Genomic DNA, 72089 nt, shown 5'->3' with positions numbered 1-72089 from the left:
TTGGCGGCTTGATGAGGCGCCTTGGTGACGGGCAAGTCCCGATGGCGGCTTGATGAGGCGCCTTGGTGACGAGCAAGTCCCGATGGAGGGAGTAAGTCCTGATGGGGAGCTTGCAAGTCTTGACGGGAGCTTGCAAGTCCTGACAAGGAGTTTGGACAAGGCGGCTTGATGAAGCGCCTTGGTGACAAGCAAGTCCCGATGGGGAGCAAGTCCATGAGGGAGTCCGTCCTGATGGGGAGCTTGCGAGTCATGACGGGAGCTTGCAAGTCCTGACAAGGAGTCTTGACAAGGCGGCTTGATGAGGCGCCTTGGTGACGAGCAAGTCCCGATTGAGGGAGTAAGTCCCGATGGGGAGCTTGTAAGTCTTGACGGGAGCTTGCAAGTCCTGACAAGGAGTTTGGACAAGGCGGCTTGATGAGGCGCCTTGGTGACGAGCAAGTCCCGATGGAGGGAGTAAGTCCTGATGGGGAGCTTGCAAGTCTTGACGGGAGCTTGCAAGTCCTGACAAGGAGTTTGGACAAGGCGGCTTGATGAAGCGCCTTGGTGACAGGCAAGTCCCGATGGGGAGCAAGTCCATGAGGGAGTCCGTCCCGATGGGGAGCTTGCAAGTCATGACGGGAGCTTGCAAGTCCTGACAAGGAGTCTTGACAAGGCGGCTTGATGAGGCGCCTTGGTGACGAGCAAGTCCCGATTGAGGGAGTAAGTCCCGATGGGGAGCTTGTAAGTCTTGACGGGAGCTTGCAAGTCCTGACAAGGAGTTTGAACAAGGCGGCTTGATGAGGCGCCTTGGTGACAAGCAAATCCCGATGGGGAGCAAGTCCATAAGGGAGTAAGTCCCGATGGGGAGCTTGCAAGTCTTGACGGGAGCTTGCAAGTCCTGACAAGGAGTTTGGACAAGGCGGCTTGATGAAGCGCCTTGGTGACAAGCAAGTCCCGATGGGGAGCAAGTCCATGAGGGAGTCCGTCCCGATGGGGAGCTTGCAAGTCATGACGGGAGCTTGCAAGTCCTGACAAGGAGTCTTGACAAGGCGGCTTGATGAGGCGCCTTGGTGACGAGCAAGTCCCGATTGAGGGAGTAAGTCCCGATGGGGAGCTTGTAAGTCTTGACGGGAGCTTGCAAGTCCTGACAAGGAGTTTGAACAAGGCGGCTTGATGAGGCGCCTTGGTGACAAGCAAGTCCCGATGGGGAGCAAGTCCATGAGGGAGTAAGTCCCGATGGGGAGCTTGCAAGTCTTGACGGGAGCTTGCAAGTCCTGACAAGGAGTTTGGACAAGGCGGCAAGATGAGGCGCCTTGGTGACGAGCAAGTCCCGAGGCGGCTTGATGAGGCGCCTTGGTGACGAGCAAGTCCCGATGGAGGGAGTAAGTCCTGATGGGGAGCTTGCAAGTCTTGACGGGAGCTTGCAAGTCCTGACAAGGAGTTTGGACAAGGCGGCTTGATGAAGCGCCTGGGTGACAAGCAAGTCCCGATGGGGAGCAAGTCCATGAGGGAGTCCGTCCCGATGGGGAGCTTGCAAGTCATGACGGGAGCTTGCAAGTCTTGACAAGGAGTCTTGACAAGGCGGCTTGATGAGGCGCCTTGGTGACGAGAAAGTCCCGATTGAGGGAGTAAGTCCCGATGGGGAGCTTGTAAGTCTTCACGGGAGCTTTCAAGTGCTGACAAGGAGTTTGGACAAGGCGGCTTGATGAGGCGCCTTGGTGACGAGCAAGTCCCGATGGAGGGAGTAAGTCTTGATGGGGAGCTTGCAAGTCTTGACGGGAGCTTGCAAGTCCTTACAAGGAGTTTGGACAAGGCGGCTTGATGAAGCGCCTTGGTGACAAGCAAGTCCCGATGGGGAGCAAGTCCATGAGGTAGTCCGTCCCGATGGGGAGCTTGCAAGTCATGACGGGAGCTTGCAAGTCCTGACAAGGATTCTTGACAAGGCGGCTTGATGAGGCGCCTTGGTGACGAGCAAGTCCCGATTGAGGGAGTAAGTCCCGATGTGGAGCTTGTAAGTCTTAACGGGAGCTTTCAAGTCCTGACAAGGAGTTTGGACAAGGCGGCTTGATGAGGCGCCTTGTTGACGAGCAAGTCCCGATGGAGGGAGTAAGTCCTGATGGGGAGCTTGCAAGTCTTGACGGGAGCTTGCAAGTCCTGAAAAGGAGTTTGGACAAGGCGGCTTGATGAAGCGCCTTGGTGACAAGCAAGTCCCGATGGGGAGCAAGTCCATGAGGGAGTCCGTCCCGATGGGGAGCTTGCAAGTCATGACGGGAGCTTGCAAGTCCTGACAAGGAGTCTTGACAAGGCGGCTTGATGAGGCGCCTTGGTGACGAGCAAGTCCCGATTGAGGGAGTAAGTCCCGATGGGGAGCTTGTAAGTCTTGACGGGAGCTTGCAAGTCCTGACAAGGAGTTTGGACAAGGCGGCTTGATGAGGCGCCTTGGTGACGAGCAAGTCCCGATGGAGGGAGTAAGTCCTGATGGGGAGCTTGCAAGTCTTGACGGGAGCTTGCAAGTCCTGACAAGGAGTTTGGACAAGGCGGCTTGATGAAGCGCCTTGGTGACAAGCAAGTCCCGATGGGGAGCAAGTCCATGAGGGAGTCCGTCCCGATGGGGAGCTTGCAAGTCATGACGTGAGCTTGCAAGTCCTGACAAGGAGTCTTGACAAGGCAGCTTGTTGAGGCGCCTTGGTGACGAGCAAGTCCCGATCGAGGGAGTAAGTCCCGATGGGGAGCTTGTAAGTCTTGACGGGAGCTTGCAAGTCCTGAAGAGGAGTTTGGACAAGGCGGCTTGATGAGGCGCCTTGGTGACAAGCAAGTCCCGATGGGGAGCAAGTCCATGAGGGAATAAGTCCCGATGGGGAGCTTGCAAGTCTTGACGGGAGCTTGCAAGTCCTGACAAGGAGTTTGGACAAGGCGGCAAGATGAGGCGCCTTGGTGACGAGCAAGTCCCGATGGCGGCTTGATGAGGCGCCTTGGTGACGAGCAAGTCCTATTGGCGGCTTGATGAGGCGCCTTGGTGACGGGCAAGTCCCGATGGCGGCTTGATGAGGCGCCTTGGTGACGAGCAAGTCCCGATGGAGGGAGTAAGTCCCGATGGGGAGCTTGCAAGTCTTGACGGGAGCTTGCAAGTCCTGACAAGGAATTTGGACAAGTCAGCTTGATGAGGCGCCTTAGTGACGAGAAAGTCCCGATGGCGGTTTGATGAGGCGCCTTGGTGACGAGCAAGTCCGGATGGCGGCTTGATGAGGCGCCTTGGTGACGGGCAAGTTCCGATGGCGGCTTGATGAGGCGCCTTGGTGACGAGCAAGTCCCGATGGAGGGAGTAAGTCCCGATGGGGAGCTTGCAAGTCTTGACGGGAGCTTGCAAGTCCTGACAAGGAGTTTGGACAAGGCGGCTTGATGAGGCGCCTTGGTGACGAGCAAGTCCCGATGGGGAGCAAGTCCATGAGGGAGTCCGTCCCGATGGGGAGCTTGCAAGTCTTGACTGGAGCTTGCAAGTCCTGACAAGGAGTCTTGACAAGGCGGCTTGATGAGGCGCCTTGGTGACGAGCAAGTCCCGATTGAGGGAGTAAGTCCCGATGGGGAGCTTGTAAGTCTTGACGGGAGCTTGCAAGTCCTGACAAGGAGTTTGGACAAGGCGGCTTGATGAGGCGACTTGGTGACGAGCAAGTCCCGATGGGGAGCAAGTCCACGAGGGAGTAAGTCCCGATGGGGAGCTTGCAAGTCTTGACGGGAGCTTGCAGGTCCCGACAAGGAGTTAGGCTTCCTGACTGGGAGCTAAGTAATGTATATTCCACAAAGTATGAACTACATGGTAATGTATCCTAGAAAATTCTTGTTTTACTTTGCAATTTTGAGGTACTGGTAAGATGGCCTCGCACCATGACTTGATTTCTTCAAGCAGGTATCATCAAGGTAATGATGATTGGATAAATTTAAATGACCTTGCTAGTTTCTTGTAGCGGAGTGTCAGCACAAGAGCTTTGTCCTTATTTACTCCTAGACGTCCATACTTATAGCTTAAGTGTTTTCCGTTGATTTTTGAAGAGTCGAGATCGAAGCAGTGACATGCTTGCTTGCGGTGTGATTTACAAATAATACCACTTGTTCGGCTTTTCACTTTTTGATCATTACAAGGTAGCTTGTTGTATTTGATGAAGCCCATAAAAAGGTTACAACCTAAGCGATGATTTATACCATGGACACTGCTATTTCATGGTGGACGAGCTCCATATTTGTTTGGTCTTTGATGGAGATTACTTGGCGGTACATTAGGGGAGCTCCACATTTACTGCCAACCTAATACTGCATGAGCAAATGTCCAGTGGTGAACGAGAGGCAAAATTCAATGTTTTGCAGTATTTTTTTGCTCAGCTGCTATTTCATGGTGGACGAGCTCCATATTTGCTTGTTCACGATGTCCAGTATTTGCTTGATAAGGCGCCTTGGTGACGAGCAAGTCCCGATGGCGGCTTGATGAGGCGCCTTGGTGACGAGCAAGTCCCGATGGAGGGAGTAAGTCCCGATGGGGAGCTTGCAAGTTTTGGGGGGAGCTTGCAAGTCCTGACAAGGAGTTTGGACGAGGCGGCTTGATGAGGCGGCTTGGTGACGAGCAAGTCCCGATGGGGAGCAAGTCCATGAGGGAGTCCGTCCCGATGGGGAGCTTGCAAGTCTTGACGGGAGCTTGCAAGTCCTGACAAGGAGTCTTGACAAGGCGGCTTGATGAGGCGCCTTGGTGACGAGCAAGTCCCGATTGAGGGAGTAAGTCCCGATGGGGAGCTTGCAAGTTTTGACGGGAGCTTGCAAGTCCTGACAAGGAGTTTGGACGAGGCGGCTTGATGAGGCGCCTTGGTGATGAGCAAGTCCCGATGGCGGCTTGATGAGGCGCCTTGGTGACGAGCAAGTCCGGATGGCGGCTTGATGAAGCGCCTTGGTGACGGGCAAGTCCCGATGGCGGCTTGATGAGGCACTTTGGTGACGAGCAAGTCGCGATGGAGGGAGTAAATCCTGATGGGGAGCTTGCAAGTCTTGACGGGAGCTTGCAAGTCTTGACAAGGAGTTTGGACAAGGCGGCTTGATGAGGCGCCTTGGTGACAAGCAAGTCCCGATGGGCAGCAAGTCCATGAGGGAGTAAGTCCCGATGGGGGGGCTTGCAAGTCTTGACGGGAGCTTGCAAGTCCTGACAAGGAGTTTGGACAAGGCGGCTTGATGAGGCGCCTTGGTGACGAGCAAGTCCCGATGGCGGCTTGATGAGGCGCCTTGGTGACGAGCAAGTCCCGATGGCGGCTTGATGAGGCGCCTTGGTGACGAGCAAGTCCCGATGGAGGGAGTAATTCCCGATGGGGAGCTTGCAAGTCTTGACGGGAGCTTGCAAGTCCTGACAAGGAGTCTTGACAAGGCGGCTTGATGAGGCGCCTTGGTGACGAGCAAGTCCCGATGGCGGCTTGAGTAGGCGCCTTGGAGACGAGCAAGTCCGAATGGCGGTTTGATGAGGCGCCTTGGTGATGAGTGCGTGGACCCCTCCCTTGAGGAGGTTGATCACTTGAGCCAAGTTATTGTTCGGCTTCAATGTCAGGTTGTTGATCGGCCATGTTACTGTACCTCCCCACAGACGGCGCCAAATGTTGTGGGATCTTTTATGGTGATGACGTGTCACGCGTTCCTCGGAGGTATCAAGTATACGCTGGTACGATCTTCCTGCAACCTGCAAAATAAGAATATTCCCGTAGGAATATTCCCTCCGATGCTTAAGTAAGTATATGCTAGAGAGAGAAATAATTTGTAGAGAGAAGGCAGAGCAAAGATAGTTCTAGGTTGGTGGGAATGAATTGATTCCCCTTTTACCTTGGGAATTGGACTATATCTAGGGCTAGGGTTTTTGGACACTGTCCAAAAACCCTAGTTATATGACTGGCTGATCTTTAGAGATGAAGACATGTGTCCTTATCTGGTGCGTTTTGAAATAAAGGGCTTTAAGGTGCCTTTTTAGGACTGAGCCTGTCAAACAAGTTGGGCCTTCGTGCCATTTATGGAGGACATGTGTCAAGCTATCACGATGTCCAATTATTTTTTGCCACATCATTTGCCACTCAAAGGGGTCTTATCTTTTTTACAAGGTAAGTCGCCTTTGAAAATTTAATGAGCTACTCAACTAGTACTTTATGGCGGGAGGCAACATTTTGTCAGTTGCGACTCAACTTGGGCACATTTAGAGAGAAAGTTGGGATCTAACATGTGGCTAGTCATGAGTCATGATGGGAGTTTGCAAGTCATGATAGGAGCTTGCAAGTCCTGATTGGGAGGGGGAAGTCGTGGAGGAAGAAGAAGTGAATTCCTCCGTCGAGCTGGGCGTCCAGGATAGTAGTTTGACCGCTCCTGGTCTTTAACCTTTTCTTTGACTGTTGGTTTTCGCGGCGCCGGCGCTTTGTATTAACATTGGTGCTTTTTGGCACTCTTTATTTTGGTTTTCGCGCTGTGTGCGCATGTAGGAAATTTTGTGCCTTCTGTGCACTTTTTATGTATTCATCCATTTTCAGTCATATGCTGGTTTTTGGAAATGAATTTTTTTGCCCATATGTGGACGGTAACCCCAGTGTTTTAGGTGATGAATCTAATTTGGGGCGCTAATCTAGGCCACTCCTTAGGCCGTCAACCGATTAGTCTTTTCTGACGCCATCTATGAGAAGGCGTCGATATTGATTGACTATCTTTATTGAGTCATGATGGGAGCAAGTCCTGATGGGGAGCAAGTCCATGAGGGAGTAAGTCCCGATGGGGAGCTTGCAAGTCTTGAGGGGAGCTTGCAAGTCCTGACAAGGAGTTTGGACGAGGCGGCTTGATGAGGCGCCTTGGTGACGAGCAAGTCTCGATGGGGAGCAAGTCCATGAGGGAGTAAGTCCCGATGGGGAGCTTGCAAGTTTTGACGGGAGCTTGCAAGTCCTGACAAGGAGTTCGGACGAGGCGGCTTGATGAGGCGCCTTGGTGATGAGCAAGTCCCGATGGCGGCTTGATGAGGCGCCTTGGTGACGAGCAAGTCCGGATGGCGGCTTGATGAGGCGCCTTGGTGACGGGCAAGTCCCGATGGCGGCTTGATGAGGCACCTTGGTGACGAGCGAGTCCCGATGGAGGGAGTAAATCCTGATGGGGAGCTTGCAAATCTTGACGGGAGCTTGCAAGTCTTGACAAGGAGTTTGGACAAGGCGGCTTGATGAGGCGCCTTGGTGACAAGCAAGTCCCGATGGGGAGCAAGTCCATGAGGGAGTAAGTCCCGATGGGGGGGCTTGCAAGTCTTGACGGGAGCTTGCAAGTCCTGGCAAGGAGTTTGGACAAGGCGGCTTGATGAGGCGCCTTGGTGACGAGCAAGTCCCGATGGCGGCTTGATGAGGCGCCTTGGTGACGAGCAAGTCCCGATGGCGGCTTGATGAGGCGCCTTGGTGACGAGCAAGTCCCGATGGAGGGAGTAAGTCCCGATGGGGAGCTTGCAAGTCTTGACGGGAGCTTGCAAGTCCTGACAAGGAGTTTGGACAAGGCGGGTTGATGAGGCGCCTTGGTGACGAGCAAGTCCCGATGGGGAGCAAGTCCACGAGGGAGTCTGTCCCGATGGGGAGCTTGCAAGTCTTGACGGGAGCTTGCAAGTCCTGACAAGGAGTCTTGACAAGGCGGCTTGATGAGGCGCCTTGGTGACGAGCAAGTCCTGATTGAGGGAGTAAGTCCCGATGGGGAGCTTGTAAGTCTTGACGGGAGCTTGCAAGTCCTGACAAGGAGTTTGGACAAGGCGGCTTGATGAGGCGACTTGGTGACGAGCAAGACCCGATGGGGAGCAAGTCCATGAGGGAGTAAGTCCCGATGGGGAGCTTGCAAGTCTTGACGGGAGCTAGCAGGTCCTGACAAGGAGTTTGGACAAGGCGGCTTGATGAGGCGCCTTGGTGACGAGCAAGTCCCGATGGCGGCTTGATGAGGCGCCTTGGTGACGAGCAAGTGCGGATGGCGGCTTGATGAGGCGCCTTGGTGACGGGCAAGTCCCGATGGCGGCTTGATGAGGCGCCTTGGTGACGAGCAAGTCCCGATGGGGAGCTTGCAAGTCTTGACGGGAGCTTGCAAGTCCTGACAAGGAGTTTGGACAAGGCGGCTTGATCAGGCGCCTTGGTGACGAGCAAGACCCGATGGGGAGCAAGTCCATGAGGGAGTAAGTCCCGATGGGGAGCTTGCAAGTCTTGACGGGAGCTTGCAGGTCCTGACAAGGAGTTTGGACAAGGCGGCTTGATGAGGCGCCTTGGTGACGAGCAAGTCCCGATGGCGGCTTGATGAGGCGCCTTGGTGACGAGCAAGTGCGGATGGCGGCTTGATGAGGCGCCTTGGTGACGGGCAAGTCCCGATGGCGGCTTGATGAGGCGCCTTGGTGACGAGCAAGTCCCGATGGGGAGCTTGCAAGTCTTGACGGGAGCTTGCAAGTCCTGACAAGGAGTTTGGACAAGGCGGCTTGATCAGGCGCCTTGGTGACGAGCAAGTCCCGATGGCGGCTTGATGAGGCATCTTGGTGACGAGCAAGTCCGGATGGCGGCTTGATGAGGCGCCTTGGTGACGGGCAAGTCCCGATGGCGGCTTGATGAGGCGCCTTGGTGACGAGCAAGTCCCGATGGAGGGAGTAAGTCCCGATGGGGAGCTTGCAAGTCTTGACGGGAGCTTGCAAGTCCTGACAAGGAGTTTGGACAAGGCGGGTTGATGAGGCGCCTTGGTGACGAGCAAGTCCCGATGGGGAGCAAGTCCATGAGGGAGTCCGTCCCGATGGGGAGCTTGCAAGTCTTGACGGGAGCTTGCAAGTCCTGACAAGGAGTCTTAACAAGGCGGCTTGATGAGGCACCTTGGTGACGAGCAAGTCCCGATTGAGGGAGTAAGTCCCGATGGGGAGCTTGTAAGTCTTGACGGGAGCTTGCAAGTCCTGACAAGGAGTTTGGACAAGGCGGCTTGATGAGGCGACTTGGTGACGAGCAAGTCCCGATGGGGAGCAAGTCCATGAGGGAGTAAGTCCCGATGGGGAGCTTGCAAGTCTTGACGGGAGCTTGCAGGTCCTGACAAGGAGTTTGGACAAGGCGGCTTGATGAGGCGCCTTGGTGACGAGCAAGTCCCGATGGCGGCTTGATGAGGCGCCTTGGTGACGAGCAAGTGCGGATGGCGGCTTGATGAGGCGCCTTGGTGACGAGCAAGTGCGGATGGCGGCTTGATGAGGCGCCTTGGTGACGGGAAAGTCCCGATGGCGGCTTGATGAGGCGCCTTGGTGACGAGCAAGTCTCGATGGGGAGCTTGCAAGTCTTGACGGGAGCTTGCAAGTCCTGACAAGGAGTTTGGACAAGGCGGCTTGATGAGGCGCCTTGGTGACGAGCAAGTCCCGATGGCGGCTTGATGAGGCATCTTGGTGACGAGCAAGTCCGGATGGCGGCTTGATGAGGCGCCTTGGTGACGGGCAAGTCCCGATGGCGGCTTGATGAGGCGCCTTGGTGACGAGCAAGTCCCGGTGGAGGGAGTAAGTCCCGATGGGGAGCTTGCAAGTCTTGACGGGAGCTTGCAAGTCCTGACAAGGAGTTTGGACAAGGCTGGTTGATGAGGCGCCTTGGTGACGAGCAAGTCCCGATGGGGAGCAAGTCCATGAGGGAGTCCGTCCCGATGGGAGCTTGCAAGTCTTGACGGGAGCTTGCAAGTCCTGACAAGGAGTCTTGACAAGGCGGCTTGATGAGGCGCCTTGGTGACGAGCAAGTCCCGATTGAGGGAGTAAGTCCCGATGGGGAGCTTGTAAGTCTTGACGGGAGCTTGCAAGTCCTGACAAGGAGTTTGGACAAGGCGGCTTGATGAGGCGACTTGGTGACGAGCAAGTCCCGATGGGGAGCAAGTCCATGAGGGAGTAAGTCCCGATGGGGAGCTTGCAAGTCTTGACGGGAGCTTGCAGGTCCCGACAAGGAGTTAGGCTTCCTGACTGGGAGCTAAGTAATGTATATTCCACAAAGTATGAACTACTTGGTAATAAAGCCTAGAAAATTCTTGTTTTACTTTGCAATTTTGAGGTACTGGTAAGGCGGCCTCGCACCATGACTTGATTTCTTCAAGCAGGTATCATCAAGGTAATGATGATTGGATAAATTTAAATGACCTTGCTATTTTCTTGTAGCGGAGTGTCAGCACAAGAGCTTTGTCCTTATTTACTCCTAGACGTCCATACTTATAGCTTAAGTGTTTTCCGTTGATTTTTGACGAGTCGAGATCGAAGCAGTGACATGCTTGCTTGCGGTGTGATTTACAAATTATACCACTTGTTCGGCTTTTCACTTTTTGATCATTACAAAGTAGCTTGTTGTATTTGATGAAGCCCATAAAAAGGTTACAACCTAGGCGATGATTTATACCATGGACGCTGCTATTTCATGGTGGACGAGCTCCATATTTGCTTGGTCTTTGATGGGGATTACTTGGCGGTACATTAGGGGAGCTCCACATTTACTGCCAACCTAATACTGCATGAGCAAATGTCCAGTGGTGACGAGAGGTAAAATTCAATGTTTTGCAGTATTTGCTTGATGAGGCACCTTGGTGACGAGCAAGTCCCGATGGCGGCTTGATGAGGCGCCTTGGTGACGAGCAAGTCCCGATGGGGAGCTTGCAAGTCTTGACGGGAGCTTGCAAGTCCTGACAAGGAGTTTGGACAAGGCGGCTTGATGAGGCGCCTTGGTGACGAGCAAGTCCCGATGGAGGGAGTAATTCCCGATGGGGAGCTTGCAAGTCTTGACGGGAGCTTGCAAGTCCTGACAAGGAGTCTTGACAAGGAGGCTTGATGAGGCGCCTTGGTGACGAGCAAGTCCCGATGGCGGCTTGATGAGGCGCCTTGGTGACGAGCAAGTCCCGATGGAGGGAGTAAGTCCCGATGGGGAGCTTGCAAGTCCTGACGGGAGCTTGCAAGTCCTGACAAGGAGTCTTGACAAGGCGGCTTGATGAGGGGCCTTGGTGACGAGCAAGTGATACGAGTTTAAAAACTCGTTGTATAAACAAGGATAGTTGATTAACAAGCTAGACCTTTAACTCGTTGATCGTGAATGCAAGACAAGACCTATTGACTCACAATCAGTTCTTTGAATAGGAAACGCGTCCAAAACAAAGAAAAAGGCTGAATTATAAACTATAATTCGAAAAGTAACAAACAAGTGTTTTAATCATCCAGTTGGTTGTTTATTCCCATCAAGAAGCTGACTATAAATAGCCAAAAACCAACAGCTACAAGAGCTTTAAACGGCTAATTAAGAGCCATTTAAGAGCCTTTAAAACTGGCAGTTACAAGCTCTAAAGCCTCCTAATTCAGTCACTAAATTGGAGGTTACAAAGGCTTAAAACTCTCCTTACAAACAGCAATAATCAAAGCTAAGTAATGACTGAATTTAACTTGGGGATTTAAACAAATATCCCTTTATTAAACCGACTTTAACCAAAGCAATTAAAAATAATAAGTGCGTACAATCTGTTTAAACAAGCGGGCCAATGTGATTAAACAGACCAGTTTGATTAACGTACCACCTTGATAATAAGGACCATATAACGAGCTCACTCAATCCAAGTCACCATGCACACAAAATGAGCCATTGAACCCAAATCAGTTTTGGTTCCAATTGCTAGCATAAGACTATCACTTTCATCCATAACCGTATCATCCCCTCCCCCTTTAAAAGGAATTGACCTCAATTCAGCAAGGCCATCATCATCAAGATAAGGTGAAAGATCACCTACATTGAAAGTAGCATGGACACCATAGTCTCCCGGAAGCTCAATCTTGTAAGCATTATCATTCACACGTGCAACCACCTTGTAAGGACCTTCAGCCCTAGGCATAAGCTTGTTCTTGCGTTTGCTTGGAAAACGCTCTTTCCTTAAATGAACCCAAACCAAATCACCTTCTTCAAACAACCTCGGTTTGCGATTCTTATTTGATTTCTGTTTATAAGAGGCATTAATAGCTTCAATTCGCTCACGAACTTGTTGGTGCAGTTTCATCATAGACTTTAACTTAGCATCGGCATCCTTGTGAACCAACTCATCTTTTGGTAATGGAATTAAATCCAAGGGCAAGTATGGATTAATCCCATATACTACCTCAAATGGAGAATGACCAGTAGCATAAGTAGGAGACCGATTATAAGCAAATTCAGCGTGAGCAAGCTTGACATCCCAATCCTTTGCGTTTTACTTACCAACCCTCTCAATAGCGTTCCCAAGGTTCGATTTGTCACCTCTGTTTGCCCATCAGTTTGAGGGTGATGTGAAGTGCTAAACAACAACTTGGTTCCCACCTTTCTCCACAATGAATTCCAAAAGTAACTCAAGAACTTGGAATCTCGATCAGAAACAATAGTCTTTGGAATTCCATGCAAACGAACAATCTCCTTATAATACAAATCAGCCACATTACAAGCATCATCCGTTTTGTGACAAGCAACGAAGTGAGCCATTTTTGAAAATCTATCCACCACGACCATAATAGCATCCTTACCTCTTTGAGTACGAGGCAAAGCCACTATAAAATCCACGGATACATCTTCCAAGGGCGAACTGGAACCGGCAAAGGTGAGTATAAACCGGGTTTGAAAGAACTCTTGGCCATATGACAAGTCACACATTTATTCACAATGTTCGTTACATCACCTAACATTTTAGGCCAAAAGAAATGTTCTCTCAAGATTTCCAAGGTCTTGGCTATGCCAAAGTGACCAGCCAATCCTCCACCATGAGCCTCACGCACTAGTAACTCACGAATTGAATGCTTAGGAATACAAAGGCGATTACCTTTGAAAAGAAACCCATCTTGCAACATGTACTCCTCATAAGCACCAACTGCACATTTCTCGAATGCAACTCCAAAATCACCATCATCATGATAATAATCTTTTAAGGTCTCAAACCCCAACAAACGAACATCAAGTGTAGCAAGCAAAGTGTACCTTCGTGATAATGCATCAGCCACCACATTGATTTTACCATCTTTGTATTTCGAAGAAAAATGAAAGGATTGCAAGAACTCAGCCCATTTAGCATGCCTTGGGCTCAATTTTTGTTGCCCATTAATATACTTCAAAGATTCATGATCAGAATGCTAAACAAAGTGCCTAGAATGCAAATAATGACTCCAATGATCCAAAGCTCTAACAATGGCATAGAACTCTTTATCATAAGTGCAATAATTCAAACGAGCACCCCCTAACTTTTCCGAAAAATAAGCTATGGGACGCTTACCTTGGATCAAAACAGCACCAATCCCCACTCCACTAGCATCACACTCGACCTCAAAAGGTTGAGAGAAATCTGGCAGCGCCAAAATAGGAGCAGCACACAAACGCTCTTTAATCACATCAAACGCCTTTTGAGCGTCCTCTCCCCATACAAAAGCACCTTTCTTCAAGCAACTAGTGATAGGACTAGTAATAGTACTGAAATCACGAATGAAACGTCTATAAAATAAAGCAAGACCATGAAATGAACGCACCTCACTTATAGTTTTAGGATTAGGCCACGATTTGATAGCCTCGATCTTGGACTGATCCACGGACACTCCATCTTTCGAAACCACATAGCCCAAGAATACAACATTGTCAACAAGGAATGAACACTTCTCTAGCTTCCCAAAGAGTCTTTGAGCTCTAAGTGTTTCAAAAACATCCCTCAAATGAATCATATGCTCCTCTTCGTTCCTACTATACACCAAGATGTCATCAAGATATACCACAACGAATCTGCCCAAAAATGATTTAAGCACTTCGTTCTTTAGCCTCATAAACGTACTAGGAGCATTAGTGATCGAGACCAAATGGCATGACGGTCCACTCATACAAACCATGTTTTGTCTTGAAAGCCGTTTTCCACTCATCTCCTTCACGCATCCGAATCTGATGATAACCACTTCGCAAATCAATTTTTGAGAACAACTTCGAACCATGGAGCTCATCTAACATATCATCAAGTCTCGGAATTGGAAAACGATACTTGATGGTAATGTTATTCACAGCCCTACTATCAACACACATTCGCCATGTTCCATCTTTCTTAGGCACAAGCAACACCGGAACAGCACATGGACTCAAGCTTTCCCTAACATAGCCTCAATTCACAAGTTCATCAATTTGCTTTTGTAATTCCTTTGTTTCCTCCGGATTGCAACGATAGGCAGCCTTATTAGGCAAAGAAGTTCCTGGAATAAGATCAATTTGATGTTCAATACCACGAATAGGGGGCAAACCTGGTGGTAATTCATCCGGAAATACATCCTTGAACTCAAACAGCAATTCGGCAATGGGACTGCCTTCTTTCCAATTTTGGCCTTCAATTGGACTCTCCTTAGCCACGAGCAAATACACCAACTCTCCATGATCAAGAGCTTGCTCAATTTCTCGTTCACTAGCCAACATGGTGAGATTCGGCTTTTTCTTTTGTTTCACACTCATGGATCGAACCGCTTGAGATGACATAGGCTTTAGCACAATTTTCTTGCCTTTGTCTCTCAATTCATACTCATTGCTTCTCCCTTTATGAATCACGTCCCTATCAAACTGCCAAGGACGACCCAACAAAATATGACAAGCATCCATAGGAATAACATCACAAAGAACTTCATCCACATACGAACCCATAGTCAAACCAACCCTTACTTGCTTCGACACTTTTACACTATTACCATCATCAAGCCAATGGAGTGCGTATGACCTAGGATGGGCAGTAGTGATTAAGCCTAATTTTGACACCATTTCACTAGAAGCAGCATTGGTACAACTCCCCCCATCAACAATTACACTACACCACTTATCTTTCACTAGACATTTAGTATGAAACAACTGATCTCGTTGGTCTAGATCAGTAGGTGAAATTTGAGTTTGTAGCGCTCTAAGAACCAGATTTGTGTCATAAATTGGAGCCTCATACCCTTCCTCTTCCTACTCATCACCACTCTCATCAAAGACAAATACGTCCCCCAACCTTTTTTCCTCTTCAAACAACTCCTCACGACATTCAACAGCTTCTCTCAAGGTCACTACCAGTTTATTTGGACACGCATTTTGATAATGCCCAAACCCTTGACACTTAAAACAACGCACCTTGGACAGACTTGTTTCTTTGGTTGGGTTAGATTCGTTTAGGGGCAGCCGTAGAATTACTTGAACCTACGGTACTAGGTGATGTGTTTGGTTTCAAGCTAGGTTCGGATTTAGCCCAAGACTTGGCTTTACCATCCATACTAGACCCTCCCCCATATTTTGCCTTCCCTTGATTTTCCAATTTTAAACAAAGTCCACAAAGAGTGTCAAAATCAGAATATGGATAAAGGTCTACGGTATTGGCAATATTATAATTTAGACCCCTTAAAAATCAGGACAGTTTTTGTTCCTCAATTTCCTCAATTTCTCCCATTAAGGACAACTTTTCAAACTCATCAATATATTCAGCCACACTCATTTTTCCTTGCCTCAATTCGGAAATTTTACGATAAGTTGTTATTCTATGAGTTGTTGGCACATACCTTTTACGTAGCTTACGTTTCAAAGACTCCCAAGAGGTAATTTTCTCCTTCCCTTCACGTATTCTCTTGGATTTCAGTCCCTCGAACCACAATGAAGCCCCTCGTCCTAGCTTCAATATGGCATATTTGCAACGCTTCTCATCATCAATGTCCTTGAAATCGAACATTCTCTCTATTTTGCGCTCCCACTCCAAATAGGCTTCCGGATCTGTTCCACCAACAAATTCAGGAAGTTCGGTGACTTTGAATTCATCCATAGCCCGTAGATCACGCCTAGGCGGCCTACGATACCCCCCATCTCTAACGTTCTTCAAGGCTTCTTGGAGATGTTGTAGAAAGTCAGGATCATCAAAATCCATATTTCAGTTTGTAAGAATTACGAACAGCAGCTCTTTTTTTTTTTCTTTTTTTTTGGGCGGATCACACGAACAGCAGCTCTGATACCACTAATGATACGAGTTTAAAAACTCGTTTTATAAACAAGGATAGTTGATTAACAAGCTAGACCTTTAACTCGTTGATCGTGAATGCAAGACAAGACCTATTGACTCACAATCAGTTCTTTGAATAGGAAATGCGTCCAAAACAAAGAAAAAGGCTGAATTATAAACTATAATTCGAAATGTAACAAACAAGTGTTTTATTCATCCAGTTGGTTGTTTATTCCAATCAAGAAGCTGACTATAAATAGCCAAAAACCAACAGCTACAAGAGCTTTAAACGGCTAATTAAGAGCCATTTAAGAGCCTTTAAAACTGGCAGTTACAAGCTCTAAAGCCTCCTAATTCAGTCACTAAATTGGAGGTTACAAAGGCTTAAAACTCTCCTTACAAACAGCAATAATCAAAGCTAAGTAATGAATGAATTTAACTTGGGGATTTAAACAAATATCCCTTTATTAAACCGACTTTAACCAAAGCAATTAAAAATAATAAGTGCGTACAATCTGTTTAAACAAGCGGACCAATGCGATTAAACGAACCAGTTTGATTAATGTACCACCTTGATAATAAGGACCATATAACGAGCTCACTCAATCCAAGTCACCATGCACACAAAATGAGCCATTGAACCCAAATCAGTTTTGGTTCCAATTGCTAGCATAAGACTATCACTTTCATCCATAACCGTATCAGCAAGTCCCGATGGCGGCTTGACGAGGCGCCTTGGTGACGAGAAAGTCCGAATGGCGGCTTGATGAGGCGCCTTGGTGACGAGTGCGTGGACCCCTCCCTTGAAGAGGTCGATCACTTGAGCCAATTTATTGTTCGGCTTCAACGTCAGGTTGTTGATCGGCCATGTTACTGTACCTCCCCACAGACGGCGCCAAATGTTGTGGGATCTTTTATGGTGATGACGTGTCACGCGTTCCTCGGAGGTATCAAGTATACGCTGGCACGATCTTCCTGCAACCTGCAAAATAAGAATATTCCCGTAGGAATATTCCTTCCGATGCTTAAGTAAGTATATGCTAGAGAGAGAAATAATTTGTAGAGAGAAGGCAGAGCAAAGATAGTTCTAGGTTGGTGGGAATGAATTGATTCCCCTTTTACCTTGGGAATTGGACTGTATATAGGGCTAGGGTTTTTGGGAAGTGTCCAAAAACCCTAGTTATATGACTGGCTGATCTTTAGAGATGAAGACATGTGTCCTTATCTGGTGCGTTTTGAAATAAAGGGCTTTAAGGTGCCTTTTTAGGACTGAGCCTGTCAAACAAGTTGGGCCTTCGTGCCATTTGTGGAGGACATGTGTCAAGCTATCACGATGTCCAATTATTTTTTGCCACATCAGTATCCTAATAGGATTCTAAATCCCTTTCCATGACTCTATAAATATGTGCCTAGGTTCACAATTTATGGGTAAGAATTCAAGTATTCAAAGGTAAGATTTTCAAGCAAATATCAGCCAAACACTTGCCCTATTTAGCCGAAAATTCTAAGTACCTTAAGGGCGATTCTAGTTGGTCAAGCTTAAGGCGGGTCCGGACGTGCTGTGGACTTTCTACGGAGGGACGACACTTGGAGTCCTAAAGACTTGTTCTTGTTCGGTTCGGGCGCAGGTAGGGAGGGAACGCTACAAAGTGTATGCATCCTAGACTAATTATATGATTATGTGCAATTAATATGATTCCTGGAATTAAGGTTTTTCCGCATGATTTATGTTGTTCATGTGTATCACAACCTAACAAGTAGGCCGTCTTCATTGGGTGTGATGTGCTAGACAACATCAGGTCGGAGCTTATAACATTCCTCAAAGCCAATGAAAATTGTTTTGAATGGTCCCACGAAGACATGCCAGGGTTAAGTCCAGCCATCATCACTCACAAGCTTAGTGTCGATCCACATCACAAACCAGTCAAACAAAAACGACGGAAATTCACCCCTGAACGCAACCAGATCATCAATGACGAGGTCCAACAGCTGCTAGACACAGGGAAGATTAGAGAAGTCAAATACCCAGACTGGTTGGCCAACGTTGTAGCGGTCAGAAAGAAGAACGGAAAATGGCGTGTTTGCATAGATTTCACCGACATCAACAAAGCATGTCCTAAAGACTCCTTCCCATTACCCCACATTGACTCCATGGTAGATGCCACTGCCGGGCACGAGATGCTCACCTTCATGGACGCTTTCAGTGGGTATAACCATATTCTCATGCACCCAGACGATCAGGAGAAGACCGCCTTCATCACGGAGCGAGGAACCTACTGTTACAAAGTCATGCCTTTCGGCTTAAGGAACGCCGACGCGACCTATCAACGTCTCGTCAATAAAATGTTCAGGAAACAGTTGGGAGATACCATGGAAGTTTACATTGACGACATGCTGATCAAATACAAAAATGCTTCGTATCACATTTCAGATCTCCAGCAAGCCTTCGACGTCTTACGAGAATACAACATGAAACTCAACCCCACTAAATTCTCGTTTGGAGTCTCCTCTGGGAAGTTCCTAGGCTACATGGTCACCCAAAGAGGCATCGAGGCCAGTCCCGACCAGATCCGAGGAATTATCAATCTACAGCCGCCCCGAAGCCAGAAAGATGTGCAAAAGTTAGCAGGGTGGGTGGCTGCTCTCAATCGCTTCATCTCCAGGTCGTCAGACAAATGCAAATGATTTTATGACATCCTCAGGAAAAACGAGAAGTTCAGCTAGCCAATATTCAACTTCAAACTACTGAGGGAGCTAGAGGTTCTCAGGCAAGGGCCTCAAGAGGATTTCACTAACTATCTCAACCGATGGAGAGAGACGGTATCCCAAACAGTGACCTGACCCTCCGAGAGAGAATTGGTCAAGATCTTTATTGCTGGACTTCTTCCAAAATACAATACTCACATGAAGTACTTAGGCTTGGAAAGTTTCAAGAGAACCTACGACATCGGAGTCGATATAGAGGACGATCTGATGAAAGCACCATTAGCACCAACTCCACAAGCTGAAATATGGAAGGGTAAGAAAGCTGAAGCAACCCACAAGGTCCACGAGGTCAACGCCCTAGAAGCTCCTCAAGGCTCAAAGCCGAACAATTTCAAGAATAACACCAATCAACGCAACTTTCAAGGCAGGCCGTAAAGGGTCTTTACTAACCTCGGGAAGTCTTGCAGTGAAGCATTTGATCGACTGGTCAAAAAGCAAGTCATCACCCCAATCGGCCCTACATCCGATCCTCCAATCGACAAAAGATCCAAGAGCTGGGATCCCGCAGCACATTGCAAATACCATCAGGGGAAGGGCCATGACATTGAAGATTTCTACAAGCTTAAGCATTTGATCCAAAATATGGTCGACAACAAGACCCTGCCCTTACCTCCGGGCGCCAAACAAACTCCCTCGGTGCAAGCCATCTCCTATGATTGTGAAGACGAAGGAGAGGATTTTCCATGCAACCTAATATCTACAATATACAAGCCAGGTTATGAGCTAATGGTTCCAAGTTTCTGCCATCTCAATCCAAATGTTCAAAACTGGGTGATCCCCGAGCCTAGGGTAACCACTGACATTCAAGAAAACATTTGTCCCCTTGCCACCCTGAAGGCTTTGGGCTTCTCTGATTATGATCTCATGCTAACTGCCCAGCAGACCGTCAAACTCCAGGGCATTACATACAAAATCCTGGGGTACCTCGATTTGGTCTTTTCCTTCGACACCTTCTACGAGAGTGTTGAATTTCTAGTCATCGATGTGCCTGCCAACTTCGATCTGCTATTTAGAGAACCTTGGTTCGAGGAGCTATTGGACGGCCATGCCTGCCTCACCCTCAAAGGTTCAAGCTTCCATGACACTTCTATCAAGCAAAAGTCGGCCTTGCGCCAAGAGAAAGATGAATGCATCCAAGGGTACTATCACAGGTGGAGGATCTCTGCTCGTACAATCAAGCCTGAGCTGCCTGAAGGCAAAATGGTGAGAATGTTCCTCCTAGGGCTCAATACCTCATGCAAAGGCTACTTCGCTGCATTTCCCTACAGCACGTGGGACCAAGTCTGGCGTCAAGTCCCGCTGATCTATGCATGTAGCCCCGCCTAAGATGATGATGCCGATGGCGTGGACGTATGGGAATACCCTGAGAACTATCTTTACAATTAGTGTCTTTGTTCAAGTCCATAGTCCGTCTTTCAATTTTTGAGTCTAGTAATGAGTCCAAGAGTCTAGGGGTAGAGTCTTGCATAATTCAAGAGCCTCTAAAGGCCGAGCTTCAAGTCAAAACTGTCGATGTAATGATTGCCAATTTCAATAACACTTCAATTTCCTCTTACTCTTCGAGTCAAAATTCAAAACACACTTCTAATCCAAACAACTTTGCTTCACAAGTAATTGACCTTGAAATACTAAAAGCTATTTAAAATCATGAAAAAAGGACGCCTATAATTGAGGAAACAGAAAAAGTTAACCTTTCTAACAGTAGTGATTCAAAACTAGTTCAGATTGGTCTAACTCTATCTCATGCAGAGCGGGATGATCTTATCAAGCTACTTTCAGAGTACATAGACGTCTTTGCATGGTCCTATCATGATATGCCAGGGGTTGATCCAAGCATCGGTCAGCATACAATTCCCCTCATTCCAGGTTCAAAACCCATCAAGCAGAAACTCCGTCGCATGAAACCGGACGTTTCCCTCAAAATTCAAGAAGAGGTCTCTAAGAAGCTAGAGGTCGGGTTTATTCGAGAAGCCAAGTATCTAGAATGGATTGCAAATTTTGTCCCAGTTCCAAAGAAAGACGGAAAAGTACGGATGTGTGTGGACTACAGAGATCTTAACAGGGCCAACCCTAAAGACGGTTTTCCATTGCCTCACATCGACATCTTGGTCGAAAACACCGCAAATCATGCCTTACTCTCTTTTATGGACGGGTATGCATGCTACAATCAGATTCCCATGGCAGAGGAGGACATGGAGAAGACAACCTTCATCATTCAGTGGGGTACATATTGCTATACAGTTATGCTGTTCGGACTAAAGAACGCGGGGTTTATCTTGGTCAAAAACCTGCAAAACAGTACATTTACATTATACCATTCACCCATTCATTTATCAATGAATGGCCCACATAGCAAGTTAGTAGAAAAAAAAAATCATGCATCACATAAACATTTGCAGCAACTAATCAAAGGTTCCAACAATCTACAAATTATTCAACCTTATTAGTTCTAATCGAGTTGTTTTAACCTTAAAGGAATATAGACCTAATCAAGAGTTTAATGACTAAACACTCCCACTAAAACCAAGAATTTACATGCTTTACAAATTTTAAACATAAAATTGTATTTCGTAGTCCAACCGGAAACTTACAAATTTAATTATGTACTGGCGCGGCCCATGGGGCTGCTGCCTTGCTTGTAGTTTGGCGTGGCCTCATGGCTGCGGCCTTGCTCGCAGGGCGCGGCCTCATGGCTGCTGCCTTTGCTTGGCGAGCGATGGGCCGGCTCGTTTGCCGGCTTGTCGCTCGTCGAGCTTCCGATTCGTTTTCCGATTCCGGAATTCATTTTCAATTCGAACAAATATTTACCTTTCCCTTAATATTTCCGATTCCGGAAATAATTTCCTTTTCCGACAAGATTTCCGATTCCAGTAATATTTCTGTTTTCGGCAATATTTTGATTCCGGCAATATTTCTATTTCCGATAATATTTTCCGATACGCGCCATGTTTTCGTTTCCGGCAACATCTTCGACTTGGATAATACTTATATTTCCGTCATGAACGATATTTCCATTTCCGACAATATCATCATTTCGGAGTATTCTTTATTCTTCCTTTTGACGATTTCAGCTCCCACTGGAACCGAGGTCCGTCGTTTCCGAATGTTCATAAATGGAGTACTTAATGAATAATATATTCACTTAAATAGTTGATCCGTTCACGTACTATTTGTGTGACCCTACGGGTTCAGTCAAGAGTAAGTTGTGGATTAATATTATTAATTCCACTTGAGCTGAAGCGGCCTCTAGCTATGCATTAATTAATACTGAACCACATTTATTGGACTTAGCATTGAATGCATACTTGGACCAAGGGCATTATTTCCTTCATATATGTCTCTTCACCAGACTGATGATCACCCTTTGACTTATTTTGTCGATGAGGAAATGGAAATCGAGGAACAAAAAGGCGAGAATCATCAATAACTCCTAGACTCTTTCCTTCTTTCTTCTAGCCTCCTCTCTCCCCTTTTCGAGATCCGCAAAATCAGTAGGTATCGAGGGGGCATCATATGCAGTAAACTCCGAAGAACAATGGCACAAGCACTCTAACTAGTGTGATCTTGAGATGAAGTAGATTGCCCTGGAAGTTTTCCCGGTTTCCTTTTTGACAAAGTATCAGCGAGTTGAGCAACTTGGTTCTCCAACATTCTATTTTGATTCTTTAACTCCTTTATGCTCTCATCGTGATTCTTTTGAGTAATCTTTGTGGTCTTCTGCATATCCGCTATGAGCTTATACAGATCACCCATGTTAGGTTCTAGAGTATCATTGATCTGAGGAGGTTGTTGTTGATAGCCTTGATGCGGAGGTCTATTAAACCCCGGGGGAGCATTATGTGAGGCTCCTTGTGGAAATGGCGGTCTAGCAACATGTGGTTGAGGTGGATGGAACTGTGGTTGCGACCTTTGTTGCTGGGGTTGAGGATTCTGAACATTGTTACCCCGATATGAGAAATTTGGATGATTCCTCCAACCCGGATTATATGAGTTGGAATATGGGTCATTAGGTTGCCTCTGTTGAAAAGCATTCACTTGCTCCATTTGCGTGGTATCCTGCGAACTATAAGAGCACTCATGACCAAAGTGACCTTGAATTCCACATACTTCTCAGTAAGAATTTTTCACTGGAGCTACACTAGACATAGCATTGATACTCATTGGGGGAGTACCAGACTGAGGAACCTTCAAAGAATCGATCTTCAGGTTCAAGGCTGCCACTTGTGATGACAATAAAGCATAAGCATCGACATCCATCTTGCCCTCCTTAGATGTGGTCCTGGTGGTGATGTAATGGTTGGCAGCTAAATTGGCAAGAAAATCATAGCCTGCATCCATTTCTTTGTCAAGAAAAACACCCCCAACAGCAGAATCAACTGTGTTCTTTGTTTCATCTTGCAAACCATGGTAGAAAATCTGAACCACGAACCATTTTTCAATGTTGTGATGCGGACACGACCGCTGAAAATCCTTGAATCTATCCCCGGCTTCTCGAAGTGACTCTCCAGGTTCTTGCGTGAATGTAGTCAACTTGTGCCTTACTTCGGCAGTCTTGGTGGGTGGAAAGAATTCTTCCAAGAAGGCCTGTGAAATAGCACTCCACTCCGTCCCCTTGATATCGTTCAACCATGTTTGAGCCTTATCACAAAGGCTAAAACCGAATAACATAACTTTCAATTGGTCTTGAGTGACCCCTTGATGCTTGATAGTACCACACAATTGGTTGAACCTTTGCAGATGGTTAGTGGGTTCCTACGATGGATGACCACCATATTGATTTTGAGATACCATGGAGATTAGAGCGGGGATTTTAGGGATTTTGACATCGTGTGACTCGGTGGAGTATGTGAGTCTTGGGACCCTGACTGTGTAGGGGAATACAGTTAAACATAATAACATGTGCGGAAAATCCCCAAAGCCAGGAAACATGTATAAAGCACAAATTAAGCAAACTTACATTCGAAGCGTGTTTTCCACAATAATCTGTCAACGAACACGAACAAAGAACTCCACTTGTCGTTCCTCTACTTGGTTCACCAACACGATCAGATCCGTCTTGATAATCGTAGCTTAGACAATTGATCAAGATACTTTGCTTTCGGGAAGAACTCACTTTGGAGGCACAGAGAGAATTAGGGTTCTCTGTGTCTCTAGGGTTTGAGTAATATGAATTGTGTACGTGTTGGAAACTAGGTTGTAAGGTTATATCATTAACCTTACTAACCGACCAAGCAAGAAGCAAGGCCGGTTAGCAAGCCGTGCGAGCCAAGCAACGGACACACGCCCGCGTGCCCAGCGACACACTGCAGGCCGAAGCCCACAGCGCGCGCGCCGAGCAGCTGGGCCGTGGGCCTTGCTCGCTCGTCGCTGTTATTGCGCTATTGCTTGCTGTTGCGTGCTCGTGCCCAATGGGCTTGCCTTGCTTGCTCGCGAGCTTGCTGGCTCGTTGGGCCTTGCACGCTTACGTGCTTGGCTCGACGGGCCGGCAACTCCGATGCCCTTCGTATTCGCGATTTAATATATTTCCGATATATTATTTATCGTTTCGTATACGACAAATCACCGTCGTACGATACGATTTATTCGTGTCGCCCAGCTTACGAATATTCGCGATATGATATACGATTCCGACAAAGGTCGTATCGTATAATACGTTTCTAACTAATTCCCGAAAAGCTATTAAATGAATTTCCGATTCATTTAATCCGGTGATCTGTAACGTGTCATTGGTGTGACCTTGTAGGTTCAGTCAAGAGTAAGTTGTGAGTTCAATATCCATTAGAACTCACTGATCGGAAGCATTGCTCCAGCTAGCTGTTCCGATCACTTGATCTCACTGAATTAATTGTTCGCAATTAGTCTGAACCTTGGTATTAGACTTAATGCACCTTGGGTGAAGGACATATTTCCTTTAATCTCCCACTTGTCATTCAGACAAGTGTGCATCCACATTCCTTTGTCACTTAGTGTTACTTACTGAACATAAGGTAAGATCCAAGCCATCCTTATTAGGTCCAGAAGTGTTTCTCGGATTACAGAGTTCAACTGTCAAACTTTTGCAGAAGGTTAAGCCTAACCATTTTGAGCACGGCCATGCATTTTACAGTATCTAACTCTCCGAGAGGCCTTGTTACACAACAACACCATATCCTATCAAAGATAGGAGGACAATCCATTCTTGCAATCTATGAACACTCACTTTGATTCATAGTACGCCCAATAACTGCTTTTATAGCCTCCTTTTACGGTGCGACGTTTAGCTAGTATCAAAGCGAACTAATTCTCAAACGAGCAGACATAATCGCTCATGTTCTGAGGAACGGTTTCTAATTACCATTAATGAGAACTACCTATGACATGACTTTAATCTCTTAAAGCGTTCTCATGGTCAATCCGATACAAGATTCAATAAGTATCTATGCAAAAGATTCTGACATCTAGTCACTCTAGTTCAAGAAACAGAACTAAGTAATCTACTTGCAATCTAATCTTCATTAGTCATTGGTCGTCCACCTTTCAATGACCTGGATTAGGGATCCTTTGTGACTTCAACATTCAAGTTCACTTATGGGTGTTTCTTTGTCAAAGAATCCATCTTGACATCCCATTTGAATGATTTGAATCACACGGACTTATCATTTAATTCTAAACCACAATTAAATGAATATGAAATAAATAAATTTCATAAATATGAAATGGTTAAACCAATTGTTTTAAACATAGATCTAACAGATGTTCTAAAACAATACTTAGAAAATCAAAGCCATTCTCCAACATGCTTGATTCCCATGGTTGCTACATGTGAGTTGTGTTTCACTTGTGGCAACGGTTTAGTCAATGGATCCGCGACATTGTCGTCAGTTCCAACCTTGCAAATCTCGATTTCCTTTCTTTCAATGATCTCTCAAAGTATATGAAATTGCCGCAGTACGTGCTTGGACTTCTGGTGGCTCCTAGGCTCCTTTGCCTGGGCAATGGCTCCGCTATTGTCGTAATACAAAGCCACTGGTCCTTTAATGGAGGGGACAACACCAAGTTCTTCGATGAACTTCCGAATCCAAACAGCTTCCTTTGCTGCTTCTGAGGCAGCAATGTACTCGGCTTCAGTTGTAGAATGCGCAATAGTGCTTTGCTTAGCACTTTTCCAGCTTACTGCTCCGCCGTTGAGACAGAACACAAACCTAGACTGTGATCTGAAATCATCTCTGTCGGTATGAAAGCTTGCGTCCGTATAGCCCTTAACAATCAACTCATCTGTACCACCATAAACCAGAAACTGATCCTTAGTCCTTTTCAGGTACTTTAGGATGTTCTTGGCAGCAGTCCAATGCGCCTCACCTGGTTCTGACTGGTACCTGCTCGTTGCACTGAGTGCGAACGAAACATCCGGCCTTGTACAAATCATAGCATACATGATGGATCCAATAGCCGAAGCATATGGAATTCCACTCATCTTTCTACGCTCATCAGATGTTTTGGGACACTGATTCTTGCTTAGATATACGCCATGTGACATGGGTAGATGGCCTCTCTTGGCTTCCATCATATTGAACCTAGCTAGCACTTTGTCAATGTAAGTGCTTTGGCTTAGTCCAATCATCGTCTTAGATCTATCCCTATAGATCTTGATGCCCAATATGTACTGTGCCTCCCCTAAGTCCTTCATTGAGAAACACTTCCCGATCCAAGTCTTTACAGACTCCAACATAGGAATGTTGTTTCCAATAAGCAGTATGTCGTCAACATACAAGACTAGGAATGCAATTTTACTCCCACTGACCTTCTTGTATACACAAGATTCGTCCTGATTCTTGATGAAGCCAAACTTATTGACTGCTTCATCAAATCGTTTATTCCAACTCCTTGATGCCTGCTTTAGTCCGTAGATGGACTTCTTAAGCTTGCATACCTTTCCTTGGTTCTTTTGATCGACAAAACCCTCCGGCTGTGTCATGAACACAGTCTCTTCAAGAACACCGTTCAAGAAGGCAGTTTTGACATCCATTTGCCATATTTCATAGTCCTGAAAAGCGGCAATCGCAAGGATTATCCGAATAGACTTAAGCATCGCGACTGGAGAAAAGGTTTCATCGTAGTCAACGCCGTGAACTTGCCTGTAACCTTTTGCTACCAATCTAGCCTTGTATATGTATACAATTCCATCTTTGTCTTTCTTCAACTTGAAGACCCATTTGCATCCGATAGGTGTGAACCCATCCGGCAAATCAACCAAATCCCAGACTTGATTTTCAGACATGGAGTCTATTTCAGATTGCATGGCCTCTAACCATTTAATGGAGCTTGGGCTCGTCATAGCTTGCTTGTAAGTCAAAGGTTCATCACTATCCAATATGAGAACGTCTAAGATTTCAGTCAAGAGGACGCATGTCCATCTGTCCGGCTGAAAAATAGTTCTATTTGACCTACGAGGGGCAACAACGTTTTGAGGAACTACTCCCACTGGATCTTCTAAAGACCTTGGAGGTTCATCAACTTGAACTGCTTCTAAAGAGTTCTGAGTTCGTTGTTCGTCTCGAATCTCTTCGAGGTCTATTATTCTCCCACTTGTCAATTTGGAAATATGATTTCTTTCCAAAAAGACACCGTCACGAGCAACGAATACCTTGTTGTCTGACTTGTTGTAGAAATAATACCCCATAGTTTCTTTTGGATACCCAACGAAGAAACATTTGTCAGATTTAGGTTGTAGCTTGTCGAAAATTAATCGCTTGACATATGCTTCGCAACCCCAAATCTTCAGAAAAGATAACTTTGGAAGTTTCCCAGTCCATAATTCGTATGGAGTCTTTTCAACAGCTTTTGACGGAGCACGATTCATTGTGAGTGCTGCAGTTTGCAAAGCATGTCCCCAGAACTGTAAAGGAAGTTCGGCCTGACCCATCATTGACCTGACCATATCGAGTAAGGTCCTATTTCTCCGTTCCGACACTCCATTCCATTGAGGTTTCCCCGGAGCAGTCAATTCAGAAAGAATACCGCATTCTTTTAGATGGTCATCAAACTCGTGGCTAAGATATTCACCTCCTCGATCCGATCTTAGAGCTTTGATTTTCTTGCCATGTTGATTCTCTACTTCATTTCGGGATTTCTCAAACGATTCAGACTTGTGCTTCATTAAGTAAATATAGCCATATCTACTGAAGTCGTCCGTAAACGTTATGAAACAGCTGAACTCACCTCTAGCTTTCGTATTCATAGGCCCACATACGTCCGTATGTATTAGCCCTAGTAGTTCGCTTGCTCTTTCTCCCACCTTTGAGAAAGGTTGCTTTGTCATTTTGCCAAGTAAACAAGATTCGCATTGATCAATCTTCTCTAAGTCGAATGATTCTAGAATTCCTTTCCGTTGAAGTAATTCCATGCGCTTTATTTTTATATGGCCTAATCGACAATGCGACGGAAATGTGAGATCTGAATCACCAGTTTTAGCCTTTTTGGTATTTATGTTATAAATGTGTTTGCTCGTATCTAGCACATAAAGACCGTTTTCTTGTTGTGCTGAACCATAAAACATTCCATTCAAAGAAAAAGAACAACTATTGTCTTTAAATTGAAAACTAAAACCTTTAGAATCCAAACTTGAAACGGAAATGATGTTTCTGGTGATAAACGGAAATGATGTTTCTGGTGATACTAGGAACGTAGTAACAGTTTTCTAGTTTCCAAACAAACCCACTAGGCAAAGAAATAAAATAAGATCCTACGGCTAATGCAGCAATCCGTGCTCCATTTCCCACGCGTAGATCCATCTCGCCTTTATCAAGCTTTCTACTTCTCCTTAGTCCCTGTGAATTGGAACATAAGTGTGAGCCACAACCAGTATCTAATACCCAAGAAGTAGAATTAGCAAGATTACAATGTATAACATACATACCTGAAGGAGAAGCAACGTTTCCGTCCTTCTTCTTTTCCTTAAGTTTGGGGCAATCTCGCTTGTAATGACCAATTTCATTACAATTGAAGCATTGCGATGTAGAAGGAGAAGCATTCCTCTTCATCTTGCTCTTGGAAGGCGCCAGATGCCCTCCGGGAGTGGACGAAGATGCAGCCTTGCTTTTCTTCCCCTTGCCTACTTTCTTGAATTTAGTGCACCTCACATTCAAAGGGTCTTGATTGAACTTAAGGATTTTCTCGCATTTCATGAGTAATTCCACAAGTTCACAGAATGTGCTCTCTTTCTGATGAAAGAGATAGTGCATCTTAAAACCTTCATAATCCTTATGAAGAGAATTCAGCACTAGTGCAATAGCTACCCACTCTTTGATGGAACCACCAAGTCTCTCAATTGTGAAAAATAATCCAGAAATCATATCCACATGAGACCGAATTGATGTGTTTTTGTCCATCTTGAAAGAGTTGATGCGCCTTTGTGCCTCCAGAAGTTCGATTTCTAGGCACAACTTGCGTGGGGTTATGAGCTTGAGATCGCTCATCGAATTAGTCAATTCGTCAACCCCATTGCCACCAGTTTGGCACAAGGGTCGAAAACCCGCACACTTATCCTCGAGGCTACTTAGGAGAGCTTGAGGTTCAAAAGTAATGAACCTCCCTCTCCAACTCTCAGGGATAGACTTAAGGATGAACTCTGTGACAAGGTACTTGTGAAGTGCCCAACTTCTGTACCTTTCAGGAGTCATGCCTCGCGCATCATAGCTAGGGAAAGGTTGTTCAATGACATAGTGTATGCCATTAACTTTCAAAACTTCGACAAGTTTCTCTTTCCATTCAAGAAAATTAGTCAAGTCTAACTCGACATCCAGAATTTCAGATGATATGATTGTTGTTATGTTTGCGACCATTTTGAATACTACAATCGAAAAGAATTTGCAATAAATAACCATTCATACCATTCAATAACTTTGAAATAAAAGCAAAATATGCAATCATTAAAGCTATTAAAACATTTCATTCATGCATAAAGCAAAAACATGGTCCAAAATGAATGAAACGATTCCAAGACCCCAAAAGTTCTAAATCCTTAAGCAGCTTTAGCATGTCTTAAGTAGTTTAAGATTTTAGGTAAGCAAAACCTATTGCTAGTAATCTCCAAATTACTCTTGGTTAATAAATTAATGCCATAATTTATCCCATTGCCACAACTTAATGCCATTGTTGTTTGAGTTGTAACCACAATCAACGTGCTCCTTTAGGACACCTTACCACCTAAGTCAACTAAAATAGCACCTCGCTTTAGCGTAAACCTACTATCTTAGATCCCTAGATTTCTGTAAGTGTTGATTTGGAAGGCACTTTTTAAAACTCAATATTACTTGGACCTAGTTGTTTCTATGTTGGTTCAATTATTTAGTGAACTTAAAACTAATCGATTCATAGGAAACAACCTGTTCATGCAAAGCATACATACATTCATACATTCACGCATAATATATATATTAAATTGCATAAATTAATGGTGATCTAGTATGGCCCAAAACTTTTGTCTTGAAGCATCCAATCTTCATCACCTCCTTGTTAGCTTGGCATCGTCTTGAATCTTCGTTCAAATGCTAACTTAAAGTTCTAAACTTAGAAATACTTGAAAATAATAAAATTACATCAAAATTTCCATGGTACGCAGACCATATTTAAAACTTTACATTCAAAGATAGAACGGTACGCAGACCGTATTTAACTATCCTAAATTGGCCATACTAGTCACTTGGAGTACCTGTGTTGCATAAAATATATATTCTACGCATTCACCCATTCGTATGCTAAAACGAATGGCCCATGTTAATATGCAAGTATTTACGTGAATTCATTAAAATTCACGTTCACATAAACGCGTCCTAAAAGATTAATCAATTTCCAAATTATTAATCCTTAGACTTTATTCTAATTAAAATTGAATTTAATTAAAATAATGCGACCTACGAAATAATTAAAAATAATTATTTCATTTTAATTTCATTTAGTGGCTCCCACTCAAACCAATAATTATTCCGGATAATTAATTATGAAATATTAAATTAAACTCGCGGCCCGGCCCAAGATATAAGTGCTTTGACTAAGTCCAATCATCTTTTTAGATCTATCTCTGTAAATCTTGATGCCCAATATGTACTGTGCTTCTCCTAGATCTTTCATCGAAAAACATTTCCCAAGCCAAATCTTGACAGAGTTCAACATAGGAATGTCATTTCCGATAAGTAATATGTCGTCGACATATAATACTAGGAAAGCAATTTTGCTCCCACTGACCTTCTTGTATACACAAGATTCGTTTGCGTTCTTGATGAAACCAAAGTCACTTACTGCTTCATCAAAACGTATATTCCAACTCCTGGATGCCTGCTTCAATCCGTAGATTGACTTCTTTAGCTTGCATACCTTTTTAGCATTCTTTGGATCCTCAAAACCTTCAGGTTGTGTCATAAACACAGTTTTTGTTAAAATGTCGTTTAAGAAAGCAGTTTTGACATCCATCTGCCATATTTCGTAATCGTAATATGCAGCGATTGCTAACATTATCCGAATAGACTTTATCATTGCAACTGGTGAAAAGGTTTCATCGTAATCCACACCGTGGACTTGCCTGTAACCTTTTGCAACCAATCTAGCTTTGAAAACTTCAAGTTTCCCATCCTTGCCCTTTTTCAGTTTGAAAACCCATTTGCTTCCAATGGCTTGGTAGCCATCTGGCAAATCGACCAAATCCCATACTTGGTTTTCAGACATGGAGTCTAATTCAGATTGCATGGCTTCTTGCCATTGCTTGGAGCTAGGGCTCGTCATAGCTTGTTTGTAAGTCACAGGTTCATCACTTTCAAGTAATAGAACGTCATAGCTCTAGTTCGTCAAAATACCTAAGTACCTTTCCGGTTGAGATCTATATCTTTGCGATCTACGCGGGGCAACATTTCTAGATTGACCATGATTCTCACCAGATTCTTCTAAAGATCTCTGAGTTTCATCCTGAATGTCATCTTGAGTATTCTCTAGAGTTTGTTGTTCGACTCGAATTTCTTCGAGGTCTACTTTTCTCCCACTTGTCATTTTGGAAATGTGATCTTTCTCCAAAAAGACACCATCTCGAGCAACAAACACCTTGTTCTCAGATGTATTGTAGAAGTAATACCCCTTTGTTTCCTTTGGATAGCCCACAAGGATACATTTGTCAGATTTTGGATGAAGTTTGTCTGAAATTAATCGTTTGACGTATACTTCACATCCCCAAATCTTAAGAAAAGACACATTTGGAGGCTTTCCAAACCATAATTCATATGGAGTCTTTTCGACAGCTTTAGACGGAGCTCTATTTATAGTGAGTGCAGCTGTATTTAGTGCATGTCCCCAAAATTCTAATGGAAGTTTGGCCTGACCCATCATTGACCTGACCATGTCTAGCAAGGTTCTGTTCCTCCGTTCCGACACACCGTTCCATTGTGGTGTTCCAGGAGGAGTCAATTCTGATAGAATTCCACATTCTTTCAGATGGTCATCAAATTCATAGCTCAGATATTCACCGCCTCTATCAGACCGCAGTGCCTTAATCTTCTTGCCTAATTGATTCTCTACTTCACTCTGAAATTCCTTGAATTTGTCAAAGGATTCAGACTTATGCTTCATTAGGTAGACATAACCATATCTACTGAAGTCATCAGTGAAAGTGATAAAGTAGCTGAAACCACCTCTAGCATTTGTACTCATTGGTCCACATACATCTGTATGGATTAAACCCAATAGTTCATTTGCTCTTTCTCCAACTTTAGAGAAAGGTTGCTTTGTCATTTTGCCAAGTAAACATGATTCGCATTTACCGTAATCCTCTAAGTCAAATGGTTCTAGAATTCCTTCCTTTTGAAGCCTTTCTAAGCGTTTCAAGTTTATATGGCCTAATCGACAATGCCACAGATAGGTGAGATCTGAATCATCCTTTTTGGCCTTTTTGGTATTTATGTTATATACTTGTTTGTCGTGATCTAATAAATAAAGTCCATTGACTAATCTAGCAGATCCATAAAACAACTCTTTAAAATAAAACGAACAACTATTGTCTTTTATTAAAAAGGAAAATCCCTTAGCATCTAAGCAAGAAACTGAAATGATGTTTTTAGTAAGACTTGGAACATGGAAACACTCTTCCAGTTCCAAAACTAGCCCGGAGGGCAACGACAAATAATAAGTTCCTACAGCTAATGCAGCAATCCGTGCTCCATTTCCCACTCGTAGGTCGACTTCACCCTTGCTTAACTTTCTACTTCTTCTTAGTCCCTGTGGATTGGAACATAAGTGTGAGCCACAACCTGTATCTAATACCCAAGAAGTTGAATTAGCAAGTATACAGTCTATAACGAAAATACCTGAAGATGGAACGACTGTTCCGTTCTTCTGATCTTCCTTTAGCTTTGGACATTCTCTTTTGTAATGGCCTATTCCATCACAATAAAGACAGCTTGATGTGGACTTGTCCTGCTTTGATTTAGCATCGCCCTTGGACTTTCCACTTTTCTTGAACGGTCTCCTTCTAGCCTTGAGTAAATCTTTGGCTTCACAGTCCAGTATTATTTCAACCTTTCTGACAAGGTGAACAAATTCTGCAACTGTTTCTTCTCTTGGTTCACTTAGGTATAGTTGCTTGAAGCGACCAAACCCACTGTGTAGTGAATTGAGCAAGATAGAGACTGCCATCCTTTCGCTTATTGGTGTTCCTAGTAGACTTAGGCGATCAAAGTATGAACGCATAAGATCCATATGGAATCTCAGTGGGACGCCTACCCTCTGTTTAGTGCGAAGGAGCTGAACATGTGTTTCTTGGACTTCCATCCTATAACACCTGTTGGGAGAACTAACCTTTAGACCAGACATTGATTCAATCAACTCATGGACGTTCAGGTCCCTGTCCTCCGTGCTTCCACGACAGATATCCCTCAGATTCTTGATGAGCGTAAAAGGTTCATAGGCTACAAACCTTCTAGCCCAATCATCAGGGATATTGTTCAGCATGAGACTCATAACCTTTTTGAGATCCGCATCCCAGGCGTAAAATCTCTCAGGGGTCATGTCTCTGGCATAGTAGCTTGGCATGGGATTGGTCAGTACATAGTCAAGTCCATTGAGTCTGACTATTTCAACTAGCTTAGCTTCCCATTCAAGAAAATTTGCTAGGTTCAGCTTGACCATAAGCTCAGAACCCATGATGATGTTTTGATTGTTGTTTGCCATATTTAAAACTACAATTGAAAAGAATAAACAAATAAATAACCATTCACAGTTTCTCTTAATAAACTTAAATTCTAGCATACATGCATAATTCAATGTTTATTAAGCATTTTATTCAAGTTATGTGTTCCGGCAGGTGTGAATAAAATGATTCCAAGATCCTAAAATCATTGAAGAACTAAGCACAGTTTGTCGACTTAATCCTAAAACATCTTAGGTAAGCAAAAGCCTTTTGCTAATAGTCTAGAAACTATTCTTGGTTGATAGGTACGTCTAAGAACTTATTAGGTAAACCTATCGATTTTGCCACGACATAAAAGGACTCCTTACTTATATCGTTGAGTTTCACCAAAACTAACATGTACTCACAATTATTTGTGTACCTTGCCCCTTTAGGACCAATAAGTAACACCTCGCTGAGCGAAAACTATTACTAGATTGATGTAAAGGATATCCAAGCAAGTGTATATTTTGGCATGGCATCTTTTAACTCAATTTTTAAGTTTGGAACTTAAGGCTCTTACTATGTTGGTTAGATTTTAAGTGAACTAAAATCCTTAATCATGCAACATAATCAAGCCACAATCTCATGCATAATTAAGACATATTTAAAGCAATAAATAACATCAAGCATGCATAAGATAAATGTGATCTAGTATGGCCCGACTTCATCTTGAAGCTTTAACTTCAAAGTCCGTCTTGAAAATTTCCGTGGGAGGCACCATTTTCTTCAAATAGGATAAGCTATAATTAAAACTAATTACAACTATTTGATGGTACGCAGACCATATTTGAATTGAAAAACAACTTTGGTACTTTAGACCAATTACATTCAAATTAATGGTACGCAGACCATATTTTCTATCCTATTTGGGCCATACTAGTCACTTCATAACCTGTAAAACAGTACATATACAATATATACCATTCACCCATTCATTATCATGAATGGCCCACATAGCTGGTTAGTAAAACACATTATGCATCACATAAACATTTGCATTAATTAATCAAGGGCACCAATAATCTACAAATTATTCAGTCCTTATTAATTCTAATCAAGTTGTTTTAACCTTAAGGTTTTGTAGACCTAATCAAGAGTTTATGACTAAAAGGGGCTCCCACTTAAACCAATAAATTCATATGCTTTACTAATTTTAAACATAAAAATGTATTTCTAGTCTAACCGGAAACATACAAATTTAATTAAAATTTAAAGCTCATATAAATTTATAATTGAATCCACAAAGTTTAATTTAATTTCAGTCGTATTTAAATTAATTCATGATTTTAATTTTAGTAAAATAATTAGAATAAATAAAATTTATTATAATTACAATATTCAAAATTAAAATCCAAGAAAATAATTTAAATTATTAATTTTAAAATTAATTAAAATTACGTAAACTGAAAATTTCAAATTAAAATTTCAAAATGATCTAATCGCAACGCAACAATCCCACGCAACGCACGCCCATGGGCCACACGCACACAGCCATCGTTGGCCATGTGCGCGCAGCCCATGCGCTGCCTCGCATCGCTGCTGCTCACCATCGCAAGGCATCACGCATGGTGCTCGCTGCGCGCGCCAGCGTTGACGCACGAGCATGCTGCCGCAACCCATCGCTGGGCGCAGCGCTCGTCGCACGTCACAACACGCACCCGCACGCCATCGCTGGGCGCAGCGCTCGTCGTACGCACAACAGCGCTCGCTACGCGCGAGCGATCGATGCTTGGCGCAGCACTCGTGGCACGCGAGCTTACGCTCGCTGCGCGCGAGGCAGTGCGCGCTGTGGCGCAGCTCGCTTGCTGCCCACACGCGACTGCTCGTGCCTTGCTCTCGCCCTCTTCCATTGCACACAGCCCACGACACAAGGCAGGGTTGCTGCCTTGTGCTCGTGCACCATGGCCTTGCTCATTGCATTCGTACCGCATGGGCGACGAGCTCCCTTGCTCGTCGTCACATGCCCGCACTATACAACACCCCTTAAGGGTAACACGTAGCGTCCTATTGCTTTGTGCGTGCAAGTTATATGAGCGAATCGCATAAAAATTTAAAATTTATATTCAAAATTAATGACAAATTAATAAATAATATTAATTTCATAATTTTAGGGCGAAAAATCGAAAATTTATTATTCAATTGATTTCCGATTAACATGGATTCAAGCCTAGGTCATAAAAATTTAAAATTTAACATAATTTACAATTTTTATGGTGGTTTTTAATCATAGGTATCTAATTAAATTATAATTAATTATGAAAATCAAATTAATTCTAAATTATTCTAATTTTCAACAAATTAATCATAATTACAAATTAGATTGCATAATTAACAAGGCTAGGCATTCAAACTTGTTAAACATATACAGTAGGTCAATCAAAAATTCAAGATTTATCAACAAGAATCGCAAATATTTAATTTAACATCTTAAATTTACGAAATTTTGCATTCGAAAAACTAAAACCTCCGAAAAGTCATAGTTAGGCTTCGAATTTGAGAATTCTGAGTTCGGCCGAAAAACAATATTTTTGTCAAAATTTTAGAATGCCTTTTACATGCGGAATTGACACAAAAATCACTCGATTTGGATGAGTAACGAAGAAACTGCCGAAAAACTGCGTACGTATAATTAAATAAACGCAATTTGCAATTAATTAACAATTACGAAAATTAATCACCCCTTTTAATTCTTGCAAATTTGTAATATTTAACCATGTTCATGCAATTTAGATTATGAAAATAATAAGAGGCTCGTGATACCACTGTTAGGTTATGATACATATGACAATTCATAAATCATGCGGAAAAACCATAAAGCCAGGAAAACATATTATTTACACATAATCATTTAGCATAGTTTAGATGCATACTCTTTGTTGCGTGCCTTCCCTAGCTGCGCCCGAACCGAACAAGAACAAGTCTTTAGGACTCCAAGTGTCGTCCCTCCGTAGATAGTCCACAGCACGTCCGGATCCGCCTTAAGATTGACCAACTAGAATCGCCCTTAAGGTACTTAGAATTTTTGGCTAAAATGGGCAAGAGTTATGGCTGATTTTTCTGCTTAAAAATCCTAGCTTTGAATACTTGAAAACTTGTGTATAAATAATGACCCTAGGCCCTTATTTATAGAGGTATGGAAAAGGAATTGTAATCCTACTAGGATGTGGATTTGTTAATTAGAACTTTATTAGGACTCTAAATAACAAAGCAAATCTAATAAGATTAGGATTTTAATCTTCGCATGAATCCTAATAGAATTAGGATTTCCCGCACACGCATCATACAAGCCGTGCACCTGCGCAGGCCTTGCGGCCCACGACAAGCGCACATCCCATGTGCGGTGCTGCGTGCGCGCGCGCGCCCTTGGCTGGGCCTGGCCTTGCGCTGGGCCTGGTCGAGGCGTGCGTTGCTGCGTGCGGCTCGCTGGGCGATGGCCTGGCTTCGTGCTGGGCCTTCGTCTAGCGGGCCTCGTCCGATGCCAATTCGTACGATACGCTTCCGATTAAATTCCCGATTCCGGAATTCATTTCCGATACGAACAACATTTAATATTTCCGATTCCGGAATTAATTTCCGTTTCGAACAAATATTTAATATTTCCGTTTCCGGAATTATTTTCCGATTCCGATAATATTTCCGTTTCTGACAATATTTCCGTTTCCGGCAATATTTCCGATTCCGGCAATATTCCCATTTCCGATAATATTTTCCGATACGTACCATGTTTCCGTTTCCGGCAACATCTACGACTTGGATAATATTTATATTTCCGATACGATCCATATTTCCGTTTCCGGCAATATCATCGTTTCCGGAGTATTCATTTCTTGCCTGTGACGATCTCAGCTCCCACTGAAACCAAGATCCGTCGATTCCGAATATCCATAGATGGAGTATTTAATGCCATTAAATACTTAATCCGTTTACGTACTATTTGTGTGACCCTACGGGTTCAGTCAAGAGTAAGCTGTGGATTAATATCATTAATTCCACTTGAACTGAAGCGGCCTATAGCTAGGCATTCAGCTCACTTGATCTCACTGAATTATTAACTTGTCAATTAATACTGAACCGCATTTATTAGACTTAACATTGAATGCATACTTGGACCAAGGGCATTATTTCCTTCACCTCATTCTCCAGAGATGGTGTTTTGACGGCTTGTCAAAGGTGGTGGCATACTCCCCTTTGTTAGCCAACTGGAACCAACCTTCAGCTCCCTTCACTTTCTGAAAGCGCACCAGCCTAAGAAAGGCATTGAAAGATGGCTTCAGGCCTAACAGCTCACACTTGGCAACGTACCCAAGTACGTTCGTCCAAGAGTTGGGGGTCAGTTGGCAGATACCAATGCCGAACCCATCCAATACCTCCTCCACAAAAGGATGGACGGGGAAGCGTAATCCACTCTTAAAAGCTCCATCATACACAGGGAACTCGCCTGGGCCTACGTCAAAAATAGTGGACGCCTCACTTTCAGGAAATCTCATTTCGTAGCCTGGGCCGGTATTCATACCAGCGGCATAATTTTCTTTATGCCTATCCAGCCATTTAAGCCACTTCGGGCCAGTCCCAATATAACCTGCATCGATTTGAGCATTCTCACCCTGGACGCCCCCAACAACAACCTGAGGCGCTCCAGCTACCTCTTCAGCTTCTTCACCCCCAGCCTTGCCGCCGCTCTCGTCTGGCTCCGACTCATCGAACGAGGCGGCAGGCTGTTCTGATGGACCAGCTTCCATCTCTTCCATCCAGAACTCGTCAAAGTAAGTACCCCCTTGACGAGCACTACTAGTCTCACCTGGGGGAGTCCGGCTTATTTCCCCCGCCGGCACTTTGATGGATCTCCCCCCTGAGAAAGAAGGGTCCATCTGCTGACCTCTAAGCCGCAAGTCAGCAATATTTGCCGTCTTTTTTGTCCTCGCCATCGTGTCCTGCATAAAGACGCAATGGGAGGCCGAACTTAACGACGGGCTTAAAAGGAAACAATGAGGGATATTGGTGCGGGGCAAATCAGACCACCATATCCAGGAGCTCCAACCTTAACGGCTCGAAAACCATAAGCCATTATTCCGAAAAGAAAAATAGACGACACCAACATTGACGAATACAAAAAATACAAAAAAATAACTTATTGATATCAGGACCTTACCTAAAAAAATAACGGAGATGATGGCGTCACAGGTGAGCGTCACGAAAAGAAGACGAAAGGCTTGTCCGGTCTCTCCTTCGTCTTAAGAGAATGGGCCGAATCGAAGAAAGCGCCAAGAATCTCGGTAAAATCTCTCTCTAGGGAAGCACAGAGGTGAATTTTGAAAAGTGAAAAATGAAAATTTTACCCTCCTTCACATATATATAGGGAGGGCAGATTGGGAAAGGTCGCCACGTGGCGCATCCTGCTCGGTTCAAAACGCCTAATCAGGAGATCAGGGGTCAAGGAAGGGCATCAAGCTAACCCTCTTACCTTAATACCCTTCTTGAGGGGCAAATGATGTGGGTAAAAATACCCTTGCTTACGTGGCCCAATTGCCGCTAGACACGTGGCACTCCCTAACTGGCTGGCCGCCTATTTGGCTGCCACTTAGAAGTCACCATGCGCTCCTGAGTGACTGGCTTAATTACACTAACCCCTTTAAGGCCCAAGGCCCATAGAGAATTTGATGATGGTGACACATGTCACCATCTGGCAAACCAACCAATCATATGAGCTCACCTTAGGGTTTCCCCCAAAAAGGGGGAACTATAAGTATTCCCATTTCCCAAGAAATGGACAGACAATTCGAGAAAAAAGAAACATTCTACTACCTACTTTAATACTTTCTGTTTATTAATTACTCTTTCTTAAAACCCGTGTCTTACTTAAGCATCGGAGGAAATATTCCTACGGGAATATTCTTGTTTTGTAGGTGCGCCGCCGACGTGGACTGGACTCAACGATACGTGGAACCTGATACCTCTCGTCATCATCCAAGGAAAAACTCCCACAACGATTTGGATTGGTTGACTCAATTCTTTTCCTTCGTTTACTTGGGTAAATTTCGCGCTTTGGGAGGTACGGGCTAAGTATTTCATTACTTAGTCTAGACTTCTGACTCTTTCTATTGGTTGTCTATTCTCACTTTTGTTGGTACACTTTTGGCTCTTCTTTTGGTAAATTTCGCACTTTGGGAGGTACGGGCTAAGTATTTCATGGCTCGCTCTTTTCGCTCTCCCCTTTCTCTTTCCCTTTTTTCTTTTTGGCTTGGGATTTCTCCCCCTTTTTATTTGGGCTAAAAGGTAGATGGTTGTGGTCTTTGAGTCACGAGGCGAGACTGAGTGAGCCTCGTTTGGTGGGCCTATAGTGGACCTTTAATTTTAGTAGGCCTAGGGTGGACCTTTAAATTTAGTAGGCCTAGGGTGGACCTTTAAATCGTCTTACTTTGCAAGCGTATTTAGTCGTTTCTTAAAATGTGCAAATAGCGTAGATTCAAAATGTTGTTTTTACTTTATTGAAATTTAACGAAAGAATTACATCGAAAATAATTTTTTTGCTTCTTTTCAGACTCCAGTTTCCGGGATTTAATTGGAAGTTGTGATCTAGACTAGAACTTTCATTAATTTTTCTGATTATAACCCGTGTATGAATACAAGGAGGTGGCCTAGACTCAGAATGATGACGTGGCGTAAGCCTATAATACTTGACCAAGCGACTCGAACTTAGGCTAATTGGACCATAATTTTCTTTGGTTGACACTTTAGATTTTAACCCGTGGGTGTTCATTTGTCATGCGCCATTTTTCTTAATGTTGGCAAGGTAGTTAGTTGGGGAGATCGAATTTTCATTTTTGCAAGACTAGAATCATTAGTGCGGCTTCCCTCTCAGTGTGTATTGCTTTACCCCGATGGTAGCCTTATGGCATGCCGATTTGGGTATTTTCATGGTTCGACATGTTGCATTCATGGAAAATCTTTTAGTCCGTACTTAGGAGTATTTCAAGGAGCGAGTGGCTTGAGAGGACTATGATAGTCGTGACCCAATGTGATCATAAGCCTTGAGGCCATTAATTTTTGCCAATGGTATTGACACCTTAGGTTCACTTTGGGGGTTTGTGCGACTATGGAGGAATGATTTTCAGAATGTGACTATTTCCATTTTGCAAATACTTGAATTACATAATATATTCTTTTTATTGGTGAGAGAGAGTATTGAGGCCGTAGATTCTTAGCAAGGGTTGACAATTACATATGGGTGCTTATTGATTTAAATGTTAGGAAGGGAGACTCGATATGGTTTAACCTTTTAACTTGCAGAACGACACCAAGCATTAGGACCGATTCTATGTATAAGACAACTAAGACTTAGGATTTTGATTGTACTTTGGCATAGCCTAGTCTAGACTCGGATTTATTTATGTTTTATTCGAACATTATTTTTCTTTGAAAACTTTATTTGAACATCATTTTTTGAATACTTTGCCCATGTGACATTCAAGGTCATTTTAATTAGCATGCTCGGTTTTGGTGCCGAACATTGTCGTCATAGGAGGCCTAATTACGACACAAGGAGTTGTTTATTTTATAAGTCGCTCTTAGAATCGAGTGCCTTTTTCATACGTCCTCGTAGCAAATTTGTTACGAATTTTTTTTATTCCTACGTATACTCTATGCGCGGGTACCGAAGCTGCTGTGCCTGACCAAAAGGCCAGGCAGCAACTTCAGCGCCCAGCTCTGGGCGTTGAAAGTGATTGGCGCCCAGCCTGGGGCTCTGAAAATGCGTCCCTGACGGGTACTCGTATTTTGTTCGCGTTTCCTTTTTTCGTATATACGACTTACTTTTGCGTGCTCGCCTAATAACGTCCTTTACGCGTTGTGCAGCGTTGTGGGATCCGTTACGGGTTGTCCTGGGCGTCGCTTATTTTTGTGGCGATCGCCCGGGGTTACGGGACACGTATTTGGGTATAACTCTTTGGCCAATTGGTGTTTATGAATGTTTGGGCAATTTTTAGGGTCGTTGGTTTTCTAGCGTTTATTTGTCACACACAATCACAACACAATCATGTAATTCGCTACACATAACTAACATTACAACATGAAGCAAAAATAATATGTCACGTAGTTTATGATAGGCTTCTATGGGTAATATTTGCGCCGGCTTGGTACCGCTTCTATCGTAGATCCAACACATGCCCCGGTCGAGGTAGTGCATTCAACAGACGAATTTCGTCCCAAGAGGCCAATCACGATGTAAGCCAAGGGGGCATGCACCAATGAGAGGGACCTTAGTGGGCGAGCGATTGGGTTTGGGACGGGTGTACTACTAGCGAAAAGTGCCGAGTGGACAACATTCGAAGCGTATGCACCCCCCGGTTGGCGATGTGTATCCTTAGTCCCAACTCCCGAGATGAAACATGCCAAGGGAGCCGAGATTCGTTATGCGGTTCTGTCCGTTCACATTAATATGCTGATTATCAGGTCGTCCCAACTTGATAAGGAAATAAACGCGGAGTAGGATCGTTTCACCCTTCGGCTATTTTGATTACCTACGAGCACGAGTATTTCGTTAACGTTCCCCAGTTGAGTCGCCACTGTGAGGGGGTCGAAAAAGCACGAGGCTAATGCATGACCTCGTCCCTCGTGGGCGTGACGTCGTCAGATCAAGTGTAGTTAGATTTCCTGTGAGTTTACACCCAATCGACTAGTAACATAGGACTCGTCATTCAGTTTTTAACGACAATGAGAAAAACTGACAAAACCCGGTTATCGTGACATAGAGGGAGTGCAATTATGTTCGACCACGACGGCCATAGGTTCCCTTGTGATCCCTGGTGTGGGGATCGCTCAACGTACACCCGCAGGGCAGAGATTGAGAGTTCGGGGGACTGTAACTACCGAGAGGAGTGCTCATCGATAACTCCAGAGGCAGGTTATCCTTACTAGCTCAGCATAAATAATTGAAGGGACATGCGTTAAACTATTAAACTATTCTGAATTGATTTTAGCAATATGCAACACATAATACTAAATCGATCGTGATTATCTTATTTAGATTGATTTAAGGTACCTAGCATGATAATTCAATTGTCCAAGGTATTATCTTATTAGGCGTGATAGATCAATCAAGTTAATAGTTTGACAATTTTATAAAAGGGTGATGAAAGCGATAAAATCATGCGAAGGGACACATTACGACGCACCCTTGAGAGGTGCGTCACGGTTCTCAGAAAACTAACCACTTGGCCTTGCTATTTCTCCTTTTATTTAACGAATCTCGGGTTTCTGAGCAGTGTTCCAGTATTTAGGCTTAATTCATCAGCTACAAGGGACAGGATACGTTCTGTTCGACTTTTGGGTCGATTGCGACAGAACGCGGGATCAATTTCGCAGCGTGAGGGGCTTAGGGTTGGAGTCAATACTCAGATTATGAATTGTGTGTTGTGTGTTCACGTCGGTTTTAGGGGTCTATTTATAGGAAAAAGTGGCGTAGAAAGATAGATTTTCGGGAATATGAATACGAAACGGATTAGGAAAAGAATCCGTCCCAGCGCCCAGCACTGGGCGTCAATGATTTCGGCGCCCAGGGCTGGGCGTTGAAAATAGGATCTGGGCAGAATTCTTTGTTAGATTGGACTCTAGAGTACGGAGTCCATTAAGAGACTTAATCCGAGTTATTTGGTGCGTATCAATTTACGGCGGAATGCGTCTGGGCCCTTTACGAACTCTACGTTCGTTATGAGTTTAATTAGTACGTTAACTCTTTTATCGAATTGCGATAGGAATAGAATTCCTTTTACAATTTCTATCTCTTTTAGGATTTATGTTGGAGTGCAACACCTAATTCTGACAGGTTTCTATCTTTTTATTCTTACTACTTTTAGCAATTACCTTTTACGGCAGCTACTATTTTTAGCCGGTTTCTATAAATGGAAGCTTTGGCTGAAATGAAAGGGTGATTTGAGATTCGTTATTTTATAGGAGATGCGTTGCCAAGTGGAGATTTATGTTCTCATCATCGAACCTTCCCTTTCGGGAATGGGGACAAAAGTAGGTGTCTACAGTTGGTTTTCTCAACCACCCTATCCTCCTGCCTTTGTTTCTCCATCTCACGTCTTTCCATTTCCCTTTTCTCCTCCTGTTTTTTCTCCATCTCCACCCCCTCCCGCTTCTCTATCTCTAACCTCGCCCTCTCTTCGTTCTCTAACCTCTCCCTCTCTTCGTTGTTTTCTAACCTCTCCCTCTCTTTGTTCTCTAACCTCTCCCTCTCCTCCTGTATTCTCTGATAATCCTCTTCTTCTTAAAGTCTTCTTGCGTCTGTCCCAGCCTCATCTACCATCATGTTTTCTGCGTCTTTACCAGACTCCTCGACAATCACACTATTATTTTTTTCGTCTCTATCCTTCTGCAGCTTCCTAGATCCTATTCCTTGTTCAGTATGCAGGTCACGAATTCTAAACCTATTACCTTCGTGAGATTCCTTGGTCCTCTGTTTTTTCACCACTTCTAAGATACTCGTCTCCTTATCCTCTTGGCTTCCATACTCCTCATTTCCTGCCCCTTCACTATTTCCTCCAGTTATCTGTCCTACCGATAGGCCTTCATTGTTATCCCCCGACCAGTTCTCTATAAAAGCTGCATCACCACCGCAAATGAAATTAGATAATTCTGTTTTTTTAAAAACACAAGTACAATTATATCTACCAAAGTTTGAAATGGTTACTAACTATGTCTGTAATACAAAGTGTTGACATCCGTTCTTAGCACTTCATACTTGTCAAGGACAAGATTAAACATTAACTCCATCTTTCGATCAATTTATGACCAACTTACGCGAGATGGACAACTTCGTAGATACGATTAACTTCATAAGCTGGCAAAAAAGTTTGCATGATTGCATGTTAGTACTTGCAAATAATGTAAATAGAAAAATAATATGGTCCAAAGTACTTACATTGGTTGTTTGGTAATCGTTTGCAAAACTAAAAACATGATTATCCAAGTTCTGGGTGGCTGTGTCACTTTAATCGCGATCCTAGGTAGTGAATAATTGCAGAGTTGATCCAAAGAACTTGTGGTAGAGTACTCCAAAAAAAGGGCCTACAAAACACACGTCCAATAAATATAAACTCAAGTGTAAACTAATAGAATTGAACTTTTGTGTAATAGAGTGGGATACGCAGAATTTTGAAAAGTCGATCTTGGTAGGGTCCAAAAAACGACGTGGAAATTGCCAACTTAAGACAAATGGTGAACAATGGACAATTAATAGACTCTACATGGACGTTACCAAACACATATATGGACACTTCCAGAGGATCACATAGAGCACATAAAGGATGATGCATAATATATTACGTATCAAACCAAACGCTTACGAGGGAAACTACCACTAATTCACATATTCCTTAAGTAGAATTTTAAAAACTCGATCCTGGTAGGGTCCAAAAAACGACGTGGGAATTGCCAACTTAAGACAAATGGTGAACAATGGAAAATTAATAGACTCTACATGGGCGTTACCAAACACATATATGGACACTTCCAGAGGATCACATAGAGCACATAAAGGATGATGCATAATAAATTACGTATCAAACCAAACTATTACGAGGGAAACTACCACTAATTCACATATTCCTTAACTTGCGCACTCCAAAATAAACCCATACACTTTGGACATTGGACACTCATCAAAGAAGTTTATGGGCAAGACAACCTACCATCAACAAAAGAGGACAACCCCCCCCCCCCAACACTTTTGATGGTGTAGGGGAGATACAGAACTCTGATACCGCATCAACAGTATTGTCAAGAATGTATTTTGCCCAATTCCATCTCACTGGCCTTTCAGGATCAATAACTAGGTGGAGCAAATCGCTTCTGGAAGTTTGAATCACATTTGGGGATGCAAAAGTGGCAATGAAGAACATCGTAAAAGTTGCTTTGAAGAGGTGACTGTTGTGATCTAAATAGGTCATATCCCTGGCCAAGCGGTCTGCCGGAGTAGACCCAAGGCGACGGTATTCATCTGGAACTGTTACGGTAAGACGTTTCTCTATAATGTCTAAACCAGTGTCTTCAAACCCAAGAAGGTACTCTACATGCCTTGGAGACACCACTGTTGGAACCTTGTTGATGTTGAGTGTTCGAGTTCTTGTATCAAAGTAGCCCATGATCCATTTGCACATCGTCTTTCTCATTATTTTGCAGTTAAAACAGGACAAATTCCCAAAACCCATCTCTTGAATAACTCTTCTTTTATCCCTATCTAATCCCTTAACAGCTAATATAAGAAGTTCCAAGTCACATGTTGGATTCCATGTGTACTGCTTTGGTTTCTTAGCCACTTTCGGAGAAATGTTTGAACCCTGATTTAAGGTAACATAAATCTTAATAAGTAGATACCTAAAAAAACCATAAAATGCAACTACGAATCAATATACAGAGTAACAATTTCCGTGTGTGCAACTTTCATGTAGAACATAACCATTTATTTACCAACATATACAAAATTCAGTACACCTAAATTGAGTTTAATATACATTTTTAACACCTTAATTCTTTCCAAAAACTTACATATACAAAATCGAAGAACACCCAACCAACAGTTATAATTAAACCAATTCATCAGAGACGATCATTTATATTAATCAAACACATGCAAACTGAATTAGGGTTAAGTAGTACGGATATTCAGTGAAGCGGGGGAAGTAGAGACTTGAGCGGATAATATGTGAATTCAACGGAGAATCGGTGAATTCTGCACATATCGGATAATTCAACGGCGGGGTGACAACGCGGCCAGAGGAATTTGAAAATTTGAGGGATGATACCAAAGAACCAGAGGAATGGAGAGGAGAGAGAAGGGGGGAATTGGAATTGGGAAATGCGGGGGTTTGAAATGTCTAATAATAATTTCCTTTTTTTTTAAAAGGTAATGCCTTTTGAAATTCAAATTGAACTTGCATCTTAGTCTTAGGAAGTATTATAATATTAATTTATATTATGTTAGATAAGATATTTGTCCTACATTAAATACACAAACTTCTCTCACTATCCAACTCCCATCTTGGAAGCATCAAAGGGCACTTCTCCAACCTAGGGTTCCAACCTCCAACCACCATTGTTAAAGGTAAATTTTTACTTTTTAAACTAAGCAATAAATGTACTTGATTTATATTTCGGTTCTTTTCTTAGGTACGTGGTGTAATTTCATAATTCGGTTCTTTTACCTTGGTTTCAATTTTTGACAAGACTCTTTCGTAAACCCTAGTTCATTCAATTTTGAGAATTATGTAGCAATTGAGTTGTGGGGTGTGTTTAATTTTGTCAAAAAGAAAATTTCAGTTATCGGTTGGTTTAGTTATGTCAAAAGGAATGACTTTTACAGTACTTGGTACCTAAATCACATTTTTGCAAGCTTTAATGTTATTGGAAGTAGGCTAGTAGCTACCTCTATGGTAGGTGATAACTACAGGTTCTATGCAGGTGGGAACTCTTTTATCATCACGAAATACGTTAGGAAATTATTGTTGTTAGTCTCCTTATTATTTGCACAATGGTCATGCTAATTTCTTACACTGTCGTCAGGTACTTATACTCGTTCGTGTTTAGGTATAAATGGCCGAGGATAAAAATTCTAGCGTACACCATGAACCAATGGATGACGTGAAATCAGTAGCACCCTCCAATGATGAGTATGATGATAATTCTAGTGGTGTAGACATCGAAAAGCTTCCATAAAACTTCATCGCCCCTGAAGTATGGGAACAAATCGGAAAAGCACTAGAAGATTTTAATTTTGACGATATGAATAAATTGTCCTTTGCGTCAATGACAATGTGTGTAACGTTTTATTATATGTATGCCAAGGCAAAAGGTTTCGGAGCACGAAACAAAGCAGTTGTAAGGAGTAAAGTGGATGATAAATTCACATAAAAAAACCTGATGTGCAGCATGGAAGGTGTATGCCAACTAAAGTACTTGGAAAACCCAAATAGGAAGCGCCCGTCAAGACCGGAAACTAGATGTGGGTGCCAAGATGTAATCAAGTTCTTGTGGAATCCAAGTGACGACTCTTGGTTCGTGAGAGACTTTGTTGGGGTCCATGATCATGAGCTTGTCTCCCCAAGTGAAGTCCGACTCATAAGGTATTTTATCAGATCAAGTCGTTTGTGTCATTACCTTAATTCTTCTTGGTAACTTCCTTGTACAGCCAGTGTTTGTTATTTGCACAGTCCACTTGTAATACTGTGGTTTCCCAACTAAGAAATATTATAGGTTCTGACTGTATTTTCTCTAAATTGGTAAATTATATTGCAGAAGCCATAGAAGTCTTTCAGATGTTGACAAGCTCCGTATCAAGGCATTGTTCAATTCCAGGGTTTCTCCTGCCGTGACAATGAGGAATCTGGTTCAACAAGCGGGTGATCCTGACAAACTATCTTTCCTTAAAAATTACTTGTACAATGCTTGTCAAAGAATTTAGAAGGAATATATTCCAGATGGGGACACGGAGGCCGTGTTTGCATACCTGCTCTGGAAACAGAATACAGACCCTGGGTTTTTCTTGAAATATACACGAGACGAAGATAATGCTATGGATAAACTCTTTTGGTGTGATGGGATGTCCCGTAATGATTACATGGAATTTGGAAACGTCATTGCCTTTGACACCACAAACAAAGTAAATGCGTACCACAAGCCGCTTGTGGTGATTGTCGTCGTAAATCACCACAGGCAAAGTGTTGTTGTTTCTTTTTCTCTAGTTAGCCATGAAAAGGAGGAGACATTCAAGTGGATATTGGAGCAGTTGACCGAAGCAGGGGATAACATCGCTCCTCACACTGATTTGACTGACGGGGACAAGGCAATGACAAATGCAATATCATTTGTTTTCCCGAAGCCAGTACATAGGCTGTATTTGTGGAATTTAATGAGGAATGTAAAAGGACATAGCTCAAAAACGTTCTGCAGTGGTTTCATGAAATGTTTTGACAGATGTCGACGCCCACCGAGTTTGAGCAGGCTTGGAAGGAGCTAATTACCACGTACGGTTATGAGAAAGAAGTTTGGGCCCAGGGACTCTACAATGACAAGGAAAAATAGGCGGAATGTTTCATGCATGGTCATTTCTTCGGAGGTAAGTAGTTCACAACCATATTTAGGTCACTATCCATTTTACTTACCCCTTTATATTTTGATAGGGTACCTACCATACCATATTTAGGCCACTACCCATTTCACCTACCCCTTTATATTTTGACAAGGCACCTACTTTACTGTGTTTAGGTCACTACCCATTTTACTGCTTTTTTTTATGCAGGTATGAGAAGTACACAACGGTGTGAATCAATGAACAGCTCAATGAAGACAGTTTTTAACCAAAAAATCATGTTGTACAAATTTGTTGAATTGTATGATCAAAGTGTTGAAAGATATAAGGTTCACAAAATCAGGCCTCGACTACCAAACGAAGCACACAACTCCGATTATCAAAGGGGTCCTTTCAGGTGTGAAAACACATGCTGCAACATTATACACAAGGAACTCGTACGATATGTTATGCAAAGAGATGAACTACGAGTCATCGCATATTGTTGTGAAGTTTAAGTAGGATAAGACAGATTTGGATGGGGTAACTAATATTTATTGGTTGAGTAATACTGAGTACAGGAAAGCACAATACATTGTAATACACAGGGCTAAGCTCCACAAGATGTATTGCTGCTGCATGAAGTTGGAATCTGTGGGCATACCATGTCGCCACATGTTTGCTGTAATGAAGTATGGACGCATGACCGAGATACCAAGGGGTTGTATACTTCGAAGATGGACAAAATATGCCAAGGCAGGCCTGTCTTATGGTCACACACTAGATGAATTTAATGAGCAGACTGATACTTCGTTCGTTGGTCGGTTTGCCTATTTAAATGGGTTGGGCATACAAATCTGCAGGTTGGCAGCTAGATCTTACAACGGGTCACTATGGTTAAAGAATGTTTTGTCAAAGGTATTGATTTCTCTGGAAACCCGTGATGAAAAAGCCGAGGGAATCCCAAAGAAAGCGACATTGGTCGGAATCGGTGATCCTAAAGTTTTGCAAGCCGACATGGGACTTAAAAAGAAAGACGCAAAGCCACAAGAGAAATCCAACAGTTCAGAGAAGCCGAAGTCCATTGACCTCAACCAGTCACAATCGACTACTCCGATTGTCACCTCTAACATTGGCCTTGGTGAGCCGTCTTTCCTTTTGGGGGATTTAATGCCAGGAACATATACCAGTGGTGAGGCTTCTGAAGCCGTCGACAACTATGAAGTTAGCCAATACAAAACAGAACCAACTGTTTTTTATTGGGGGCCAAGACAGCATTGGTAGTTACAGCTTTGTGTGTGGCACATTTCCTCATTTGGGCACCTATAAAATTCAAATTAGCAAATGGGCAATAAGATAACATTTTGTAAATCTTTTGGGGATAGCAGCGGTTCGAATAGGTAACCCTCTTTTGTAAACGGGTATAGGAATCCACTTACTCAGAATCCCATGTTTAATTTGTTAACAAATTAGTTTTTCGTGGTAGTCACCGTATACATGTTTGGACGGTGCCATCAGGTTCATAATGTCATTAATTTGTTAACAAATTACTCCCTCTGTCCAGAATACTCGCAACGTTTTGACTGGACACGCTTGCCAATACACAACTTTGACTATTAATATCTTTAATTATATATTATAAAAACTTATAAAATATTAAGATTTTGAAAATATATATCAAGATGAAGCCAACAATATATTTTATGCTAACACTTGTTTTCATATACTATAAATAAAATAGGGTCAAAGTGAATTATGTGAATTGTACAAAAAGTCAAACCGTTGCGAGTATTCCGGGACGGAGGGAGTAGTTATTTGAGGTAAATCAAATTGAATGTTGAAAGTTTTTCTTTTTATTAATTATTCAATGACACTTGTTGTTGCTTTTAATTCACGGCACCGGCTATTGTTTCATCGTATGGATGTGTTTATTATAATTGTGATTACAGGTATCAAAATTGTGATTAACGGTATCCTTTATTATGCATCTGTCGATCTTACCGAATCTGGCTCCAACCTTTATTGCATTGCCTTCCCTGTTTTGCTTCCATCCCTAATATGTCTTGGTAATTACCTTTACAACATCAGGACACTACCAGAACCTGTTCTCATAAGTTTAACAAAAACAATTCTCCATCAGGTATACACAACGCAATTACAAAACACACTCTCGGTAACTACCAACATGAGTCGTTGTGTATAAAGGGTTCTTATTATAGACTTAGTCATTTCCAAACATGAACTCGGTGATAGCCAAAGAATCACAGACTTAAAATACAAACCAAAAACATACTTGGCACGTCCGGTGACATTAGTTCACAAGTACTAACCAAAAGCTAATGAGTATATGCTAATTCATACTTATCACCATATACAAAATTAACATCGTTTTCAGAATAATAACACGGTGAGACGAATCATCATGGCCATAAATAAGTTATTATACTTTTTTATGCATCGTCGTCATCATCAATTCCAGTTCCGGTAGCGTCATCATCATCTTCTGCAGCTATATCATCTCTTCCAGGTTTCGTAGCGTCGTCATCATCTTCTGCAGCTTCATCATCTCTTCCAGGTTCGGTAGCGTCGTCATCATCTTCTCCACTTCCGCTAACGTCATCACCATCCTCAACACCCTTTGCATCATCACTGTCATCAATATCTGCAGTGAACAGATATTTAGGGTTTAGGGTACGTAACAGATATTTTACAACATTTCAAGCAAAGGAATCTAAACTAACCGTAATTATCAGTTTCAGTGTTGCGCCCTTGAAAGAAATCGTCTTCAAGGGGTTCTTCTTCAATTTGACGGGGTTGGTACTCCGATTTGAGTGTTGTATATACCTTATCATGAATGTCGAGCATCACTTCGTTAGTAAATACTTCCGGGTGCAGATACCTTAACATCGACTCGACCATGCTAACTCGTACTAAAGAATCAAAGGCGAACACACCAGGATCTACACGATTCACATATTCGTCTGGATATTCACCTTGAACCTGCGCATTGTCCTATTCACCTCCACCATGGTGGGGGGTCAGATTGTTGATTACTCATTGCACCAACACCTGCTTGGGTATCATCTGTCTGAACCCATACAGAGTTCAACACATCATATGTACACTTCATATTTGTGGTGAGCGTACTGATAGAAAATGTATGACATGCACTATTTCGCGCGACATCATTACTAGTATCAATCTTAAAGTGTGTAAACACCTTTGTCAACCACATACCATAAGGCAGATTATTTGTCCTGCTTTCTTTATGCGGACTCCGAATAGTGTTGATAATCATTCTAGGGAGATTCATCTTCTTTTTTCGAAGAATGCAAAACATAATAAAGAGATCATCGTAAGTCAGGGATGACTTTCTACCGGGACGAGGATTGCGGGTTCCATGAACTATAAGGTGTAGTAGTCGATTTATCGCTGGAAATTTGTTAATGAGAGGCTTAGTGTCTCTCATGGAATCATTGTCGTCAAGCAAGGCCCTCACGCAATATTGGATATCAAAATCTTTACTTTTACTCCAAGCCAGCCCAGGTTCATCATAGATACCCTCATGCGGAATGCCGAGAATACGTCCCAGCGTCTCGTCATTTAGATAAATCTCTATGCCTCTCACCCATGTACGAAGAATCCCTTTCTTTTCACCCAAGGCCTCGATGTGGTGTAGAACTCTCTCACAAGATCATCCCATATCTTCCCTTTATACTGTAGGAGGACATCCCATCCTTGGAACAAAAACCACTCATGCAAAATTTCCGCATTACCTTTAGTGAAAGACTGAAAGTCAATGTTCTTCCCTGGATAAACTAGTCGTTCTCCGAATTTCCTTTGGAATAGGTTTTGGTAGTCTTCATTCCTGAACCTATCAGGTATAAAATCGATACCGCTACCTTTTTCATGTCGAGCACATTTTGCAGATTGTTTCTTATTGTTCCAAATACTTGCTTGTTTTGAATGCGTAGGGGGTGTTGCTTTGGTAGTAGGCGCTTTCCGCTTGACTGTTATTTTCTTTGGCTTTACCATTTCACCTTCATATTAAACGAGAGTAAATTAGGCCCTCAACAATTGAGTACACATATCACACTCATAACAGAAAAAAAAAACATCATTGTTGGCCATTTCCATTGTTATAAAGGTAGCCAGTTTGATTAAAACAACTGATACAAAAATACTTGGAATGCAAATGAAATCAGTATTCATCAATCAGTTACCAGAGCAACAATTTATCTGCCCTATTAAGAACATGTCCAAACTCCATTTATCCTATTCTAACCCACATCATTGTTGGCCATTTCCATTGTTATAAAGATAGCCAGTTTGATTAACACAACAGATACAAAAATACTTGGAATGCAAAAAAGTCATTATTCATCAATTAGTTACCAGAGGCCAGAGCAACAAGAATCGGAGGGAAATTAAACATCACTGTACAAAATCATGTAAGAATGAACATCAGATTTACTCTACGACTATTCATCCGTCATAAATATACGGCTATTCATCTGTCATAAATATACACAATACAAACCAACTACACCCTTAACCTCATAAACCCTAATTTGTAGACCTTCAATCCTTAAATTACAAATTTTATGATACTTTGGTTTAATTGACGCAGAATTCAAGTGTTATACCAACAGAAAACGAGAAGCAAATTACCTGAGAAGCATGAATTGTACTCGCCGACAATATTTTCGCAAAATCAAGACCGTGGTACCTGAAATTATAAACGGAAGACTGTTTTGCAAAGAAATTAAAGAAGAAAGATTAAAAAATGGAAATAAGAGCAAGTCGAAGAACTACCATAATAGACGTGGAGGTTGAGCAGTTACTGGAAGATGAATGCAGAGGTTTTTAGGAGAGAGGTTTTTATGAGAGAGAAGGAAGATGAGAAGTTATGCGGAGAGAAAAAATAATTGGGGTATAAGTTAAAAATGTTGGGGATATTTTTCGTCTAACCGCGAAAACAAAAATTAAAAAAGGAATTCAATTTTGAACCATGGGCCAAAAATTTAGGTTTTTTTTTTACTTAAAAGTCTTAATAATATTCCACTTTATCACAGTACTTACTAACTTTCTTAATGGTCACTACCAACACTACAATGATATACAAAAAATATTGAAAATTAATTCAATTTACTATCTCATATACTAAAGTGTAGATGATCCTTTTTATCTTAATTAAATATTAAGTATATATTTTTCAAATTTATGTAAAATCTCGTTACATCTAATCGATTATTCAATTCGATCGTTATCCCGGTCAGCCTCTTAATAACGTGAACAAAGACGGATGTGTGGTAAATGTGTTAATGTTAGTTGATTTCCATGTATATTTTAAAGAACGTGTGTCTTTCCCCGTTATGGTTATTGGTGGAACATTATTCTACCATTAAAGGTGTTAATCTATATTTTACTTATAATATCAACATTAGTATAACATAGGGCTAGAAAAACACCAACACTCCACTACACATACAAAGGAAATACACGTGACTAATGTGAATATTGTTAATTTTATAACTTTACTATTAATATGAATGCTAATGACTTATCCTCGTGACCACTTTATGCAGATGTAAACCACTTATCCACTTGATTATGTTATGCTACACTTTATATTTTTGTGGTTGAAATATAATGTAATGAAAAAAATCAATAACTTAATAGGAGTTTGAGTTAATTATGGTTATTTTTGGCAACAAAACATGGTTAAAGTTATCCAAGCAATGTCTCCGTGCATCGCCCTAGCCCAAAAACTAGTTTATTATTCACTTAAGTCGTGAACCCAATATGGTTGAACCAAATGGAAATTCTAATGTTGAACAAAATGGGAATTCTAATGTTGAACCAAATGGAAATTCTAATGTCTTTAGGCATTACAATTAAGAGTAAAAGTTACATAGTTACCATGTAACACAATAAGTACACCAGGTATTCATTGCAATAGAAATTGATTATACGACTGTTAAAATACGAGAACGGTTATGTCCAAGACCTAGTTCTAAAGAATTAAGATGTCTTGAAATATCATGCCCAAGAACCACAACCTATTTTCAACAAAAAATTACTAGAACTTCTGCACAATCATTTTAAAACATAAGTTTATGGAAATTACCAAGTATGAGCATGACATTACCAAACTCAAGCACATACAAATCATGAAGCCATATATATTTCTTGGTCACTACCGAGTCATTAATTAGTAACCACTCACAAAAGGTTTTTATAGTGGGGAATCAAGTTGTTACTAAGGAGCATAAATGTAATGGGATCCTAACATTTTGTGACAGCCACATACCTTGGTGACTACCGAATCATTAATTGGTAACCCCTCACAAAAGGTTTTTATAGTGGAGATTCAAGTACTCACTTTACAAATATGAATTATTACATTTTGAATAATTAACGAGTTTTAACTCTAATAAATCCGAATTAGATCCTCTTAGAAAATAATGGTGAAACAAACTTAGAAAAATTACGACTATTGCATCAATGTAATATTGTTGTATCCTGTACATTAAACAACGTAGTTCATGCAGAGTAGCCACCACGCCGTCGGTTGGTCACTGCCAACTTACAAGCAACTTACGTATATTTAAGAAATCTGGTTCCAACAAACCTCACGATGGAGAGTTCCAAACTTAAGAACTTATATCACTGATATCACCATAGAATTAAGTAATACATTTACAAATCATTAAGTGAACATAAATCTATAGGTATTTCATTTTCCCTCTCTCCCTTGCCCGTCTCCCCACCATCAGTATAGAGAATGGAAGAGTCCCTTTGTATGCATTCGCCTTAGCATTCTGTGGTGATGAAGTTCCCAAGTAATGAATCTTGGATCAATCCGGACACATGAACTCACAACACATATAACTAATAAGGAGGTTCCCCTTCGTAGGGTTTATTTTCCTTCTCCCCTTTCCTACAAGGGGGGTTGGCACGCGGCGGTTCATTTAGAGAACCGTTGAATTGTTTTTGCACCTCGAAGGAGTCGCCACCAAACTTTATTTTAGGTCCCGTTTGGGAAGACCTCAAAATGACTCTATTTTTGGATAAGGCCTAGAATCCTTGAAACAGATGGGTGAGATCCGGGCTCGGGAACGAAAATGCTTATTCAGCGAGCTTTAGAAATATTCAAGTACGTTGGCACAACATTGTTTCGAAAATAAACCCTAAGATTAGACTATGTGGGTTTGAAATTTAGAACAAAATAGAATTTCGAATTGTACGGTGGTCACTTTGCTTTAAAGATTGATTTAAGGAACCTAAGGCCGGTTTGTCCAAAAATATCTTCGTTAAGCGTGATGTAACCTTTGTATTTTGTTGTATTTAGCATGTTGGTGATGAAAGCGATAAAGCACATAAAGCAACATCACAATACTAAATAAAGTGCGGAATTAGTAAATAAAAGACCCCTTAGAAAAGGACTAGGGAGTAGGTCCACATTGCCTAGAAATGGACTAGGCAAGTAAAGGTGCGGAATTGAAAGTGCGAAATTGAAATTGCGGTATTGAAATTGCGGTATTGAAATTGCGGTATTGAAAGTGCGATATTGAAATTGCGGTATTGAAAGTGCGATATTAAAATTGCGGTAATGAATGGTGCGATATTGAAGTTGTGATATTGAAAGGTGCATAATTGAAATTTGTACTTGGGCACATGAGATTCGAACGCCAAGCGGCTCCTTAAAAGTAAGTGCACCCGACACGAACTCAAAGCCAAAAATCTCAACTTGGGAGAGGTTGCTCAACCCAAATGTCCTAGATTTTGCATATTGAACTTGAAATTGAAAGCTTGAATATTGAAAGGTTTGAACTTGAAAAGATTGAAACTTGGACTTGAAATGATTGAAATTTGAACTTGAAATGATCCTAGTTTAGAGAGGTAGTTATGAACAACCCTAAACATGGTGGGATCTTTGAAATTTGAAAACTTGAACTTGTATATTGAAAAATGGAGTCTTGAATCTCAAAAGACTAAACCTTTAAATGCTAAAAGGTGTCATCTTTAATTACTCCACACTTAAAGGTGATTCTAGTTCAAAGAGATGAATGTAAACAACTTTGAACATCCTTGAATCTTGAAAGTTTGTATTTTGTATTTTAAAAAAGTTTGTATTTTTGAAAAAGCATGTATGATTGTTGCAATTGGTGTTTTTTATGGCAAAAAACACCAACTTGCTAATCATTTGAAATCAAAATAGCATGATTGATTGAAATGGGATTCGGATTTACCTAGTTAGGCTTAGGCACGAGCTCCCAATTGCTTTTGAATTTAGGAATTTTTGTATGTGTTTTTGAGGAGTTTTGGAATTTGTATTGTGAGGAGTAATGTCAAAATTACGACGTTGTATGTGTTGTGCTCCCCCTTTTTTCGATGGAAATGAGGGGTATTTATAGGAGGGAAATGGTGCAAAACGCCAGCACACGCCAGCGCCTGGCGCCAGGCCAGCGCTGGGCGCTGCTGACGTGGCCTGAATGCCGCCAAAAAGGACGGAAAGATGTCGTCCTTGATTTGTCTTGTATAGGTGTACCATCGTACGAATAGTACGATGTTTGGCGTGTAGTGTTTGCTTGGAGGTTAAGACTTGAATTTGCGTCTAAAAATAAGCCTTTCTCGGGTTTTTGAATTCCGGTTTTACGGGGCGGGGCCCGGCATGCTCGGTTTTGTGGGTCGGCGCCCGAATTTAACTTGCCTTATATGATTTTGAGTGGAAAAGGCCTAGTAAGACCAATGGGATGGTCTACTAATTGAGATTGAACTTGGATTTTGAAATTTGATTTCGGAAGTTGTATTTTGTACCGAGTTCCTGGAGGGGAACGGTCTCGGGGATTGGATTTTGGAGGTGTTCTTAGAAATTGGGATTTCCGCCTAGAGTTACTCCAATCGCCTAACAAGGATAATGGTATCGTCATCATCCCAAAGGGGAGACACAAATTAGGTGTCTACAGAAGCCCCCACTTTGACTGAGCGTTCGGTTAGGAAAGCGCAAGTCAAAGTATTTCGAAAGGGCCGGAGAATGGTCAAGATGTTCTGCAATCGAGACCACTCTTTGTACGCCAGTACCTGCATAAAACAGGCGTTAGAAAAAGGATAGAGTCTACCTCGGTGCGGTTGGTGATGACTCCGATTTGTACTTGTATTTTTCCGCCTTCAGTTCAGGACGGAGCTTGGCATCGAAAATTTGAATTTTTGAATCTTGAATTTTGAATTTTGACACCCGGAGTTAATCCGTTGGGATGTGCTTTGCTGGGGATAAGAGCTTTTTACTGGCCCTTAAAATCTTGAACTTCGACAGCCTTTCTCGGAGCTTGGGTCCGTTGGGAGTTGGGTGCCTGAGTCGTTGTATTTTTTGGACTTTGTATTCTTGAAATATTCATCTGTTTGCACTTGGAGCTACAAGTGTATACCCGTATTTTTGATGGATGGTTCGATGCGACGTTTGATGCTTGGTGCGGAAGACCGTAGCAGCAAAGGACGTGCAATCAGCACGGGAGACCGTGCGCGCTGCAGACCTGCGCATGCAGCATGTCAGCGCATGGCGCTGGGGCGGTGCCTGGCGCTGGGCTGCACTATATAAGTGCCCCTTGTCGTGCCATTTTGAGGCACATTCACTTGAAATTCTTGCTTCTTTTCTCTCAAAGGTCGATTAGCTTCTCCCCTTGGTCTTGTTCTTGCCTTATCCATGTAAGTTTTTCATGTTTTTGCTTATGAAATAACTCTAGGATTGCATGTAGTTTTGATTTTCTCGTACTTTGAAATGATGCTTGTATGCTTAAGCTTTGAATCTTGTAGAAAACTGTTTGATAGCCACTTGAACTTGAACTGTTGGAACTTGTACTTTTGAAATTTTTTTGAACTCGTATCTGCTTCGGCATGGATAGCCTAGGCGTTGGTGTAGGAATTGTATACCTGATTCGGCGTGGGTAGCCTAGGCGTTGGTGTAGAACTTGTACCTTGAATTAGAGGTCCACTGGAGATTTTGTTTTGAATTTTTTTTTTTGACTTTGTTTAGGCTAGTATAGGATAGCCCCCAGTTTAGAATCTTGACTCTTTGTATGCTACTTGATTTAGTATGCCTCGTCACACCGGAGAAAGCTCGTTGAATCATATGTGGTTCGAGCTGCTGAGGAAGACGCTTCGGATGATGAAGCGGCTGCAATAAATGCGCCAGGTGGGGGTATGGTTCCATGAGATGCGCCTGCTTTTCTGGTGCTGGTTGGACCCCTTCCGACCTGGTGTTTTGGCTGGATTGTCACTTGTCTCAGCGGCCTCGCGCTGGCATGGTGAGTCTTGTACTGTGTTTTGGGTTTGTACTTTGTACTTGTATAGGTCTTGAGCTAACTCGTTCACCTGTAGGCCGACGGGAAGCCGTTCCGTACTTACTGGTCCTTGGTGGAGGTTCAGAGGGCCTCTAAAGCTCTCTGTGCTGATGCAGAGGCTATGGAGATTTGGTCCAGATGGGCCTGGCCGATTTCTGGCGCACCATGGGAGGTTCCCCGAGGAGAACGGGGATTAAAAACCGTTTGTGGGCTTTGTTAGAGCTATGGTGGGATACCACCAACACTTTCCACATGGCATGGGGAGAGATAACTGTTACCCCTCTTGAGTTTGCTATGATTAAAGGTCTTCCTATTTCTGAGAGGAATGTGACCTTTGACTCTGAGCTGACGTGGCGCTCGGCCGCTGCCAGGGACTTGCTCGGCCCTGTTGTTGATTTGTCAGAGGATGACTCCCACGCTTCTGTGACGGTGCTTGTGGATGCTATCTGTGGTGAGGGTGTGTACGCGGAGTAGAGGGTTAGGATCTCCCTCGTCTTGGCTAGCAGAGTGATTGCCCCGAGTAGGAACAATCGGGTGTATATTAGCTTCTTGTCCGCTCTGAGGGACTTGAGAGCTGTCTCGAGTTATAACTGGGGTGGTTTGGCATATAGCCACCTCTTGTATGAAATGGGGCGGGCCTCCCGGACTGCACTGGGGAGTGACCCGAGCATGGCTGCTCTGTGGAGCGTGCTGGAGGTATTCGAGACTCCTTGTACTTTGTACTTTGTATTTGTATGCTTATATCTTGAACTTGACTGATGTTTTGTTTGTTCCTTGAAAGATTTGGATCTATGAGCACTTTCCGACTTTGGCGCCAGAGCGAACTAGAGATGCGGCTTACCCGTATGCTGCCTCTTGGATAGGAGCGGTGCGCGTTGGTGCGTCCCTGGCGGCTTCTCGCAGAGCTTGGAGAGTTTTACCTGCTGATAGGGTAATATTCTTGTACTGTTTTGCTCTCTTGTATTTGTATTTGTACTGTTGCCTGAGTTGTCTGCTTTGTAGGTGGTATGGCGTCCTTTTGCCAATGCGGTTGTACCTGCCTCAGCTGCTCGTGCCCATTTCCTGTCTGGGCGGCGGGTTTTGCTTCCAGGGCTGTACCGCCATATGTGGTATCTGGGGGAGCGAGTGTCCCTTCAACACCATTTAGGGGATAGGCTTGTCCCCAAGGATCCGCCGGAGTCCATGCTGGCGTTGGATGAAGAGTTGGCCCGGCTCTATGCGGAGGCTAGGGGCGAGGATGTTTGCCGCTCTTGGAGGGAGTTTGTACACAGGAAGGGGAGCTATGACGACTTCCGGAGGAGGCTGGCTCCACCAGTACGCTTTGTACTGCCGGTGAGCTTTTGAATCTTGTATTCTTGTAATCTTGTAATCTTGTATTCTTGTATTCTTGTATTGATTGGATGATTGTATGATTGTATGTAGGAGGAGGAGGTTGATCCTGAGGACATTCCTCATGCTGATAGGATCCTCCGCTATGAGAACTCGGACGGGGAAGAGGTGGTGGAGACCATTCCTTGGGCTTCTCCTGCGCACCGGATATCATATGATGCTGTACCTGAGCATTACGCCCCTGTAAGTACTGTTGCATTTTTGAAACTGTTTATAACTTGTATTTGGAAATTGATCTTGAATTTTGTATGCAGGCGCCTCGGGTGAGAGTGCGTCGATGGATGCTCTTGCTTGACTCTTGGAAGAGGCAGTGCGCCAAGCTGACCCGGAAGCTTTCTGGCCGGAACAGAGAGGTACCTTACTTGATCTTGAAACTTGTATACTGGAAATTCCAACTGGGAAATTGATTCTTGAAATTGTATCTTGTATAGGAGCGCCGTCGAGACCGTAGAGACTCTGTTGACAGGGAGCCTCATGCGGAGACGTCCTTGGGACAGGAGGGACCAAGCTTGGAGGTGGGACAGGGGTCCGGTGCTGGTGCTCATCAGAGAAATTCTGATGCTGACTGGGGAGCTTCCCCTTTTGTACATGTTGACCCCACCAGGCATTCATTTGGAGGTGCTAGCGGTTCACGGCCCTTTGTTCCTCCTTCCGGCTATTACTTCGGAGGAAGTGGTCCTCAGCCTTGGGGTGCGGGTTCATGGGCTTGCTACGCGGAAATGGAGAGGATGCGCCAGGCTCAGATGTTTGGGTCGTACCCGTATATGCCGATGCCGCCGCCTTATCAGTATTCCTCTCCTCAGCAGGGAGTTCATCCCTCCACTGGCACACTTCGTATCTCGGAGGAGGATCCTAGTACCCCTGGGACGGAGCTGGATCGGGAGCTGGAGCGCCTTAGGAGGCTTAACAGGGACAAGGGGCCTGTGGTTGACATCACCGCTGATGATGACTCAGACTGACCCTGCATGGTAGTGAGTTCCAGCTTGCCTGGGTTGATTTTGTATAGGCTGGATTGTATTGTGTTTGTATGGCTTGAAACTTGAATTTTGTATGGTTTGTATGGTTTTGAACTTGAATTGGTTTGTAAAATTTGAAGATTGGCTTTTGTATGTTTGAATGCTTGAAATTGTATGCGTTGTGTGTGCCTTGAAATTTTGTAGCTATATGCATGCATGACAATTTTGCGAAAAATTTTGAAAAAATTTGCCCATTTTTTCGGGTGTATGTACCCACTATAAGCCCCCACTTTGACTGAGGTTTTTTGGTTAGGAAAAGCGCAAGTCAAAGTATATTTAACTCTTGCTAATGCATATGCAGACTCGACTTAGGACGCCGATCTAGGACTAGAATGCTTGAATTTTTAAAAATCGACCTGAAATCTGCCCGAAGCGTTGATCCGGACTGCTTGAAATTGTGCGGCTTGCGGCTTTGGAATCTTGAATAATGGATGTTGTACTCTGCTGTCCGAAACACTAAAGAGTGTGTACTCGGAGTTATAAGAGAGGACGGTGGCCCCGTCCTTTGGTGCAGGCTCCCTGCGCTCGTCGCGGGCTTGGCGCCTGGCGCCTGTGAGCTGTCGTGCAAGCCAATTCTTGTATAAATAGGGAGCATTTCGGATCATTTCTTGTATCAATCTTTCCCTGCTATCAATGCATACTGCTTCCTCACGAAGAGAAAATATGGATGTGTCTTTTGAAAGTGCCTTGAACTCGTGGCTTGGTTCACTAGGCAAGTTGGAGAAAAGGGAGCTTGATGGCATGCATCTTGGGGTGCTCGTCTCTTTCCGGTTTGTAAAATTGGATTTGCACTTCATTCTTGTTGCTCTGGAGGCTTGGGACCCGAATCATCATGTCTTCCGCTTTGGAAATAATGAGGTATGTCCCCTCCCTGAGGAATTTAGTGCCATATTGGGGTGGCCCTTGATGCTGGAGCCATGCATGCCTAGTGTTGAAGAACACTTTTTCTCGAGTTTTGAAAGGTATTTGGGCTTGAAGCCCCCACTTTTGAGTGCTGTTGTATATGGCAGAGGGGTGGATTTGTCCCTCTTTGTCACCTACTTTGCTGGGCTTGATGTTCCCAAAGTTTTCCGCTTGAGAGCCTTGAGTTTTTGTATATTCGCTCGCTTCCTCTTTTCGAAGCAGGGGTTTGGCAATGACGATGCCTCCCTAATTGAGATTGTAGAGCAGTTTGCTAATGGTCGGGACCCAATGCTGCTCGTGGTTGGCGAAACATTGATGGGCCTTGACATGCTGAAGTCGGACCCCTCTTCATTGCCGTCGGGAAGTCCGGTACTACTCCAAGTAAGGATCTGGAGCCTTCTTTGTATTGTTGAACTTGTACTTATATTTGAATTTTGAATGTTGAATTGTGTTTCTTGTATACTCCCCAAGGTTTGGCTTATGGAGAGGCTCATGTTGGTGGCACCACAGGAGAACATGGCGAGCTACAATAGAAGAGGATTCACCGTGCAGCCATGGTGTATGGCCGGCTTTCATTGGATGAGTGGAGATGCGCACTCTCTGGGATCGAATCTTGTATAAGGTGGGTAGTTCCTTGGTGGGGAATCGCTGCTATGAGACATGCCCCTGGTTCTACTGCTTTGAGGGTGCCAAGCCTCACAATGCTGGTCTTCTACTCGCCTGCTCGAGTGATGAGACAATATGGCTTGAAACAGGAGATCCCGGACTGTATTGAAGAGAACCCGAGACCTGTCGCGCTGAATGCAAATCGACTTGAAGTTTGGAGGTGGTATTGGATCGCCAAACCATTCTTGAGTATCCGGTTCCCACCTGAGCCAGTTACTTTGTCTGCGGGGTACATTGTATGGATGAGAGGCCTAGGCCAGAGGGTTTCTCCGGACCAGCTAGAGTCCGAGGTTCTAGAGCTAGACGTCCTGCATCAACTGACTATGAGGAAGGTGACGGGAGTGTGGCCCGTCCGGTGCTTGACCGTTCGGAATTCAAAGGAGGTTCGTCGTCCTCCCGTCTTGGAAGGCTTGCAAGTTCCTTCTCCCGCCGCTTGGGCAAGGGGAAGATTGATGATTGATTGCGGGAGGAGCCAGGGGATAGTACTCAAGGTGCCAAGACTCAAGAGCATAGTCGCCCGACCCTAGATCTTTGTAGGTTAAATGTGTTTGAAATTGTATTGGAAGGAATTGTGTTTAGAATGTGTTTGGAAGATGTGTTTAGAAGATGTGTTTAAAAAATGTGTTTAGAATGTGTTTGTAGGTTAAATGTGTTTGAAATTGTATTGGAAGGCTTTTGAACTTTGCTTCACTTGATCCTGACTTTGTATTTGAATTAGCTTTGAAGGCCTTAGGGCCCAAATAAAGAGTTGTTGTGTTAAATTCCGCTTGAACATGCTTTGCTTTGAATTGGCACATTTGGAATAACAACAATATTTGAGTTTTGAAATTTGGTTTGATTTTTAGGATGCCCTTAATTGAGGAAATTTGAATTTTTTTGTATTAAAGTGGCCGGGACTCGAAATGAGGTTGCCTACGTGTCCCGTTAGGGAATCAGGCCGGACGTAGTTCTGACTACCTTACAAGACCTGAATTTGGATTCTTGAACATGGAACTTAGACATAGAACTTCTTGAGTTGATCGAGGTTGGTAAGAGATCTGAATTCTGTTCCGTCGATGTCTGTTAGTTCAACTGCTCCCCCGGAGAGGATCTTCTTGACGATGTATGGGCCTGCCCAGTTGGGTTTGAATTTTCCCCTTGGGTACATGGTGCTTTTGCGAAGGGCTTTCAGAACAAGCTCGCATTCCTTGATGTTTCGGGTTCTGACCCTTTTGTTGAAATGTCTGGCCACTCGGCGCTGATAGACTTGTACATGGTGAGCCGCTTGAAGCCGTCGCTCGTCGAGCATGACTAGCTCGTCATACCTTGCTTGTACCAATGCAGCTTCTAGGATTTTGCTTTCTAGGACTATCCTTAGAGAAGGTATCTCTAGTTCGATAGGTTGTACTGCCTCCATTCCATAGACCAATGAGAATGGAGTTGCACCAGTTGAAGTGCGAATTGAAGTTCGATATCCCCATAATGCGAAATGCAGCTTTTGGGGCCAGTCCTTATAATTGGTAGTCATTTTCATGATGATGGTCTTGACATTCTTGTTGTCTGCTTCGACTGCCCCATTGGTTTGTGGGCGATAAGGTGAAGAGCGATGATGTTGAATCTTGTATTCGGTGAATAGATCTTCACACTCTCCTTGAAAGTGGGTTCCCTGGTCGCTGATGAACTCGTGAGGAACGCCATATCTGCATATGATGTTTTCTTGTATGAACTGGGCCACTTGCTTGGAACCCAATACTTTGAATGATCTGGCCTCGACCCATTTGGTGAAATAGTCGATGGCAACCAGTATGAACTCATGACCCCCGGTGCCTGTTGGAGTGACTTTGCCGATGACGTCGATACCCCAGGCTGAGAATGGCCACGGTGATGATTGAGAGTATAGTAGTGATGGAGGAATGTGCTTCAGATTCGCACACTTTTGGCATGTGGGACATTTCTTGACAAAGAAGTAGCAGTCCCGTTCGAGGGTAGTCCAATAGTATCGTGCCCTAATGATCTTGAGGGCTAGCATCTTCCCATTCATGTGGGTGCCACAGACTCCTGCATGTATGTTGTCCATGACTCTTTGAGCTTCGTGCTTGTCAACACATCGGAGGTTTGGACCGTTAAGGGACCTTTTGTATAGAATGTCGCCTTCTATGACGAAATTGGCTGATTGTAGTCGTAGAGCCATTCGATTCTTGCTTGAAAAGTGTGGGGGATACTCCGGATTTTGTAGATACCTTTGGATGTCTGTAAACCAAGGTTCATCTTCGTCTTGCTCGACGTTGTCAATAGCATGGACATATGCTGCTTCTTGACGTGTTTCAATTGTAAGTGGCATTTCAGCCACTCCGCTTGGAATGTTGATCATTGAGGCCAGTTTTGCCAGTGCATCGGAGAATTGATTCTCCTCTCCCGGGAGGTATTGTATAGCGGAGCTCTTCTATTTGTTCGGACAACTGCTCAAGGTAAGACTGGTATGGAGCCAGGCTCTCGCTCCTTACTTTCCATTTGCGGGAAATTTATTGATGATTAGGGAGGAATCCCCGTACACTCGAAGTTTCTGGACACCTAGGGCTAAGGCGGCTTCCAGGCCCATGATGCATGCTTCATATTCTGCCGCATTGTTTGTGACGTTGAATTGCAGTTTTGCTGATATAGGAAAGTGTGTGCCGTCTGGGGTTACTAGAATTACTCCCACACCACATCCGTTCTGATTGGAGGCACCATCAAAATGCATTGACCAACTGTCAACACTGGTCATTAAGATTTTCTCGTCGGGTAAGTCGTAATCTTCCTCTTCTGCTTCGACAGGACAGTCGGCTAGGAAATCTGACACTGCTGAACCCTTGATAGATTTTTGTGGAATATATTTGAGGTCGAATTCTGCTAGCATGACCAACCATCTGGACAAACGTCCGTTGAGTGCTGGTTTCTCGAATAGATATTTGAGAGGATCGGCTTTGCTGATCACATGTATTGTATGGGAGAGCATGTAGTGCCGCAGTTTCTTTGTGGCCCAAACCACGGCAATGCTGAGTTTCTCGAGCTGAGTGTATTTGGCCTCGTACTCGATCAGTTTTTTGCTTATGTAGTATACAGCGTTCTCCTTGCCTTCAATTTCTTGAGCAAGCATAGCCCCCACTGCTGAATCTTTTGTTGTGAGGTAGAGCCTGAGGGGAATCCCTGGCATTGCTGGTTTTAGTACTGGTGGGTTGGAAAGGTAGCTTTTGATTGCTTCGAATGCATGCTGGCAATCGTCATCCCACACTTTGGGCTCACTTTTTTGGAGCTTTCGAAATACTGGTTCACAGATCATTGTGAGTCTTGAAATGAACCTGCTGATATATTGTAGTCTGCCGAGAAAACCCCGAATTTCCTTTTCATTCGTTAGTGGTTGCATCTCGAGAATTGCCTTGACTTTTGAAGGGTCAGCCTCTATGTCTCGAGAGCTGATAACATATCCGAGCAACTTGCCTGACGTTACCCCGAATGCGCACTTTTGAGGATTGAGCCTCATATTGTATTGTCTGAGCCTGTTGAAAAACTTTCGAAGTACTGAGGAATGCTCGTGCCATTCTTTGGATTTGACAATCATGTCGTCGACATATACCTCAATTTCCCTGTGAATCATATCGCTCATGATAGTTGTTGATGTTCTTTGATAAGTTGCTCCTGCGTTCTTTAGTCCGAACGGCATAACAGTATAGCAATATGTACCCCACTGAGTGATGAAGGTTGTTTTCTCCATGTCTTCCTCTGCCATGGGAATCTGATTGTAGCCTGCGTACCCGTCCATAAAAGAGAGTAAGGCATGATTTGCGGTGTTGTCGACCAGGATGTCGATGTGAGGCAACGGAAAACCGTCTTTAGGGCTGGCCCTGTTAAGATCCCTGTAGTCCACACACATTCGTACTTTGGCGTCTTTCTTTGGAACTGGGACGACATTTGCGATCCATTTTGGATATTTTGCTTCTCGATAAACCCGGCCTCTAACTGCTTGGAGACCTCTTCTTGAATTTTGAGGGAAACATCTGGTTTCATGCGACGGAGCTTCTGCTTGATGGGCTTTGACCCTGGAATAAGGGGAATTGTATGCTGACCGATGCTTGGATCAACCCCTGGCATATCATGATAGGACCATGCGAAGACGTCTACATACTCTGAAAGTAGCTTGATAAGATCGTCCCGCTCTGATGGAGAAAGAGTTAAACCAATCTGAACTAGTTTTGAATCACTGCTGTTAGAAAGGTTGATTTTTTCTGTTTCCTCAATTATGGGCGTCCTGTTTTCATGATTTTCGATAGCTTTTAGAAATTCAAAGTCAGTTTATTGTGAAGCAAAGTTGTGTGGATTAGGATTTGATTTTGAATTAGGACTCGAAGAGTAAGTAGAAATTGAAGTGTTATTGAAATCAGCAATCATTACATCAACTGTTTTGACTTGAATCTCGGCCTTTAGAGGCACTTGATTGATGCAAGACTCTAGTTCTAGACACTTAGACTCATTGCTAGACTCAGATCCAGACTCATCCTCCGACTCGGACTCGCTCATCATAGATCCTTCGCCCACAGTAATCTTGAACATTTTGCCATTTGGAGCTGTTATCTTGAGAGACTTTCTCCAGCTATTGACCATCTTCTCACTCGGAGTAATCAGCTTAGATGGGTCGAAGTCTTCGATTTGAGTGATCATTTGAACCATGGTGTCTTCGAAAATGGTTGGGGTCATCTCCTGGCCAAACAATAGACCGAAAGCTGATCAATCAAGGCATTCAGGGGAGGCCTTGTCTTGTATTGGAGGAGCATCCTCTAGAAAGTGACAGTCTTGAAAGATCTCGAATCCGGGGTAGAGAACCCCCTTTGAAGAGACATAGAATGGTTCTGGGAATTCGAAGTATAAGTAATCCTCTCCTTCTTTCACGAATTGCCCATTGAGTGTGAGTTGATGAGGAGATATTTTGAATTGATCTTTGCCAGCTCGACGGGCTTTTAGCTTAGCCTTTTGCTGCTTGTCATCGAACTTAGTCGGCTTGTATCCCAGACCGCAACAGTTGATCTGTCCTTGGGCTTTGAAGGGAGATTCGGTGAATGGTGGCAGAGTAGTGCCCAGGAAACGCCCACGCTTGATCATCGTGCGTTTTACCATGGGATTCATTCGGGATTCGATGGCCTCAACTTCAGCACTGAATCCCCAGAGGTCTTCGTCCCTGTCATCATGTTCTATTAATATCAGAGCCTTGTCGGCTATCTTGGTCCTTGGATGAGACGCGTGCAGGGTAATGACATTTCCTTGGACCTCCGTTCGGACTTTCTGGTGAAGTGAAGATGGCACTGCTTTGAGGTCATGGATCCAAGGTCTTCCCAATAGGAGATTGAAACTTGCTTTGATGTTGAGGAGTTGAAAGCTCACTTTCCGCTAGATTGGCCCTGTGCGGAGTAGTAGAGTGAGAGTTCCCATTGCTTCGCGACGAGTGTTGTCATAGGCACGAACACCTTGGGAGGAACTAGAAAAGTCACTAGGGGTGAAACCCAGATTTTCGGCAGTGCGGAGAGGACACACATTGATGGCCGATCCATTGTCCACTAGAGTCATGGGGATGATCTTGTCTTTGTATTCAACTGTCAGATAGAGAGCCTTGTGATGGTCCGCCCCCTCGGATGGGAGGTCTTCATTAGTGAAGGTGATTCCTTCTTCCAGATTTGTAAGCAACCCGATTAATTCGTCAGGAGTGACTTCTGGGGTGACATTCAGTTTGACCAGAGCGTTGATAAGAGCAGTGCGGTGCTCCACAGAGGAAGCCATGAGTTGCCAAATATTAACCTCTGCCTTAGTGCGCTTTAATTGCTTGATTAGAGGGTTCTCCTCGGTGGGTAGAGGAACATCCGTTGCTGGTGCCGTTCTGCTGGCTGGCTCTTGAATTCGAACAGACCTAGTCATGACTTGAAAACTGTTTTCTGCCTTAGGGTCCAAATACCAGTTGGCGCTTACAATTTCTCGGCATTCATCGTCAGAGATGTTTTCAACAGGAGGGTCCTGATATGTGTCTTCATCATCGCTGGCCCAGATCTCGCAAATGTCTCCTTGAGGTAACCCAGATTCCGAGTTTTCACTTGGCTGCACAAAGTGTGGTACAAACCCTTGATTATGAAATATTTCCTTTACCTCGAATGGGCCCATAGCATGGAAAAGTGTTTCTTGATTGTCTTCGAGAGCCCTTATGCGAGCCTCAGCTTCCTCAACACGTTCATAGAGCTCTGCTACAGCTGCTGCTAGTGAAGTCATCTTGAGTAGGATCTTGAGAAGAGGAATCTGAGCACCTAGTTTAGACATGATTTTGAACTTTAGAACTTGAACTTCCCGACACATGATATGATATGCATGCAATGAATGAGACCTAGACTTGACTCTAAGTGCCACTCCAAAGATTCGGGATTTTGGATTTTGTACTTGTATTCGGGATTTGCAACCCGTTGGAAATGTTTGAGAGGAGCGTTCGTTCTTTTGTGAAAGTTGGCTCTTTGTACTAGAATTTGGGAGATCGAAAAGGAATATTTCGTAATACGAGTTTAAAAACTCGTTGTATAAACAAGGATAGTTGATTAACAAGCTAGACCTTTAACTCGTTGATCGTGAATGCAAGACAAGACCTATTGACTCACAATCAGTTCTTTAAATAGGAAACGCGTCCAAAACAAAGAAAAAAAGCTGAATTATAAACTATAATTCGAAATGTAACAAACAAGTGTTTTAATCATCTAGTTGGTTGTTTATTCCAATCAAGAAGCTGACTATAAATAGCCAAAAACCAACAGCTACAAGAGCTTTAAACGGCTAATTAAGAGCCATTTAAGAGCCTTTAAAACTGGCAGTTACAAGCTCTAAAGCCTCCTAATTCAGTCACTAAATTGGAGGTTACAAAGGCTTAAAACTCTCCTTACAAACAGCAATAATCAAAGCTAAGTAATGACTGAATTTAAATTGGGGATTTAAACAAGTATCCCTTTATTAAACCGACTTTAACCAAAGCAATTAAAAATAATAAGTGCGTACAATCTGTTTAAACAAGCGGACCAAAACGGACTAGTTTGATTAACGTACCACCTTGATAATAAGGATCATATAACGAGCTCACTCAATCCAAGTCACCATGCACATAAAATGAGCCATTGAACCCAAATCAGTTTTGGTTCCAATTGCTAGCATAAGACTATCACTTTCATCCATAACCGTATCATCCCCTCCCCCTGTAAAAGGAATTGACCTCAATTCAGCAAGGCCATCATCATCAAGATAAGGTGAAAGATCACCTACATTGAAAGTAGCATGGACACCATAGTCTCCCGGAAGCTCAATCTTGTAAGCATTATCATTCACACGTGCAACCACCTTGTAAGGACCTTCAGCCCTAGGCATAAGCTTGTTCTTGCGTTTGCTTGGAAAACGCTCTTTCCTTAAATGAACCCAAACCAAATCACCTTCTTCAAACAACCTCGGTTTGCGATTCTTATTTGATTTCTGTTTATAAGAGGCATTAATAGCTTCAATTCGCTCACGAACTTGTTGGTGCAGTTTCATCATAGACTTTAACTTAGCATCGGCATCCTTGTGAACCAACTCATCTTGTGGTAATGGAATTAAATCCAAGGGCAAGTATGGATTAATCCCATATACTACCTCAAATGGAGAATGACCAGTAGCATAAGTAGGAGACCGATTATAAGCAAATTCAGCGTGAGCAAGCTTGACATCCCAATCCTTTTGCGTTTTACTTACCAACCCTCTCAATAGCGTTCCCAAGGTTCGATTTGTCACCTCTGTTTGCCCATCAGTTTGAGGGTGATGTGAAGTGCTAAACAACAACTTGGTTCCCACCTTTCTCCACAATGTATTCCAAAAGTAACTCAAGAACTTGGAATCTCGATCAGAAACAATAGTCTTTGGAATTCCATGCAAACGAACAATCTCCTTATAATACAAATCAGCCACATTACAAGCATCATCCGTTTTGTGACAAGCAACGAAGTGAGCCATTTTTGAAAATCTATCCACCACGACCATAATAGCATCCTTACCTCTTTGAGTACGAGGCAAAGCCACTATAAAATCCATGGATACATCTTCCCAAGGGCGAACTGGAACCGGCAAAGGTGAGTATAAACCGGGTTTGAAAGAACTCTTGGCCATATGACAAGTCACACATTTATTCACAATGTTCGTTACATCACCTAACATTTTAGGCCAAAAGAAATGTTCTCTCAATATTTCCAAGGTCTTGGCTATGCCAAAGTGACCAGCCAATCCTCCACCATGAGCCTCACGCACTAGTAACTCACGAATTGAATGCTTAGGAATACAAAGGCGATTACCTTAGAAAAGAAACCCATCTTGCAACATGTACTCCCCATAAGCACCAACTGCACATTTCTCGAATGCAACTCCAAAATCACCATCATCATGATAATAATCTTTTAAGGTTTCAAACCCCAACAAACGAACATCAAGTGTAGCAAGCAAAGTGTACCTTCGTGATAATGCATCAGCCACCACATTGCTTTTGCCATCTTTGTATTTCGAAGAAAAATGAAAGGATTGCAAGAACTCAACCCATTTAGCAGGCCTTGGGCTCAATTTTTGTTGCCCATTAATATACTTCAAAGATTCATGATCAGAATGCAAAACAAAGTGGCTAGAACGCAAATAATGACTCCAATGATCCAAAGCTCTAACAATGGCATAGAACTCTTTATCATAAGTGCAATAATTCAAACGAGCACCCCCTAACTTTTCCGAAAAATAAGCTATGGGACGCTTACCTTGGATCAAAA

The 72089-nt window shown here is 43.4% G+C and overlaps 2 protein-coding genes across 2 annotated transcripts; one reads left to right on the top strand and one right to left on the bottom strand.

Annotated features, from left to right (window-relative positions):
- Positions 1–48470: 48470 nt before the first annotated feature.
- LOC130461827 (protein FAR-RED IMPAIRED RESPONSE 1-like) lies at positions 48471–50249 on the top strand. The gene is made up of 3 exons (XM_056830056.1): positions 48471–48861; positions 49197–49383; positions 49547–50249. Exons 1-3 carry the CDS (start codon positions 48471–48473, stop codon positions 50247–50249), a joined length of 1281 nt encoding a protein of 426 aa, XP_056686034.1.
- A 1166-nt stretch (positions 50250–51415) lies between these two features.
- LOC130461826 (phosphopantothenoylcysteine decarboxylase subunit VHS3-like) lies at positions 51416–51884 on the bottom strand. Its single transcript, XM_056830055.1, has 2 exons — positions 51707–51884; positions 51416–51627 (listed from the first exon to the last, which is right to left on the bottom strand). Exons 1-2 carry the CDS (start codon positions 51882–51884, stop codon positions 51416–51418), a joined length of 390 nt encoding a protein of 129 aa, XP_056686033.1.
- Between the last annotated feature and the right edge of the window lie 20205 nt (positions 51885–72089).

Source organism: Spinacia oleracea, chromosome 5, assembly GCF_020520425.1.
Source record: "Spinacia oleracea cultivar Varoflay chromosome 5, BTI_SOV_V1, whole genome shotgun sequence".
Taxonomy (NCBI): Eukaryota; Viridiplantae; Streptophyta; class Magnoliopsida; order Caryophyllales; family Amaranthaceae; genus Spinacia; species Spinacia oleracea.
This window is presented reverse-complemented; position numbering and strand designations above follow the sequence as displayed.

Excerpts from the sequence above, each read along its gene's own strand:
- LOC130461826 (XM_056830055.1), bottom strand. The coding sequence starts at position 51,884 with ATGGTCGAGTCGATGTTAAGGTATCTGCACCCGGAAGTATTTACTAAC. Across the intron at positions 51,628-51,706 it reads CACTGAAACTGATAATTACG|ATATTGATGACAGTGATGAT; the intron begins GTTAGTTTAGAT and ends TGTTCACTGCAG.
- LOC130461827 (XM_056830056.1), top strand. The coding sequence starts at position 48,471 with ATGGATAAACTCTTTTGGTGTGATGGGATGTCCCGTAATGATTACATG. Across the intron at positions 48,862-49,196 it reads CTGCAGTGGTTTCATGAAAT|GTATGAGAAGTACACAACGG; the intron begins GTTTTGACAGAT and ends TTTTTTATGCAG. Across the intron at positions 49,384-49,546 it reads TATCAAAGGGGTCCTTTCAG|GAAAGCACAATACATTGTAA; the intron begins GTGTGAAAACAC and ends TACTGAGTACAG.